The 72,089-nt window shown below is 46.0% G+C and overlaps 1 protein-coding gene across 2 annotated transcripts; it reads right to left on the bottom strand.

Annotated features, from left to right (window-relative positions):
• Positions 1 to 18,314: 18,314 nt before the first annotated feature.
• Positions 18,315 to 28,849, bottom strand: LOC135901647 (uncharacterized). 2 transcript variants are annotated; one of them, XM_070538069.1, is made up of 3 exons: positions 28,347 to 28,849; positions 21,626 to 21,802; positions 18,315 to 18,918 (listed from the first exon to the last, which is right to left on the bottom strand). In XM_070538069.1, exons 1-3 carry the CDS (start codon positions 28,674 to 28,676, stop codon positions 18,829 to 18,831), a joined length of 597 nt encoding a protein of 198 aa, XP_070394170.1. In that variant the 5' UTR covers positions 28,677 to 28,849; the 3' UTR covers positions 18,315 to 18,828. The 2 variants fall into 2 exon arrangements, with proteins under 2 accessions (XP_070394170.1, XP_065287575.1); XM_065431503.2 differs by having other exon boundaries at positions 18,316 to 18,918; positions 21,626 to 21,805; positions 28,347 to 28,848.
• Between the last annotated feature and the right edge of the window lie 43,240 nt (positions 28,850 to 72,089).

Here is a 72,089-nt window from a genome sequence, read left to right as displayed (position 1 = left end):
ATGAGAGGACAGAACGATGGGCAGCAAGCTCTCACACAAGAGGAGCCGCGAGCTCTGTAAATACAATTTCTTGCGCACATACTTATTTATTTTATTTATTTAGAAATACTGTCAACCCTCAGTTGAGGATCATAACAGGGAGGGATGTTACATATACGTTCATACAAAACAGCCAGATACAAAAGAAATATGCACATACACTACAGTGTCCTACGGATACAATACAAGATACTATATACAGACTGTAAGGCATGTATTCAAATGTTCAACCAGCCGCCGCACGCACACAAACAGAAAAAAAGGAAAAAGAGAAAAAAAGAAAAGAAAAACACTTTACAATATCCACATGGTACAGTTTTAGTAAAGAACATTGATTGCATTTGTAAACAATGCAGTATCAGAACTGCGAACAATTTCAGCAGGCAGCTTGTTCCACAGCTCTATCGAATCTGGGAAGAACGAACAACGAAAGGCATTGGTTCGGGACAAGTACGGTTTAATAGCTGCACTATGACTTAAGCGGGAGCTCAGTCTGCCTGGAGGTTTTAAATACAACTCTTTATTAATTTTTAGTTCACCATGAATTATTTGAAATAAAGTTTTTATTCTCTGCTTCTTGCACCGATCTTCCAACAGTTCAAGACCGCAAGACTTTAACATCGCCGAAACTGAGTCTGTCCTTCTATATTTCGAGCAAATAAAGCGCGCCGCCCGGCGTTGCACCTTCTCTTTTTTGGCCCACATTACCTTTTGATGGGGCGCCCATGCTACTAACGCATATTCTAGGGATGGTCGAATAAGAGATCTGTAAGCCAGCAGTTTAACATCTTTTGTTGCCCTCCCCAGTTTTGCTCTTAAAAAACCCAATTTCTTCTGTGCCGCAGAGCACACTCTTTCTACCTGATTGTGCCATTTTAAATCATGCGAAATAGACACACCAAGATGTTTGAAACAAGGAACATTAACTAGATTGTAGCCTTGAATATCGTACTGAAAAGTAAAAATATTCTTTTTTGCAGTGATATGCGTGTATGTGGTCTTATCAAAAATTGGAGGACGCTTAAGCTTCGCCTTCAAGAGTGGGACGCGACAGCGTTCCCGTCGACCCGCCAAGGGGTATAAGACAATGCGCTACGGCACAGCGGTCACTTACGATGCGCCCCGCATCGGACTTAGCGCCCACCTATCACGCGGTGAGCGTCGAGCAACGCAGCGTTCGGCGCGGCAACGAAACGTGCGCCTGAGCGAACGGAACGAACCAAAGAACTCGGTGTCTCGGAGGGGAAACGATCTACGCCAGCCAAACGTCGCGATCGGCACGGGCAGAGAGATAGATAGTAATCTAAAGAAAGGAGCGGGAGCACGGCGAACCGTCGTCAGGGGAGAGGGAGCCCCGCGACGCGCCTGGCAGCGGTCCGAATGCGCGCGCGGCGCGCCTCCTGTCGGGGCAGCGCCGTACATTGAGAGGAGGGGGTCTTCTGTGTTTGCCGCAAGATGGCTCTGCGTGTGCGGAAAGCGCAGAAGAAATGCAGCGGAAACGCACTTCGCAACTCGTGTAATTGTGAATTCTGTACGTTACATGTTCATAATTACCGATATACACCGCAGTATAACGTTCCACGGCTCGTTTCAAAGGCAACACCGCATTCACTAGAGGCGCGTTTGCACCGCTTGGAAGCATTGAACTCGTGGCTGAGTGGTAGCGTCTCCGTCTCACACTCCGGAGACCCTGGTTCGATTCCCACCGGGCCAATCTTGGAAGTTGCTTTTTATTTATGAAGCGCCTGCCGTGATTTATCGCTCACGGTCAACGCCGCATACGCCGACGCCGACACCGACGCCGACGACACCGGCTTTTCTGCGACACGAGCTCCTTAACGCTATCGCGTTAAAATTGATTCGCATTTCCCACTTGTCACACCAACTCCCAAACGCCTGAAGGTTTCGGTTGAGCTTAATCTGATCCTCTAAACAAGATACCGGCGGAAAAATCAAGCAGTCATCTGCAAAGAGTTTTATCTTAGCAGAACTATCTAAAGCGGTTGCTACATCATTGATGTAAAGCAGAAGAAGTGTTGGCCCTAACACGGACCCCTGTGGTACTCCTGAATATACATCTACAAAACCAGACTCGGACCCATCAACGCGAACTGCCTGCTTGCGGTTAGTTAAATAATTTTCAATCCATTTTAGAACGTCGCCATTTATACCTGCTTTGTACAGTTTAAAAAGTAATTTACGATGGGGAACCGTATCAAAGGCTTTGGCAAAATCAACGCATATGACATCCATTTGTTCACGGTTGTCCATAGCTTTGTAAAAATCGTGTAATGTCTCAATGAGCTGTGTCACTGTGGAAAGTCCCCATCGGAACCCATGCTGGCATGCACAATGGAGGCCATTTGATTCCAGGAAGGTAATTATATGTTTTGCTATGACATGTTCCATAACCTTGCAGCAAACTGACGTAAGGGATACAGGACGGTAGTTATTCATTAGAGTACGATTACCACTTTTAAATATGGGGATAACTACTGCACAACGCCAGTCCTGTGGCACGGAATGGGTGCTTAGTGATTTCTGAAAAATAATTACCAAATAAAATGATATCCACTCAGCATACCTTTTCAAAAAGCCAGTAGGTATTCCGTCTGGCCCAGAAGCCTTCTTGTCATCTAACTGTAGCAACTGCTGGAATACGCCCCTCTGAGTAAAGTTGATAGCATCCATGGAACTTTCGCTGAAAGATTCCCCATCATCTACTGGAAATGGTCGATCACTGCGCGTGAATACTGATTGGAAATATTTATTTAATCCATCAGCGATAACACCTTTTTCTTCTACTACACGATTTCCTACCGTTATTTGCTTTATTTTTTCGTTTCTGCGGTCTAAATAACGCCAGAATTTTTCTGGGGAAGTCTTAAGAAAATCACTTAGAGTGCGATTAAAAAATGTTTGCTTCGAACTGAATAGCAAAGCGTTTATTCTCTGACGTACTGCGTGTATTTCCCTAGGATCTGCTTTTCCTTTGCGCAGCCTTTTTAATTTCCGTTTCGCGTGAACAATATCCCTAGTTATCCATGGGTTACTCCGCTTCGTTTTCTTGAGTCGGGTCGGAACAAACTGATCTATGCAGACTTTGATAATAGCTTGAAAGCGCTGCCACAAATCTTCAACTGTTTCGATCTCGGAGACATTTTCAAATTCGTTGAAACACTTTTCTAAATAATCTAGAATAGACGTATCATCGGCCTTAGCATAGTCTTTGATTTCAACACGTACAGTAGGTTTTGTAGGTGGCGGTGTAGAAGTAAGCACATTCAGCAAAATGATTTTGTGATCGGATATACCATCGGTGACTGCCATTTCATAATCGCCTACTTCATGGGAAAGGAACACCAAGTCGAGCAATGACTGCGATTGGGACGTTATACGTGTGTTTTCCTTCACTATTTGCCTTAAGTTATGAAAAAATGTGATATCCAATAATTTTTCGGCACTATAAATTTCTTTATTTCCAGCCGAAATAAGTTCCCAATCGATATGTGGCAAGTTAAAATCACCAGTCATTATTAGCCTGGTGTTCCTGTTTACATGTGAGCAAAGAAACGTATTTAACATATCTAGAAAATCGGGTGAAGTAGTTGGCGGCCTATAGGCGACTCCTATGAGATACGACATGCCAGAAAACATGATTTTACACCACACCGATTCCGACATGTCACACATAACCGTACAGGCTGTCAGCGATGATTTAACAATAATGGCCACACCACCACCACGAGAGTCCCGATCCCACTTGAACATTGTGTAGCCAGGTGGGATAATACAGTCGCAAGAAATAGCACTGTTGAGCCATGTTTCTGTAATGCAAACGACGTGCGGTCGCTCAGATAGCAACAGACATTCTAATTCAGTAACCTTGTTAAGAATACTGCGAGCATTGAACGAAACGATTCTGAGCTATGCTGTATTTGAACTGCAGGAAGGCATGCCCTCCTTGTCATTGCAAGCATCCCCTGACACGTTGCGATTGCTATGGCGGCCCTTATCACGGCGTTCTTGGCAAAGAATACGCTCGTTGCGACTGTGATCCCAGGCATATAGACGGTCATCAATCTTAAGCTTATCATGAACCAGAGACACCTTTTGCTTGCTGTCCCTTTCTACAATAGCAGATTTCCATAGTTTCTTTCTAACGTCTGCAGTTTCTTTTGCGTAATCATTGCTGACGTGAACAGATTTTCCCTTAGGTTTCCTGCAATTCTTTAGAATACTGTCCTTTTCCCTGCTGTCATAGAATTTCATTATGATAGGTCTATGTTTTTCTGGCTTCTTCCTTCCAATACGGTGAATTCTTTCTATTGTGGTGACATGGACACCTAGTTCTTTTTTTAAAATGTTATCTACAACAGCTGCCCTGAGATCTGACTCTGTTTCGTTCGCCTTTTCCGGGACACCAAACACTAAAAGGTTGTTACGCCGCCCACGGTTTTCAAACTCAACTAATTTTTTGGCCTGTTGCCTGACAGTATCCTCGAGCTTATCTATTGTTGTGGTCATCTCCTGGATTACCACAAGGTAATCTGACAGCTTTTCTGTGCTTGCTGAGAGAACACCAATTTGTTCTTGAATTGAATTAAGTTTTCGGTCGGTTTCTGCCTGGTTGTCTAGAATGGCCTTCAAATATTTTTCCGTCAGGGGCCCTGGATTCTCCTCGATATCCCCCGATGTCAACAACAACAGCATCACTGACCAGCAGTCAACCAAAATGGCGCGACATCTGCGAGGGCACGGCAGAACTACAAGAAATCTATCGTCACTGCGATAGGAAATAGAATCAGGCCATCTGTTGGCGCTGGTGCTGCAGGACATGAGTCAGAAAGTAGGAATTTGTCGTGATTTCCGGGCATGATATCAGAAAACATAAGGTTTGTTACGTGCTCACCAAACCGCCTGGATATGTTCCAGGTATTTCAGAAAGAAGATGAAAGCGTAAATTTCGGAAATTTGATCCTACGAGGTGGACATTTGATCCACGAGGTGGACATCCTACGAGGTGGACATTTGATCCTACGAGGTGTACGGGGTCAATATTTCAGAACCATAGCCAGCTGTTCTCGTTTCTTCATGACCTATCACCAGAGGAACAGAACGATGCCGGAGCCAGAGCCAGTGCATTTTTAAAAGCGCTGTCGAAAGTCCATGCATACTTCATCCTCAAGCTTCTGACGCTATTGTTTTCGCGATTAGAAACAGGAAGTACTGCATTGCAGAAAGCAGCACTGTGATTTGATCAAGCGGAAAAAGTTGTCAAAGTCCGTCAGGGAGAGTCTTAGCGGACTTAGGAAGGAAGGAATTTGCCAATTTTGGAACAAAACACACGCAAAGGCGCGTGAATTGGAGCCGACTTTTAACGTCAAGGAAGCTCCTGTGCCAAGCCAAAGGAAGACTCCACGACGGTATGACGGCGGACCTGTACTTCACGTATGTTCGGCCGAGGAAATCTACTATCTGCCGTTGTACGAGGAATTGGACACAACAGATTGTTCCCTAGATGGCAGGTATCGCCAGAAATCTGACAGCACGTGCTTGACACAAATTGAGCAGTTTTGGACTGGTAATGGTGACAGCACGTACATGTTGATGCTTTACGGGAAAAACTTGAGCCCGAACGGGTCAACGTTCATCGTATATGATCATAGATATATCAAGGCAGCGCAATACAGCCAAGAAAACGTTTCAGGATGTGGTAGAGATGCTTTCGGGCGATAGCTGTGAGGAGCTGCGAAATCTTTTGCCTGAGGTGGCTAATCATGTCAAAACTGTTGAAAAAGCCCAGTCACGTCATGCAGATCTGAGAGATCGCTTTCATGCCTCCGTAGCGACAAAACGTACCTGAGCTCAACAATTGTATGAGCGCGGTTAAATCACAATACAGTTCTCCATGGGCACGCAGAACTCGCCCGCAAAATAAATCTCAGTGAAATCGCGGACGAGTTTATTAAGAGATCAACAGCGCGTAGAAAACACATTCACGATTGTGCGATAGGATTTGTATAGAAGGATAGTGAACTTCATAGCAGTGTAATGCGCCAGCTTTGTTCAAGCTGTCACAGTCCCTAACGTTAACTTGTACCGCCACTCCCCCTGTCCCTAAAATCTCCATTTTGCCGCTTCGTGATTACAGTCACCGCCCTCTGAGTATTTATCTTTTCTTTTTGTTTTGGATGGAGTTTGGTAGCTCGTTAACATTTTAAAAATGCGAGGAATTTATAATGTATCTTTATATTTTATATATTTAGCTTATTGCGTCCTACTGTTTCTTAGACGCAAGGAGTTGAAGATTTCATTTTAATTTGTGAATTGTTAGTTTATTGTTGCAATGTTTGTATTGTCGAGTAGTTCTTAGAAACGACAGACAGACAGACAAAGAACTTTAATATTACAGACAAAGAACTTTAATAACTCGAAACGAAGGATTTGCAATTAGCTTGTAATATTCGAATTGTTAGCGTGTTCAGGAACTGTTTTCTTACTCAGTGTTTTCTCTCACTTTGACTAAAGGCGTTATGATTGGCCGCCAACAGTATACATGTTCAGTTTCTTCTTCATTTATTGTTTGAGTATTTGTGAGCCATGCCGTCAATATTTTTAGCATATTCGCTCAACTTTAGCAACAAATAAAACTGACGTTTAAATATATCGCCTGTCCCCCTGTGTATATCTCTTGCCCAGCAGCACGCGTGGGGAGGCGGGGACGAATGAGAAAAAAAAAGAGAGGCAGGGAATTGCGCCCCATCCCTCCTGCCCCCCCTCCCCGGCAGATTGAAAACTTGATGCCTATGTGTAGAAGCGAAGTAAGACAAAAAATATTGCAGCACTCACGTTAGAAAGGTAAAATTTTACATTATAAGAACAATACAACGAAATCGCTTAGTGCAAGATGGCTTCACTAGTGCGAAAGAAGAAGTCATTAATGAAGTACAATAACAACTGCAACAATAGCAACAACAGGTTCATTAAGCAGCAGGTTCAATAACAGGTTAATTAAATAGGAAGCCATGAAGAAGTCAGCCAACTTAATTAGATATATGTTCAATCGAGTCAATGCTGGTGAATTGTTCAATTGGCAGACTCTTCCCCTCTGTTACTATGCGAGGGAAGAAATACCTGAAAGCGGTAGTGCCGGCATTGTAAGGTTTTAGTGACGCAGGTTCAGGATGGCTTCTTCTGCGGGCCGTAGATAGGTGTATGTAAGGCTGTGGAAAAAGACACAATTTACCCTCATATATAGAAAAGAAATATATATTGTCACGTGGTAGTGACGTTAAAGAACACAGTAGCAGTACTGTGAAAGACAAAACTAGCTTTTATTGGGCGAACCTGTGCCCACAAAACCGGCTACACACAAAGCACAACGATAGCGGCGAACACAGTCGGCGATCGTCGAAAATCTGATCAGCGGGTCAAGCGCGTCGGCTTTTATACAGCAGTCATCGAATGTTCCAGACTAATCGTTGGGACCCGCATGCCTTCTACAAAGTTCTACAGCATTCGCGTCTAGCGATGAAATCAGATAACACAAGGTTCGGCGACAACAGACAGCGGATAGAAGCATCGATAACTTTCCAGAAAGTTCAGATACATGCAAGCGCGTCCCGCGCTGTGCGATAACATTTGTTAGGCGGCTAAACGTGGTCGCCCGATAAAGATAAGTACACGTGTCATTACTCCCCTCTTAAAAAGCATCGACCCGATGCTGCAAACAAACGAAAGTAATAAATAAGCACTCGTAGCAATGAAAACAACAAAATAAGGGAAGTTCGTTAGCGTCCGTAAAACGGTTTAAGACGCACCACGTGGACCACTTCAGGTAGTGCTCGGCGCCGCTGTGAATGCGAGATGCCGTCTGGCAGGACCTCATAGTCCAGTGCGCCAATACGTCGAATGACCTTGTAAGGTCCGAAATAGCGGCGCAATAGTTTCTCACTCAGTCCTCGTCGGCGTATCGGCGTATTGTGTGATATACCGTAAAATTTCCAATAACTGCGATGTAACAGCCCTACAAACCGACTCAAATAAAATAACTGATTGGTGCAGCACGTGGAAAATGCAACTTAACATTAAGAAGTGCAAAACTATGAGGGTTTCTCGTACTAACTCTAGTTCTCCAAATTATTCTCTCACTAATATATCACTTGAATGTGTCACCTCGTATCGTTATTTAGGAGTAACCATAACTAACAATTTGTCTTGGAAATCGCATATTGATATCATAGTGTCCAAAGCTAACCGCACTTTAGGGTACCTACGCCGAAATTTTTCTCATGCGCCATCATCACTGAAACAATTACTATATACCACTTACGTTCGCTCGCAACTTGAGTATGCTTCATCAATATGGGATCCCTGGCATTCAACACTAATACATACGCTGGAAGCTATACAAAACCGTTCAGCCCGTTTCATTTTAAATAACTTCAATCGGACAGCAAGCGTAACACACATGAAATGTTTATTAAACCTTCCTCCCTTATCCGACCGCCGAAAACACTCACGCATTTGTCTTTTTCACAAAATCTATTATCATAACACCTTTTTACACACTCTTTGGATCAGGCCAGCACCTTTCATTTCTTCTCGTCGTGATCATAATCAGAAGGTTAGCATATCTCATTTCAATACTATCATGGGCGCAAATTCATTCTTACCAACGACTAGCAAAGACGGGAACAGCTTATCCCCTTCATTAACAGGTATAATTAATCCACTTATGTTTAGAAACGCACTTGAAAACGAACTTTTGTAATATACTTACCGTTTGTCTTGCCTATGTGTATGTACCTTTCTCTATTGCAGCCTTTTCATCAGTTTTCATCAGCATCATGATCAAAAAGTTAACAATGCATTTTGTAAATCTACTGTACATATTATGTTTTTTTTAATCTCTTTACCATTATGTACATCACATTTGTATTTGTATCTTTTGTACCTCTGTTTATTATCATCGGATGTCAACTGAAAATTAGCAATTATTACTGCTGTTATAATTATTTTTTTGTTTGAGTTACTTTTACCGATGTTTACTTTGTATTCCCTTAGCCCCTCCCCTCTATAATGTACTATGTACCTTGAGGGTAAAATAAATGAAATGAAATACCCAAACACGGTCGCCGGGCTGGTACTCGACGAAGCGTCGTCGGAGGTTGTAGTGTCGGCTGTCCGTACGCTGCTGGTTTTTTATCCGTAGGCGGGCGAGTTGTCGGGCTTCTTCGGCGCGCTGGAGATAGCTAGCAACGTCAACATTCTCTTCGTCAGTTACGTGCGGCAGCATGGCGTCAAGCGTCGTCGTCGGGTTCCTGCCGTAAACCAGCTTAAACGGCGTGATCTGTGTTGTTTCCTGCACCGCCGTGTTGTACGCAAAGGTTACGTACGGCAGGACGGCGTCCCATGTCTTGTGTTCGACGTCGACGTACATTGCTAGCATGTCGGCGAGGGTCTTGTTCAGGCGCTCCGTGAGACCATTCGTCTGCGGATGGTGGGCAGTTGTCCTCCTGTGGCTTGTCTGGCTGTACTGCAGAATGGCTTGGGTGAGCTCTGCTGTAAAAGCCGTTCCTCTGTCGGTGATGAGGACTTCTGGGGCACCATGTCGCAGCAGGATGTTCTCCACGAAAAATTTCGCCACTTCGGCTGCGCTGCCTTTTGGTAGAGCTTTAGTTTCAGCAAAACGGGTGAGATAGTCCGTCGCCACGACGATCCACTTATTCCCGGATGTTGATATCGGAAACGGCCCCAACAAATTCATCCCAATCTGCTGGAATGGTCGGCGAGGAGATTCGATCGGCTCTAGCAATCCTGCTGTCCTTGTCGGTGGTGTCTTGCGTCGTTGACAGTATCGGCATGTCTTGACGTAACGGGCGACGTCGGCGGTCAGACGCGGCCAGTAACACCTTTCCTGCATTCTCGACAGCGTTCGGGAGAATCCGAGGTGTCCAGCGGTTGGATCGTCGTGTAGGGCGTGCAGTATTTCTGGACGCAGCGCTGACAGTACAACAAGAAGGTAGCTGGCGCGGACTGGCGAGAAGTTCTTCTTCACGAGCAGGTTGTTTTGTAGCGTGAACGAAGACAACGCGCGCTTAAATGCCCTAGGCGCAACGTCGGTGTTCCCTTCCAAATACTCGACGAGGCCTTTTAGCTCCGGGTCGGCTCGTTGCTGTTTAGTTAAGTCTTCTGCGCTTATTATCCCAAGGAAGGCGTCATCGTCATCGTCGTCTTGCGGCGGGGGATCGATGGGGGCGCGCGATAAGCAGTCGGCGTCGGAGTGTTTTCTTCCAGACTTGTATGTTACCGTGACGTCATATTCTTGTAGTCTGAGGCTCCACCGCGCCAGCCGTCCTGAAGGGTCCTTTAAGTTAGCTAGCCAACACAATGCGTGATGGTCACTGACGACTTTGAATGGCCTGCCATAGAGGTAAGGGCGGAATTTAGCTGTAGCCCAAATGATGGCGAGGCATTCCTTTTCAGTCGTAGAATAGTTGCTTTCCGCTTTTGACAGCGACCGGCTAGCATACGATATCACCCTTTCAAGTCCTTCTTTCCTCTGGACTAGGACGGCACCGAGGCCTAGGCTACTGGCGTCAGTGTGGATTTCGGTATCGGCGTCCTCGTCGAAGTGTGCAAGTACCGGCGGCGACTGCATGCGTAGTTTGAGTTCGTGAAACGCCTTGGCCTGCGGCGTTTCCCACTTGAACGCGACATCACATTTGGTTAGATGTGTTAGCGGCTCCGCGATGCGTGAAAAGTCCTTGACAAAGCGCCTATAGTAGGCACACATGCCAAGGAATCTGCGCACTGCCTTTTTGTCGGTTGGCTGCGGGAACTTTGCGATGGCAGCTGTCTTCTGTGGGTCGGGGCGTACTCCTGATTTGTTGATCACGTGGCCTAGGAACAAAAGCTCACCGTAAGCGAAACGGCACTTTTCCGGCTTCAGAGTGAGCCCTGATGACTTGATAGCTTCTAACACTGTCGCAAGCCGCCTAAGGTGATCGTCGAAATTTCCGGCGAAGACAACGACGTCATCCAGGTAAACAAGGCACGTCTGCCACTTCAGTCCGGCTAACACCGTGTCCATGACGCGCTGAAACATTGCAGGCGCCGAGCAAAGTCCGAATGGCACGACCTTGAACTCGTAGATGCCGTCTGGCGTGATGAAGGCAGTCTTTTCGCAACCTCTCTCGTCGACTTCTATTTGCCAGTAGCCAGACTTGAGGTCCATCGACGAGAAGTATTTAGCGTTGCAGAGCCGATCCAATGCGTCGTCTATCCGTGGAAGGGGGTACACATCCTTCTTCATGATCTTGTTCAGTCGACGATAATCGACGCAGAAGCGTAGGGCTCCGTCCTTTTTCTTTACCAGGACCACAGGGGATGCCCACGGGCTTTTCGACGGCTGGATGATGTCGTCGCGGAGCATTTCATCGACTTGTTGCCTAATAGCTTGACGTTCTCGCGTCGAAACTCGGTAAGGGCTCTGGCGGAGTGGTTGAGCGCATTCTTCGGTTATTATGCAATGCTTTGCAACTGGTGTTTGTCGAACCTTTGATGAAGTCGAAAAGCAGTCTTTGTATCGTCGGAGAAGACTTCTGAGCTCTTGCTGCTTGCTTATGGGGAGACTTGGGTTTACTTCGAAGTCTGGTTCGGGGACTATGGTCGGCGGGGTAGATGCGGCAGAATCTGTGAGGACTAAGGCATTGCTCGTTTCCACAATTTCCTCGATGTACGCGATTGTCATGCCCTTGCTGATGTGCTTGAACTCTTGGCTGAAGTTGATTAGCATCACTTCCGTTTTCCCTCCGTGCAGTCGAGCGATCCCTCTTGCGACGCAAATTTCACGGTCGAGTAGTAGACGTTGGTCGCTTTCGATGACGCCTTCTACGTCAGCGGGTGTTTCGGTGCTGACCGAAACAACGATGCTGGAGCGGGGCGGGATGCTCACTTGATCTTCGAGCACACTCAAGGCGTGGTGACTACGAGGGTTCTCCGACGGTATCGCATGGTCTTCCGACAGAGTTATTGACTTCGACTTCAGGTCGATGACTGCGCCGTGTTGGTTGGGGAAGTCCATGGCGAGAATGACGTCTCGTGAACACTGTTGGAGGATAACGAAGGTGACAGGGTAAGTCCGGTCGTGAATGGTAATTCTTGCCGTGCACATTCCAGTCGGCGTAATGAGGTGTCCTCCGGCGGTACGAATTTGAGGGCCTTCCCACGTAGTCTTAACTTTCTTCAACTGCGCGGCGATGTGTCCACTCATGACGGAGTAATCAGCCCCTGTGTCGACTAAGGCGGTGACTGCGTGGCCGTCGAGAAGGGTGTCGAGGTCGGTGGCTCTTTGTCTTGCATTACAGTTCGGTCTTGGCGTCGGATCACGACTGCGTCGCGTTGACCTGTGGCTGGTATGTGACGTCAGGTCGTCTTTCGTCGTCGCATTCCTTCCTTCCAGACTTCGTCGGGACGGCGGCGTGTCGTTATGTCGTCGAGGTAGTTTCTTCGGCGTCTTCGTCGGCGGCGGAGGATCTTCGACAGTTCGACGGACAGCAACCGCACCTCCATCGGTTGCTGCTTTTAGTTTTCCGGATATGGGCTCGCAGAGCGGCCCCGGGCTGGGCCGGTGTATGGTCGGCGCCGCGGCGACAGGTAGCGGCCTGAGCGGCCTGAGCTCCACTGAGTAGCCGCGAGGTAGACAGCGATATCGCGAGGCCGTTCACCTTGCTGCGGGCGCGGAGCGTTAACGGCGAAACCTCGCAGTCCCATTTCCGGGTATGGACATCGTCGGTAGACGTGACCCGCTTCCCCCGCAATGGTAGCAGAGCGGGCGGTGGTCAGGAGCGCGCCAAACGTCGGTCTTCCTCGGGTAGCTCCGCTGGGCGACGGGTGGGCGCGCTGTCGGCGGCGGCGGCGGACGACGGAATTGCGTCGTTGCAGGGCCCTGGCGTGGTCGCGGAGGGGGACCTTGACGGCGTGCGACGGCGGCGTATGTAATCGCTTCTGGCTGTGGCTGCGGTAATTGTGGTTGCAGCTCGGGAACTCCAAGTGATCGGTGCACCTCTTCTTTCACGATGTCGGCGATCGAAGCCACTTGGGGCTGCGACGAAGGCAGGACCTTGCGCGGCTCTTCGCGCACAATGGCCCTGATGGTCTCCTGAAGGTTGTCGGAATCCAGTCCTTGGATGGCGTACTGCGGCGTGAGCCCCTGGCGGTTATATTGTTGGGTGCGCATTTCCAGAGTTTTCTCGATCGTCGATGCCTCTGCAGAAAACTCAGCTACGGTCTTCGGCGGGTTACGGATAAGTCCTGCGAAAAGTTCTTGCTTGACACCCCGCATCAGGAAGCGGACTTTTTTCTCCTCTGGCATTTCTGGGTCGGCATGCCGGAAAAGACGGGCCATCTCCTCCGTGAAGATCGCGATCGTCTCGTTTGGCAGCTGCACTCTGGTTTCTAGTAGTGCTTGGGCTCGCTCTTTACGTACGACGCTTGTAAACGTTTGCAAGAAGCCGCTTCGGAACAGGTCCCACGTCGTTAAGGTGGCTTCCCGATTCTCGAACCAGGTCCTGGCGGCGTCTTCCAGTGCGAAATAAACATGCCGCAGCTTGTCGTCGCTGTCCCAACTGTTAAACGTAGCGACCCTCTCATACGTCTCAAGCCAGGTTTCCGGGTCCTCGATTGTTGATCCGCGGAACGTCGGAGGTTCCCAGGGCTGCTGCAGCACGATGGGGGACGCTGGGGCTGCCATTGGGGTTGCCGTGGCCACAATCTTCTTGGTCATCTAAGGTAGAAGTCCGTGCTCCGGGGGCAGCTGTTGAAGACGGCGGCTTGCTCGGTGGTCCGGGACTACGTTGGTGTTCTGTTTGCGGTCTGGGCTGGGATCACGGCTTGTCGCGGGCGTCCTGTACATGGACGAAAAGCACCTCCACCAGATGTCACGTGGTAGTGACGTTAAAGAACACAGTAGTAGTACTGTGAAAGAAAAAACTACCTTTTATTGGGCGAACCTGTGCCCACAAAACAGGCTACACACAAAGCACAACGATAGCGGCGAACACAGTCGGCGATCGTCGAAAATCTGATCAGCGGGTCAAGCGCGTCGGGTTTTATACAGCAGTCATCGAATGTTCCAGACTAATCGTTGGGACCCGCATGCCTTCTACAAAGTTCTACACCATTCGCGTCTAGCGATGAAATCAGATAACAGAAGGTTCGGCGACAACAGACAGCGGATAGAAGCACCGATAACTTTCCAGAAAGTTCAGATACACACAAGCGCGTCCCGCGCTGTGCGATAACATTTGTTAGGCGGCTAAACGTGGTCGCCCGATAAAGATAAGTACACGTGTCAATGTGCGCGAGTTTTCCTCCTTAATTGCCCCGTCCCAACATCACGTTCGATCGTTGATTTGTCTGGGGAGTTAGTCAAGCAATATTTTGATAAAATAAGCCTTACTCCTTTACGCTGAATTATTTCTAGGGCATTAATGTTAGTCTTAGTCTAGGGATACCATATCATCGCTGCTTATTGCAGTTTGGGACGGACGAGGGGGGTATAGGCCATTAGTCAAGTTTCAGCAGGAGCATGTTTTAATTTTTGTCTCAACAGGGAAAGTTTCTGGAAAGCACATTCGCATAAGTAAGAAATATGGGATTTCCCGTTTAAGTTATTGGTCAATGTAACGCCTAGATATTTGTAGTAGCTAACTTCGGTAAGTACCAGAGAAGCAAGGCTCTAGGCAAACGATACCTTATTCTTTTTTTCATAGTATTCAGGATAATTGCTTTGATTATGTTAAGTTCCGTATTCGAAGAAGCGTTTTGAAACCGTTTTGAAGGCCGGAATTTAAAGTGATTTCGTCTCGAGGGCAGGTAACTTTGGCAAAGAGCAGACAGTCATCAGTAAACTGTCATTTACAGGCGAAGTAACAGTGTGAATGGTGCCGTTATTATGTCAAATAACAATGGTCTTAAAGCGCTATACTGAGGAACATCAGAAGTTAAGGGAAGTCGCTAGAAGAGTGAGTAATAACAATGGATGGCGTGTGGTTTAATAAAGTAAGCAGTAGTCTAATTTATAGTATACGTGGGTAAATTGTGCAGTTCAGGCTTCTTTTTATTACCTTTGAATGTGTAATCACGTTAAATCCTTCTTTCGTATAAAAAATAAGGACCTAATTTGTCCACCTGTGTCCGGTATGCTAGCGAAATTGCGATTAGCAGTAGCTAATTGCATTACAGTAGAAAACCGTCTCGATGAGCATGCTGCAGGGTAACAAAATGTATCTGTCTCCTAGAAACTTGTTAATTTCATTAGCTATTATACGCTCTACAAGTTTTAAAAAAGGAGGTAAGTGATACGGGACGATAATTTTCTATTAGTGTGGAATCATCCTACTTTAGCACTGCAGTAGCAGGGGCAGTAAGCCAGTCTCTAGTAAGCACAGCTGAAGACAAAGACGCGAAATATTATAACTACGAAGTGGGATAACATTTCAGCTTATCTATGAAGAAACGTATTGGGTAGGTTGTCTGGCCCAGGAGTGGATTTCGTTTTTATATTTTAAAACTTAGGAAGAAGGTCAGGCAATCAAACTATATCACATTAAACATTGTGTGTGATGCGACCAGAAAGAGAGAGATCTAACGAGGCAAAAAAAATCACTGTTAAAGTATCTATTGAACCGTTACCCAATACTGTGTTTTTCATTCATAAAATTTCCGTCATGCGCAATCTGGTCGACTGATTTCCGTTTACTGCTAAGAAAGCCACAAAACTTGTTAGCGGCACTCCGAATGAGGTTGGGATATGGATGCTGAAAGCAGTGTAGCTTGGCATTACTGACTTCTATGTTTATTATCTTTTTCTCAAACATAGCAACTGTGAAACGAAAAAAGCCTTGTCTTACGCGCTTGACTTCCCTTTTGGTGTGGCTTTGCACATCATCCAGCGAGAAGTTTATATATTTGCTTATTTTTCCTAGGCAAGGCGTTATTGATGCAGTAAATACAAATAATTTTAATCTCGTCTCAAAGCTTAGCTGTATCATGCCTTTGAAGCTACTAAGGTGCAAGTCCAAATAATCAAGTGCGCTCTCATCCCGGGTGCGTGAGAAAATGTTGAAAGTAACAAGGTTGCAGCGATTGCTTCGGCATGGCTCAACGGTGGAAAAATGGCACTAGCTCATGATGAGGAATCCCGTTTCAACTTAGAGAAACGCTCGAGGGACTGCTTTATAAAAACATCATCAAGTATTGTGGTTGATTGAGCACAAACTCGTGTGGGCTGTGTCACGACTTGCTGTAAGTTGTGCTTCGAGATAATGTCACGCAGGGAACTAACATGTGGATTCAATCCACAAGTGAAGGAGCCACGCACCTAAGCAAAATAGAGGCACTCATGAGCGTGTACCATTATTTGAAGTATCGCTAATTCCACCTAGACGTCGGATAAGAAACCTCAGAACCTGTGACAAACTTCTGTATTTTCACTGCTGCTATCATTTAAAAACTTACGTTGCCGAGTCGAACAAAGCGTGAATCTTCCGTCTTTTTATTGCAAAAGTGTGAGGAGCACTGCAAGATAGTTAAGAGGATAGCTGCAGTCGGCTTTCTATTCTTCCCAGACAATTCAATCAGTCAAAAACTTTAAATAAAATAAAGAGATCAAGTGCATTCGTCATTTAGGACGGTGGATGATGTTGCTAGTAGAAGAATTCCACAAAAAATGTTAAAGAACACGTAGAAAGTGTCGATCACATTCATCGGTTTCTCTGTACATGGTAGCGAAAGAATTAACGGTTGGCTTGTTGAGTCTCACAAGATGTGGCTTCCTGAAAACCTTGTTTGTTAGGCTAAACAGAGTTGTAGATATTCGACAACATGCGATTCGCAAATACAACATGTAATGCTATAGGTCAGCTTAATCTAAGGGATAACGTGGTATCGCTGCATCAGGAAAATAACATTTTTTTCTTTTTTGTTACAGAAATAACCTTGCATTGCGCAGAATGACAAGGACTGCCGAAACATACATCACAAAGTAAAGTTTGTGGTCTGGTTGGTGCCGTGTTACCGCAGGAGAAATTATGCCGCTAGAGCCCTGCTAAGGATGCTGATCGTATACACTTTGTTTAAAGAAATGGTGCGTCATAATATTGTATCTCTTGTTGCGCTCAATGTCATCGACAGGGCATCCAGGTATTTTCGACGCAATCCTAGGACAGACTTGTTTGTTTCACGAGAACACAGTTAGCGGGGCCAGTTTCAAGTAGCGCCCGCTTCTAGCAACGTTGCGGATACTTCAAACAACGCCCATCAGTACAGGTTGCCGTGAAGCATGCGAACTTTGTTTTGGAGTATTGCTCAGACAGGCAGGATTCGAAGAAGGCCAGAAAGTAAGTATGTAAAGTGGAGGAGGATGAAAAGGAAGGAAGGAAAGGTAGGGAGGTCAACCAGACACGTGTCCGGTTTGCTACCGTGCGCAGGCGAAGGGGTTTAAGGGAAGAAATAAAGGACAGGGAGGGAAGAAGGCGCTATCGGTGTGATTACGTGTGGATGTCCATAACTTGACGCCTATAAACGGTCACTGAGGCCAGTCGCTTTGATGAAATATGAATAAGCCTGCGACGCATGGGGCCATAGTCCGAGAATCCTAATTTCTGAAAATGGTCTCTTATCTAATCTATTTAACACCCACTCAAGAACGCCGCGTTCGGTGTCATAGACATCACAAAAATACAACACGTGCTCAATCGTTTCTTCACTGTGGAGTATGTAAGAGTTAAAGTAAAACTAACTGATCTGGTCCTTTAAACACAGTGTAAGCAAGATTGAGGTTGGGCGTAGACGAAGTAGATATGAATGATTTCAGGAACTGTGAGACCAATGCCGAAGCAACAGCTACATTCCGACTATGGACGAATTGCAAGAATGCTTCATTCAATAAGGAAGGTTAATTCACGTGGCGCATCTCAGGAACGCCACTATGAACGGACGCTATGAATAGTGTTCGAGACGGCGTAGCTAAAATTTTATGAGTATTTATCTTTTGTTATACAGGAAGTTTCAGAAGGTGCTGTGATTTCAGTAGTTTCCACAGCTCTTTCTAGAACTCGCGAAAGATTCCCTCACATAAGCAGCACAACCACTGCCTCATTACCACCTTCGTTGAGAAGTCATATCAACATCACAAGGAACAATGAAGGAGCAATTTCTTTATTGAGGCACATTTAGCTGGAAAGATCTCCAATAAAAAAAATTGCAATCAAACCGAAGGTCACCCGCACGTACTGCTTTCCAGTCATCGCGCAGCATATTTATCTGCGACGGCTGAAGCCCCGGTGACCTGCAGCCAATCCACCGTAGCCAGCTGGCCAGTATCCACCTGGAGCACAATCAAGCGCACCGTACTCTTGCGGGGCGTGACCCCCGTAGGCGTGGCCACTGATAGCCGGCCCATGTGGTGGGTAGGCGTTGCGCTCTAGCCGCCGTACCCGAAGGCTCCAGCTGCGCTACTGGAGGGGCCGTATCCGTCACTGCCGATTCCGGCGTAAGCGTTGTAACCGGGCGCTCCTGCGCCCGCGCCATATGTGTTCTGAGCACCACCAGGAACCGGTGGGACAACTGGCGATGCGTTGAACACGACGTCCGCGCTGGCTCCCGGTGCCGTGCCCGGCTCGTTGGTGTCCACTGTGGCGCGGAAGCCGTTGGCGTCGGCGATGTAGTTGACGCGCCGGAAGAGACCGTTCACATCACGGTATCCATACGAGCCAGTCTTCACGTTGTTGGCGTCGCCCTGCTCGCTACGGAACTGCCGGTTGCCGAACTCGTCCGCGTGTCGTAGCCAAAACTGTACGGCTGAGGTGGCTGGGAAGAAGAGTGTGCTATCTTACTAACACAGTATTTTTGGGAGTCTGATCCCGTATGTAAGTAATAATTCCAACTGAAACTTTGCTGCTACGTCAAGTGAGCTTCGCCTACCTCCAAAAGAAAGCTTAGTCACTGTTCTCTGCGAAACTCGTTTTTGCTTGCGAAGCTTATCTACTGATTCTTAGTATGGGGAAATGGTAATAAAACAGATGTAGAAAAATTGGCAGTACTGCAACGGCGAGCTGTACGGTTCCTGAACTTCTCAAAACTATACATATGATCTTCTACATCAACGATGCGCTACAACGTTCCTAATAGTAGAGACTCTTACAAAACAAAGATCTACGTACGGCTATTTAAAGAGAACTCCAGCAGCACCAAACTATTTTCAAATCATTACCTGAGTAGAGACTCAGGACAAAGCCTACGTCGCACTTCAATAGTAATAAAGAACCCAAGGACAAAATATGGCACGCAAACGACTGAATCTGAAACTATATGTTTATGTAATACGTACCCTAACATTGCTGGCGAAGCTATAAAGTACAGAATACTCCACAAATTTAAATATGCAATATAAGACATACTATTTTCTGATCACAGCCTGTTTAACGGATCTTAATGGAGTTTTAAATTGTTTGAGGCCAACGGTGATGTCATAAATGTTATACTAAGAATGTATCTTTTGTTATTAACAGAAAGTTCTTATTTCTTGCAGTGCTATATTCATTTATTTTGTTACTTGCTAATTTGCAAATAGTTGATACTTTTCAATGTGGTTAAAACTTTGCTGTTAATAGTTTTGATGTTTTCTGTGTTAGTTGTATTTTATTTTATTACTAAACTGCTACTTCTGCCGCTCCAGCGATGTAAAGGCCTTAGTTAGGTGGATTACGCCCTCCTTTTGCCTTACCTTGCGGGCAAACCTTGTATTTGTTTTGCCCAAATAAATAAATAAATAAATAAATAAACTGCTGGAAAAGCCAGGAATCGAGACAACGGACAGGGATGGGCGTCAGCGAAATGAAACCGGTAACGCCTCTCGGAGCATTGCGTGAAGGTGTGGCTGTCTGTTTCTCCCTAGGACATAGGTGAAAAGAATCGCCGTGCATTAGGGACTATTGTATGTTCCATGTGTCATGGTTTCCGCATTGCAAAATATCACAGCTTGGTTTATACCCCCCTTTACACATGCAGAAGTTGATTCAAAGGTTCACAAATGTCTTCTCGTAGGAAGATTTTCTCTGCTTTTTGCTCGTTTCGTTGGCACGGCAGCTTCCCAATACTTGTTGACCACGACTATAAGCCAGCGGTGCCTCAAACAACGCTCATTTTAACACCCTTATTGATCTTTGCCTTGGTTTGGTACGCGCACTAACCATCCTGCTGCGCACAGTGACAAAAATATCGTTTAGCAAAGACATGTGAACTTGATTCTATGGTACCGCAGGTCACTGATGTAGATCACTAGCGACATGGCAGAATAAACGTCAGACCTACGCCGTAATCGAACAATAGACTCCACGAATCTGCTGCAGCCCGAATCGCTCAGCTGTCGTTTACATTGTCGGTGTGCAATCTCTCACATCTAGAGTTCCTCACTATTTTGTGAATGTTACAAAAAATTCTCGCCGGAAAAGTGCAGTTGGGCCCATTCTAGCCACATGGTTTCAAAAAACATAAAAGTGTAGAGCCTACAGCGAGACAGGCTCTTCAAAATTTTGCTTCATCCACTATCTTATAGTGTAATAAATTGAAGTAAATGTAGACAATTTCTATAGACATCCATACGTGTATTCGGTGCTTGTTTCCCTCCGAGATCCTATGAAGGCCCTCGCTTTTGCCTTCCACAGTGTATATCCTTTCCATAGAAAAAAGAAAGCTTTCGTGTTCTGGTAGAGGCCTTACTTGTTGATTGACGCATTTAGGGACAACACAAATGTATATTACAAAATCTTCGCAAATTTTTAGCGCCCGAGATTCACGTCCACGTTCGCCGAGATCTCTTGAAAGTTATTCCGTGACAACAGCCACTAAGGCGAAATTCTTAAAATGTCGCTTCAAAAGACAAGCTTGACAGAATAGTACACACATCCTATGGCAGCTGACGTTAATGTGTCCACGAAAAGGGGAACATTTTGACTGTGTTAAGGATGCGTGTTTACGACAAGGGTATAGGTTGTTGTGCATTTAATTTTATAGGTTTTTGTGCAGATAGTTTTTTAAGGAAAAATTATCGTGTCCTTGTGCAACGCAATAAACAACAGCTTAAAATCTGCTTTGTTCCTCGTCTGAAAAAGTGTATTATGCAGTTTTAGAAGTGTATGCGCCTAAAAGGTACCACAAGACCGATACATGCTACGCAATAAAATTTTAAGTGGCATTTAATGACACTGCATTACCTTTTGGTGTAGCGCTATCAATATTTAAAGGCACGGCGCCTTCAATTGGTTTACCAAGTCAGCTGCCACGCAGCGTCCCGCGGTCTTCGCTTCTATACTAACTAAAGCTTCAAAATTAAAGGTTGCCGAATTTGCGGTTGTCGCACTCGCATTTTGCGATATGTAGTGCACGAAAACAAGGCTGAAGTGGAAACCACCACCGCAATTCGTTTTGAATACTTAAAGTTTACCAAGAGTCAGTTCCGCTCACTGCAATGCTTGGAAACAGCTGCGCGCGAATTTTTACTGAAACCGTCACCTACAAAAGAGGAAGCGCCGTATCCCTGGTAAGGTGCGCCGGCCGTAGCAGCGTTGTAGCCGCCGTAGCCTCCGTATCCACCGTCTCCACCGTAGCCACCATAGCCGGGGCCCTGGTATCCTGCTGAGTGGTGCCGGAGTGCCCACGCCTTGGCAACGAAGCAAATGAGAAGAAGTTTTACCTGCTAAAAAAAAGAAGGTGCAGATAGCATCATTTCCAGCGAGCTACATAAGAAAGCTATATCCAAAGAATGTCGGAGCTGTGTCGATACTTAGTAGACAACTACCGGGAAATATTGGGATATCATTAAAAGGCGGAAGAACAAATGCGGTAACGAAGCAAGGAATTCAGTTTACCGGCACATAATCTTCCAAAAAGTGCAATTGAGATGTTGCTGCGATGCTTAGGCGAATGCGATAACCAACACAGAAAGTTGCGGTAAATTTTAAACATCATGCCAACAAACGGTTCCGCAAATAAGAAAACATAAAGTCGATATCACGCAGTCTAGGCATCAGTTTCAGCGATGATTTCGTTGGTGTTGGTAGCGAAAGACGTTCTTTTTTCTTAAGTATAGGCAATATGGAAGCACAGCACACCACGAAGTTAGGCACATTTTCACTGGCAAGGGCGTCGCTCAACCTACGCGTGGGGCGCTCCGACGCCGCAGATACGGCAAACCAAAACCAAAAGTGTATCGCACACACTAGACACTGAACCTAACTCGGTCGGTGCGAAGTGCTCTTCGTGTTAGTTGCTTACACTTCTAAACGACGCAGTCCACTTCCGCTGCTGTCTGATGACTGCGTATCCAAGCGACCCTTCACTACGTATGACGCTCCTCGCTTTCGCCTTACGGGAAGAACTGTTCAGCGCATTCGTCGGTGCACACGGGCCCACGATGTTAACGCACTGCGCGCACACCACGCCACAACAAACACAATGCCGCGACAGTGGAGAATCGGTAGTATGTAGCCTGGTTCTTCGTCGTGGGCAGCGTGGTAGCCGACTTGTCTCTACTCGGCAAGACAGCCAGCGCACGACGTTTCGGGCGCTGGCTTTGCAAGAATGCAAAGAAAGCGCCACTTAAAAAAAAAGAAAACATTAACTTTAGCTTGCAGTAGTTCTGGAAAACGTACTCGCTGTTGTCAAACAGCCAAGCCTTGGAAAATCCTGGCACGCATCGTGGCCAATAAAGCTTGTTTCGAAGCTTGGGAAATCATTTCGATAGAAAATAGATATGCCAATAAACCAATGATGAAAAATACATCGCGGACGCTTTTAAAACAGGCGCTAGGGCATTGGGGGACGTCAATATGCTATTCAAAAATCACCAGATGGGCTATCCGCGCTGAAAATGCGATCTGCTTACCTTGGATAACATTTTTAACTTTTCTCTGTGCTTAACGTCGAACCCTCTGGAACGTACGTTGCTTTGGTGTAGTCTAAACAAAGAATGCGAGGCCGGGCTTCTGCACTGGTGCCTTGCTTCCAGCGCCAAGCTTTTATATTGTGAGCGGGACCACTAGCGCTCGAATGTCGCCAGGGCACGTGTCAAGTGTGCTGTCGTTACAGTTCCCCACATTTTGGAAATTTAATTTTCGCGCGTCGTGCCGGGTGCTTGCCCCATCCGACGGGCTGCTCACGGAATGTTCTCGGCGCTGTGCGACATTTCTTGAGGGCAGGCAGTGTCAACAAGCATGAAGGTCGCGCTTTTCGTCATGCCGCCGCAAGAATGTGAAAGCTCGTGACGCGTCTCTTGCGTGACCTTTGCTCCCTGTAGCTGTTGAAGCATACGCTGTTCAGTTGCGGTGGCTGGTCAGTTGGCTTTTGCGTCCTTACTTTGATTTAGCGGAAAGATTTACCTCGGCAACAGCTCGGATTTTCCTCGGACACATTTTTGGACACATTTATCGCAGAATCAAATGCCCTTATCAAATGACCGTTAATCCTATTCAAATTAAACTTATTAGTGCAAAAGAGAAAACTAAATTCTACCGACTGTATAAGGCCTCACTGTTTTGACAATGTTCTCAAAAATGCAGCAAGCTGACTGAAAATGAATCACGAGGTTTACTAATCTCTACCTCAGTTCTAAAAACAGAAATGTGAATTGCGTCTGATGAAACACATAAATGCAAGAAATATGACATACGAGTTCAGAGCTGACGAGAAATTGCCAAGATGTTTATAGCGATTTTGTAAACGGTCGGCTAAGACATCAGTAATATATGACATGGTAGTGTATATTTATTTATTTTATTTATTTACTTATTTCAACATACTGTCAACCCTTTGACAGGGTTATTACAGTAGTGGGGTACAGAAAGAAACAGTAATAATAGTAATTGTCAGGGTAGGTATGCTAAACAAGCTCAAATAAAAATGAAAATATACATACAACAGTAAGTATGAATACGAGCATTGACAAGCATGCTAATAGAAAAAATAAAACAGCTAATCATATAGAGAGTACAAATAAATGACATCAGGTTGATGAGTACGTATTAAGCGAGTCATGTAACATCTCAAGGAAATCATCAATTATTTGCTGTTCGACTATAAGTCGGTCAATGGTATTCCATTCCCGAATGGATCTAGGGAGAAAGGAATAATAGAATGTATTGTTGTTGCACGCATATTCTTGTAGTGTGAGATCATGTGTGTGACGTAGTTGCCTTGTTTGCTTAGTTTCAACGTATGTTGTGTGGTCTATCTTAAAATAGTTGTGCAGTAGCATATATAAGAACTTCCGGCGGTGGATTTTAGCGCGACTTTGGAGTGAGGGCAAACCGGCGCTGCGTAGCAATTCTGTCGGGGAATCTAGGCGTCGATAGCGGTTAAAAATAAATCTAATCGCTTTGCGCTGCACATTTTCAAGCATGCCGATGCCGCTACTTGTGAAAGGGAACCAGATTATATTCGCGGATTCTAGAATCGGTCGGACAAGTGTGGTGTACGCTAAAAGCTTAGGGTCACGGTCAGCGTGCCGCAAGAGTCCGCTTAAGGAAAAACAATTTTTTCATTGCTTTCGCGGTTATAGCTTCCGTGTGAGCTGCCCAGCTGAGATCAGAAGTTATTATTACACCAAGATATTTGTACTGGGTTACATTTCGGAGTGCGACATTATTAAAACCATAAGAGAATGCTAGGCTTGTTTTCTTTTTTGTTATTGTTATTGCAACTGTATGTATTGTCTGTATTAATCACGATTTGCCAGTTAGAGCACCAACTTACTACTTCATTCAGGACAATGTTCAGCTCATTTTTGTCACTGTAGCTTTTCACCTCTTTATAAAGTACGCAGTCGTCTGCGAATAGCCTAATATTTGCGTTAATGTTGGTTGCCAGGTCATTTATAAACAGCAAAAATAATATTGGTGCCAAGACAGATCTCTGGGGCACACCGGATGTGACATTTAATGTGTCAGAAACATGCTCATTGCATTGCACAAATTGTTGACGGCCGCACAGATAGTTTGACAACCATCGAGTCATTGGCCCATCCCCAAGTTTGCGGACCAGCTGGATAACTAGCTTTTCATGGGAAACCCGATCAAACGCCTTTGAGAAATTCATAAAAATTATGTCAATTTGGGAGTTTTCGTTAATGCCTTGGGTCAAGTCGTGCATTATCTCGACGAGTTGAGTAACGGTCGATAGGCCTCTCCGGAATCCGTGCTGGTTGGGGTGTAGCAGATCATTGTCTTCGACAAACTTTGTGATGAATTTGAAGATAATATGCTCGAGTATTTTACAGCTGCTACACGTCAAGCAAATGGGTCTGTAGTTTGATGGGATCGTCTTGTCACCGGATTTATGCACTGGGGATTATTCTTGCGACTTTCCATTCAGAAGGAATCTGTGAATCCCGGATAGATTTTGTGAATATTAAGCGTAGATACTTACTAACTGGTTCTGCATACTGTTTGAGAAAAGCGTTCGGTATCCCGTCTGGGCCACAGCTCTTTTTGTTATCAAGGTTTAATAGCAGACACAGTATACCACTTTCGGTTACTTCTGGGGTTTCTAGTAATTTATTTTTGGTAGATGTGATAGTCTGGGAATGTTGCACTAGTCCATTATTGATTGTAAAAATCGACTGGAAGTAGCGATTGAATTGATCCGCCTTATCTTTTCTTTCTATTGAAAGAGAAGCCTTGCTATCGCTACGTTTACCATTGACGTAACGCCAAAATTTTGCTGGTGACGTTTTTATGAACTTGGATAGAGTGGCACCATAGTAGTGCATTTCGGAAACGCGTATCTCGCATTTTATTGTTTTAGATAGCGCGGAAATCTGAGCGGTGATATTAGAGGCTAAACCAGACCTCCTACCTTTCCTCAGTCTACTAATTTTACGTTTAATATGAATTATTTCGCGATTGATCCATGGATTATATTTCCTTGCAACTTTGCGCTCTAGTGGGACGAAATTTTCAATACAATGCATGACGTGTGCTTTGAACTCCAACCATACATGATCTATCGACGAGTGTTTATCCGAGCAAAGATCTGAAAAGTCAAGAAATTCGTGAGTGAGATATGTGATTATTGCATCGTTGTCTGCTCTGTTGAATGCAAGAACGTGCTTTATAGGGCCGTGGTGTCGTACAAGACCAGGTAGAGGCAGTGTGCATAGGACTAATTTATGATCGGATATGCCGTCTAAGATTTCGGTGGATGTCTGGTCATTGAGGAAATGGTCACTAGCAAGAACAACGTCTAGAATAGAACTGGAATTGCCCTGGATACGTGTGGGGACGCGTACAGGTTGCTTGAGGTTAAAGTTGAACAATATTGACACGTGTACTTATCTTTATCGGGCGACCACATTTCGCCGCTTAACAACTGTAATCGCACAGCGAGGGACGCGCCTGAATGTATCCGATGTTTCTGGAAAGTTATCGATCCTTCTACCTGGCTGTCTGTTGTCGCCGAACCTTGTGTTATCTGATTTCATCGCGTAACGCGAATGGTGTAGAACTTTGTGGAAGGCACACGGGTCCGAACGATTAGTCTGGAACATTCGACGACTGCTCTATAAAAGCCGACGCACTTGACCCGCTGATCAGATTTTCGACGATCGCCGACTGTGTTCGCCGCTATCGTTGTGCTTTAAGTGTAGCCTGTTTTGTGGGCACAGGTTCGCCCAATAAAAGCTAGTTTTGTCTTTCACAGTACTGCTACTGTGTTCTTTCTTCACCGTCACTACCACGTGACATCTGGTGGAGGTGCTGGTGATTTCATCGCGTTACGCGATGAAATCAGATAACACAAGGTTCGGCGACAACAGACAGCCAGGTAGAAGGATCGATAACTTTCCAGAAACATCGGATACATTCAGGCGCGTCCCTCGCTGTGCGATTACAGTTGTTAAGCGGCGAAATGTGGTCGCCCGATAAAGATAAGTACACGTGTCAATATATCCAATATGGCGTCATTCGCAGCACCTCGCACTTTTTTGGACGACCATTCCATTTCAGGCAAGTTAAAATCACCAGCCATGATTATTTTGCCGTTCGTCATGTGATCATACATATAATCAAGAAGATGTTCTAGATAACTTATCTCAGCGTTAGGTGGTCTGTAGATAGCACCTACAAATATGCAGCCTTTCTGCAGCTGTACTTTGCACCACACCGCCTCAATTTCTGGCTTATCTGGTAAAGCGGTGTACCGTAGTTCTTTCTTAAAGAAAAGTGCGACACCCCCGACTCTAGTGCCCCTATCTCTGCGCACAATCATATATCCCGGTGGCAAGACTTCATGGTCTAAGATGTCCGAGTGAAGCCATGTTTCTGTGACAGCAATAATGTCAGGTTTAACACTTCGTGCGTTCACATTCAATAGCGTTACTTCTGTCGACTTCGAGTGACTCTCTTTTGTAAGGCGTCCTTTTCTTCGTTTTTTTGGACTGCAACTAAATCTTCATGGTCACTATCCCAAGCAAAAAGTTGACCATTTATACGCACTTTATCGTAGACTAGCGACACCCTTTCCTGCCTACCCCGGTGTTCTTTCGTTCGATCCCACAGCTTCTTTCTTATTTCTCGAATACTACGAGAAAAATCTTCACTGATATAGAAACCTGAGCCCTTGAGCTTCGTGCAGTGCTTGAGGATTGAAACTTTGTCTCGGCCGTCGAGTAGTTTAAGGATTACAGGTCCTGGCCTAGAAGTATCAGTTTGCTTCTTTTTGCCTAGGCGGTGGATTCTTTCGATTCCGTTGGTTTTTATCTGTAGTATACCGTCTAAAATCTTCTTTTCGACCAATTCAAGAAGCATGTCTGTTGATTCCTTTTGTTGCTCTTCAACACCGTATATGACAATGTTGGACCGACGGCTCCGGTTTTCGAGATCCTCGACTTTCTTTTCCATAGCCATTAGGTTTTTTTCTAAGGTAGATATTCGTTTATTGTTCTCTGAGATCTGTTTTTCAATGCCAGCTATCTTTTCCAGTTTCTTGTCAATTGCATTAAGTCTAGTGTTTGTTATAGATTTTTCTTTCTTAATTTCTTGAATATCCCCTGCAATTAGCTTAAGCTGTTCTGCTATGCCATCTAGTGTAGGGTCAGGGTTCAACTCAACATCTCCACCCAAAAGTAACAACATGCGCAAGAAAACAAACAATTTGCAAAAGGATTCGCGATGCGACCGTGGGCACGGCAGCAGAATTAGGCAGACATCGTTACTACGAAATGACTTGTCATAGCGTCTGCTCACCTGTAGAATAACCAGGAACGGATTTGAAGGCTGCATCTTTGCGATGCTACCGTGCCCGCTGCCAGCTGTGCCGTATGCGTCCTGCTTTATAGGGTCGCTCCATGCTGTCGTCATCGGTGATCCAAGCTTATCTGTCGATGTGACACCAGCGCCATCATGGAAGGGCCGGTAGCTTTCGTCGAGTGAGACTGGGTGCATCAGCAGATACTTGTCTCCGATAAAAGCAGCTCGAGACGATGCTTGTAGCTCGTAGCACGCCGGTGTAAGGCCCGTGGGGAACAGCAGGAAGCCTATCTGTAGAATAAACAGAAACGGATTTGAAGGCTGCATCTTTGCGATGCTACCGTGCCCACTCTATATTACGTACCTTTTGTCTGCTTCATTTTTCTCGGTGGTTGATGTTTGCACAATTGTGATATCCTCCTTTTTTGCTTTCCCTGTGTTAAACCTCGTTGTGAATTTGATACTTCGGTTTCCTGAAAATTTGCGATCCTCAAACTTTATGCTAAACCGTTTCGATGGCCTCGTTGTGATCTGCCTTTTTCTATCCTTTCTTTTTTTTGGAGTGCATCAAATTTCATGTAATTCGCTGCAGTGGATGCCGACCGTAACGATTATCACGGTTCCCATATATTTAGGTAAAAGCTACACAGGTAAAATTTCCGCCTACAGGAGACAGTGCATCGCAACACGCATTTTGTTGCCTTTCCTTGTGAACGTTGCAAAGCAGGTAATGCACTAAATTGCAGTTGCTTAAACGCTTGATGACATTTGCCAGTTTACAAGGAGCCTCCCGTAAATGACGCGGAAAGGTAAGCGGTGGTTGATTTGCGGAATATTAGAAAAGAGGCAAGACCTGCCCGTCCATCGCAGCAGTGTCGCCTTTAGACTGACACCTGAACGACTACATTTAGGGGCTGGCATGACCGGAAGGAGAAGCAGGTGCAATATAGAGTGCACAGAGTAATGAAAGGAGTGCAGACAAAAGGAAGACAAGACGGTTAAGAAAACTTATCTGTGTAGAACGTTTTGAACGTTTGGCCGAATGGCTGCACAGTGGGGAAAAATAAATTATGTTTATACATGCAAAAGGAGCGTCACCTTAGGAAGGTTCCGGGTGGGTATACAGGTTTGCGCGCTGCAGAACATCTATAGGCTTCTGAAACCAAATTCTAAAGAATACCCTTTTTCACTTGTGGAATATTACTTTACCAGGTGCTTGGCGTTCCTACTGGCGAGGTTTAGAACAATGTCTCCAAGCAGCTATTGATGCTTTTCACATGCAGTACACCACGACTACAATAAAGTAGTCCTTAACGAGCGCCTTAGAAAGAAGCTTGACCTGAGACTCTCCTATCTTTAATAAAAAGGTGGTGATGATGATTGACCTCTTAAGTCCAAAACTTTGTCTACCGTCGTCTACGCAAAAAGTTTGCGAGCGCTCTTCTAGTGAGAACATTTCTGTGTTTAACATTTTTAATAGAGTCAACGGAGGTGCCCCAACCGTAGAGCTTTCCTCCTAATAATCAACGCAGGTTTTATAGCGCGCAGAAATCAGTGCTGGTTTGCCCGCTGCTGTTGTTATTTTTCTTATTTTTATTGTGTAGTGCAAACATAACAATAATATTTGAAGAACTGGTTTCGGAAGGTTATGGAGCGCAGACCTGCTCAAAAAGAAGTCAGAGCGAAAAAGGCAAAGGACGGAAATACAAAAAAAAGGCAAAAGGAGGAAACGGGGTGAGAAGAAAGATGCATTGGATACCATAACTGTGCACTAGTTCATAAAACAGTAACTGGCGACCATCTGAGGAGAAGATTGTAAAGATAACCCTAACATTGAAAGCGATGGCAAGACAGTTTTCTTAAAAAAGCACTAAAGACGAAGACGAAGTCGAAGGAACCCATACGACAGGACTGCCGCTTTGACTTCATCTTCGTCTTTAGCGCTGTTTTATGAAAAGCGATACTCGCGCACATAACACACGAATGCACCGACCGTCCGGGCGACGCAATTTCGCCACGAGTCACAACACACACACTCACTACGTGGTCTTGGGAGGCGAGACTCTCCGAACTGGACCTGGGAAGCCAACTGGCGACCCTCGACCAGGCCCGGCGAGCCGCGATCGCCAGTGGAGCCCTGTCAGAGGGAACCACCCAGGAATAAACCGCGCAACGGTTTCTGCAATAATAAAGTTTCTCCTCCTCCTCCTCCTGTGAAGATGAACGCACTCATTCAAATCAAGGCATCGATGGCATGGTTTAGCGCTGAGCTGAATGCGTCTAAGAATTATTAAGAAGGTGAACTTTATTTCCCTGTTCCTAAGTCAAAGATTAGGGTCGCCTACAAATTTTAATTCATTTTTGCTTAAAAGCTACCAATCATCCACATTTAAACTGTAATAACGCTAGCATGTCCTTACATATTATGTATTTTTGTATATATGCAAGTCATTGAACATTTAGTTTGACAGGGCTGGGGAGCTTGCCACAGAATGCTTACGCACTAATACTTAATGTTTGGAAGGGTCACCTGAAATCAAGATAGAGCAGCTAAATGAATTGGAAAGAAATGAGGAAACCCTTTCTTTAGTACAATGGTCACAAACTGGGGCATATTGCTGCGCAATGTAACAAGGCAAAGGTCTATCTATCGGTTGGTTGCAATGACGAGAACATGAAGTTGCTCGAACCCTACATGCGTGACTTTATTGCGTTAAACGAGAAACCATGTCGCGTACTGCGCGACTTAGCGACTACTATGGATGCGGTTTACAGTGAAACCTGAGATGTGCACGGGTGAATGCACCTGGATCAAACAAGCTGTAGACGCTCACAGTGCATGACTTCCGGTCGCAAAGGTATTTTAAAGGTCCTTCCGGCACACTTGAGATAGAAGTGGCCGTATCGCCTCCGCTTCCTCCGCAGTGCCCTTGAATGTTCTCCAATAGGTCGGGTCATATTCTGCGCGAGAAAAGGCTAATGTTCGGGGAGGCTAGCATGTTGGAACTAACGAGACTGAAAGCTCGTGAGTTAGCTGCAAGAGCACTCGTGCAAATGGCACTAACTGAGGTGGATGGCTGTTCGTAACCTCAGGAAGCGGAGATCGAGAATGCCTACGCGTTTGACGTCGTGTGTGTTTGACGTCGTGTGGGTGCGAGGGGAGTTTGGGCGGAATGTGCAAGTCCGACTCTTCTCTTTTAGGACGCTCAACCGCTCTCCGCTAAGGGGGGGGACTCCCCACGCACCACTACGTCTGGGTTGCCCCGACGTGTCCTGAGAAGACCCTCTGCAGTGGGAGCAGCGTAGAAGGAGAATACCCGTGTGGAGGGTATTAAAAAGCCAGCGACACGCAGCGGTTCGTCGCGTTCTCTCTACCCCCGCTTGCAGGTGCACGCAAGCTGAATGTTTTGTATCTTTTTAAGCGCAAGGTTCACCCGTAACAATCTATTAAACAATTGTTATTTGTTTTTACATCACATCGTCTTCCCTGCTGAACCCTCTACGATGGTCAACCTAGTTTGAGCTCCAAGCAGATGCTTATGAATATGCAAGAAACCCTGTCCCCTTAACATCATCCTTCCTGCCCGCAATAGAATAAGATGTTTCTCAGGACTCCGCTCACTTGCTTAGCCCAAAGGTGCAGCGACAAGCCCGACAACGGGCTGCTACAGGTCGGTCGACGCTGCTTATAAGAGTACGGCGGCGAGAGCTCACGTCATGAAAGCGACCCAGTAACCCCGGTAGCGTAGCGCAGAAGACTAATGCGACACAATTTTTTTTCCAATGACCGAGGTGCGCATTGAGGAGCCCTACGCTAGCGACCATACCCGCGCCCTCTGGCGGCATACCGGGGCCGTTAGTGGTTGCCAGACGCTGGAGGCGATATCAAAACTGTCTGAACCAAAACTACATGCTCCCACAAAAGTAATCAAATAAGAAGGCGAGTGCTTGACGCTGCGCTGGTGTAGTTTCCCATGGACCTAATACGCCACTTAATATCATAGAACCTTTGCAGTTCCTTTTCATATTAGTCTTGTTAGGGCCCTTTCAGTCTAATGGAATATGTCCATTTCCACAAAGACACAGTTGTCGCAACAGGCTTAGAGTTTTCTACAATATATTAGAGGGAACTCTGGCGCTGCCATCGTTGTCCTACCATGGGAATGATGGGAAGTACATGGATTTCTCTGATCTTCGTGCTTGTGGATTCAGACGTTATTTTGGCTTTGTATATTTCGGTATATATATCTTATTGTCGTAAATTTAGGAGCAATCTATACTCCTCGAAGTGCAGAAGACACCGCGAACATGCGCAATCGTTACTAACTGCAACGATTGAGCTTGTCGAGAAGGCCAAATCGAAACGCGCCAATCGTCTCAAGGCGCTGGCATGCCCGCGATAAACTCATAAGGGTGTATCACATCGCTCGTCGATACATGCGTCCGTGGCTTCACTCTGCCTCTGGACACGAACGCGTTCGGACGCAAGCTGTCGAGCTCTGCAAGAGCGGTTTCAGCGGCCGCGTGTGGCCGTCGTAACAGGTCTTCTGTCGCTCCAACGGGCTGTCGGTGTGTACTACCGACTTTGCCATCAGGCGAAACTAGGAAGGAGTGTTTGTTCTTACACTGTGACGTTGCTGGGAGACCATACCGCTTCGATTTCCGTGACCCGCTGCAAGAACTCGGTGCACTGAAAGACGTCACCGGTGTAGGGCCCTTCCAAATGACACATGTGTGGCTCATCAAGCTACGATCTTCAATGGTGATAGAAGTGTTGGTTAAAGCGGGTGGCCTGAACGTAAAAGGGCACCTTTGCGCCATCATTCACTCTGTACAGCAAGACATGACACTCAAAGTGCACTGGGTTCCATTCCACGTTACCGGGGTAGCATTGATGAGGGCTTTCCTCCACTATGTCGACAGTGGATTACGACAAGTGGAATGGTAATACGCCAAGTGGATTGGAAGGTGAGGGGCTTCGAGCAAGCGGAGTCCACCAAGCGTATTGTGCGGATGACGCTCCTGGAGAACTTAACACCGGACGCTTTGCCCCATTTCGTCAAGATCTTTCGTTGCTCAGTGCTTGTCGTCATTCCCGGGAGAGCTCCAATTTGCCTTCGGTGTCGACGCAAGTGACACAGAAGAGACTGCAGAGTGCCAAGGTGAGCTCAGTGGCGGGAATTCGGTTACTAAACACACGATTGCGTGCGTACGTATGCAAGAGTTACTGGCAGCAGGCAACCTGACGACGAACGTCTCGAATTGATAGAGGACGAGGTAAAGGAGAAACTGACAGTGCCCTTGGAAACACTGGTTGAACAGGTGGCAAGTGTCGCGAAAAAGGGGACAGCGCCATCCACCTCGACACATGACGATACAGCAGTAAAGAATGGCGGTGGCTCAGCTAAGGTTAAGCCCAGGATGCGAAGCATACTAGCCTTTATTTTAACGCGACAGCGTTAAGGAGCTCGTGTCGCAGAAAAGCCGGTATCGTCGGCGTCGGCGTCTGCGGCGTTGGCCGTGAGCGATAAATCCCAGCAGGCACTTGATGAATAAAAAACAACTTGCAAGATGGGCTGGGTGGGAATCGAACCAGGGTCTCCGGAGTGTGAGACGGAAACGTTTCCACTGAGCCACGGGTTTTTTTCTTTACTGTTTTTTTAATTGTTTTGAACATCGAACTCGTGGCTCAGTCAGTAAAGACTGAGCCACGAGTTCGATGCTTCAAAGCGGTACAAAAGCGTCTCTAGTGAATGCGGTGTTGCCTTAGAAACGAGCTGTTTCTAAGGCTCAGGCGTGCGTCACTTGCTCAGGCGCACATTTCGTTGCCGCGCCGAACGCGGCACTGCTCGACGCCCATCGCGTCCGATGCGGGGCGCGTAGTCGCTGCGCCGTAGCCCACTGTCTTACACCCCTTGGCGGGTCGACGGGAACGCTGTCGCGTTCCACTCTTGAAGGCGAAGCTTAAGCGTCCTCCAATTTTTTTACTCTTGTTGTTTGAAATGGTTATGTCGCTAACTCAATTGTGCGTGGGAACGCTCAACCTTAGAGGTCTTGGGGCGAGACGGCGGCAGCGTCATCTCCGACTCGTAAGGCCAAGATATAGTCCGGCCATATAGAAAGAAATATGAGGGGATACTCGGCGAAAACTGGCAACACGAAATGCATCACGCTGTAGTATTAACGAGAACCGTTTGCTGCCGCGAGCATCGAAAAAAAAAGAATGTGAAATGACATTAATAGAAATTGTTTTATTTTTTATTCTTTCCCGGAAAAAGCAAAAATATCTGCGTATAAATTAAACTTTGCGGCTTATTTCCGTTGCCTAGCGGCAGGTGAATCGGCGAATGATGGGCCAAGTGAATGCGTCATTCGTCAGACACACCGCCGAAGTGCGAGAGACCGGCAGCGCATCTGAGCGTTTGCCCGTTCGGTCACCCGTCTGCCTGTTTTTTTTTTTTTTGAATTTACCCTGGTTTCGTGCGCTCCCGGCGAATTCTTGCGTTCGTTCTGAACTTCGACACGGCACCACTGAACTATTGGACTACGGCAAGGTGAGAAATTTTGTTTGACACCCTGCGACGCATTTCAAGCAATTAGGCTAACGGCACAGCACCTATGCTGGACTTGTGACGCAATTAACAAAAAGAGCGCGGCCGTCGTGGCACAGTTAATTTGAATTAATGAATCGTACTGGGAGATCTTTGAGACGCTTTTTATGAGCCCCAATATTAACATATTTCGGTAGTTTTTGGGAACGGTAATCTCGCAAGGTGCTGCGACACAGTTTCGCGTCTACTGAATCTTACTGCGACAAGTTCTGGCGCTTCCTCTGACAACCAAGATTATTGTGGCTAATTTCGTTACTTTTTGGGGTACTTTTCACGTGAAATCGGCATGCCTGGAGCTGTGACGCGGTTAGCAAGAAGCAGCTCGGCCGTGGTGCGCAGTTATGATCACGCTTTAATGCACTGACAAGTTCATGGCGCTTTCTGTGACGCCCAATATTACTATAACTAGTTTCGTTAGTTTTTGGGGTACTTGCAAGCCCAGTCGCCGCGCCTGGCCTTGTGACGCAGTTAGCGAAATGCAGCTCGGCTGTGTCCTGCGGTTTTTTCGCGTTTACTAAGTCTTACTGCGACAAGTTTGTGACAATTTTTACGGCTCCGCAAACAAACCTTCTTTCGGGGCTCAGGCTTGTTGGAAACGCAAGAGCGATTGCCAAGAGTGATAACACGAGAGTGCGTTGCTTGCGCCGGCAGAACGCGCCAGGGATAACGCCAAGGAGCTGAAACGCCACGAACTATATACTCCGTTTGATACATCAGCTGCAACGCTGTGGAGGCTAGAGATACTTTTTGCGCTGGCTGCTTTCGTACTTCGAAACAGTCCGGTGTCTTTTGACGTATTTCTGTGAAAATGTTCTTTATGTAACGTCAATTCTGAATGAAAATAAGAATTTACCCTTGGAAGCAGGCGAACCATGCGCTCATTGGGCTGCTGACACGTTGTTTTATATCAATTTTCTTTTCGTTGTTTTTACTTGCATCCAGGTCGCGGAAGCTTCACGTGCATGCTCGTGCGAGCAAACGCAGCTGGCGCCCAGCGAAGCATAGCCGCAACGCGCGGAGTGATAAAATTTGGAGAGCGCACTACTTCCAAAGCTTCCACAGTGTTGTACCATATGTATGAAACGCAGTCTAGTAGCTTGAAAATTCTGTATTCTGAACGGCGCCCACGCATTTGTCATGAGTGCGAGTAGAAGGAATTTTCCGAGCGTCCAGCATGGTCTGGTTGAGAGCCTGTGTTGTGGCCACCTCTATGTATTCGTAGCGTACTACCGCGTCGGTTGTAGCTACGTTGTGGAAACGGGCAGTGGCCCGTGTATTCGGGATAGAAAAGTGCAGGAAATAAGGGCCGGGAAGAGGGGAATGCTTGGAAATAGAACGTTTTCGTAGTATGTACGGTATTGTTTGCGATGAGTCGGGTATTTTCTACGCCGTGTGTGTAAAAGCGAACTGCTTTTGTTTCTAATGCCACCCATTCACCACTTTCGCACGCTTCGCCTCTACACGCACTGTTCTTGCATGTTAATACCAAAATGACACCTGCTTGTAATTTAGTTGTTTCAGCTGACGTCGTCTGGCGGAGCCTCCTAAGGGAACTACTGCTGCTTACCTGGTGCCACAACGTTGGATGAATGCACAAAAAGCCCGCAACGAGCGTATTCATAGAATAAAATAAACATTTCCTCAGTTCAGAAGGAGTCTTGCGTCTTTAGAAATTGTACATGGCACATATTCGATGAAGGCTTGTAAAGATCGTTGCCAATCAATTTATTAAAACTATTTCGCGGTTGAGCTGCAGAAGCAACAAAAAAACACCAGCGCAGCCGGTGTGATGCGTACCATAGCATTCAAAACGCGCGCACAAAACTTAAACCGGAAGTATGGTTCAGGTATTAACGCTGACGGCTTGGTGCGCCGCAATCAATTCGGCCGCTGATCACTTGGGAGTGTCCGCTGTATTTCTTTCGCTATGGTCCGGCGTTCTCGGCGCGCCAGGCCGCCGCGGGCGAAGTCGTATACGCTGCGCTAGCGACGCCAGGAGTGCGAGAAATCTGCTTCTTATAAAGTTCGGCGCACGCGCCGCGCGAGGCTGGCGCGATCTCTGCGTCCGGGAACGCAACTTCACCGTCGCGGTGAACAGCTGTTTCCACAGCGCATGCGCGTCTTGCATATTAGGGGCGAGCTCCAACAGTGGAAAAGCTGCCTGACGTGCCATGAGGAATCTTATTATTCATGTGGACAAAGCGGCCGCGTCAGCTGCTTTGGAAGCGCCGAAGTGAGCTGGAAATGAAAGTTGAAAGTCCCACCTGCGCTGCGGTTCTGATTAAGTGGTGAGGCTTTGCCGCCTTGGGTGTGCGCTTAACATTTGAAATCACTATAGTAGGTAGTGGCTGCCTTTGGAGGCGTGCAGCATGGTAGGCTACTGCTCGGTGCCGCAATGCCGAACGTACGCAACGGAGCCCGGTGTCACCTTTATTCACACGTAGCCGCAGGACAAGAAGCTGCGTGAAGCTTGGCTCGCGAAACTTGGGACCGGCAAACAGCCATCGGCTACAACTCGGGCATGCAGCAAGCACACACGCGAGGAATATATCTGCTACGGCGCCGGGACTGCGATGTTCGGTGAGTAGCAGAAAACGCGAATTAATAAAAAATTAATAATTAATAATTAATAAAAAGAAGAAACGCACGTGTGCCTGCGTTTTAATGGAGACATTGTAATTTATGTGATGGAAATTAATGCGGCGACCTCCACTACGGCTACCTTTATATCATGCAGTGAAAGTTCGGGTACGATAAATGTAATCAAGCATTGTCTCACACAAAACACTCTAGTTTTCGCAGAATGACCAAGGCGAAGTTCGATCACCTGATGAGCCTCGTGCACGAGAGAATACTTCATGCACCTAACCACAGGAGACCGATACGCCCTGCCGAAAGGCTACCAATGACGTTAAGATGAGTTCATTCTTCTGACGCCCCATTAGCATAGCAATTCCGATCTGTCATTTTCTTTATTGCGCACTGTTCCCTTTTATTGCAGTTTTATAAATGTTAGTGCTTAACGCGCGGAAATGGGTATTTTAAGTGGACATTCGATAAAGCTTGTATCACACGTCATGTGAACTTACTTTAATATTGATGATTTTCCAGGTTTCTGCCAACAGGTGCCTCAATGCAAGACATCGCAATGAGCTACTGCATGCATGCAACAAGAGCTGCTGGGATTTTAAATGAAACGCTCCCGGCGATATGGGACTGTCTACGGCCGCTCGTCCTTGTGCCCCCAGCATCTGCTGATTGGGATAAAATTCACAAAGGATATAGCTCAAACTGGAATATCCCAGGTGTAGTCGGAAGCATAGACGGCAAGCATTTTGCGATTCGGTGCCCAGATAAGGGCGGGTCAGATTATTATAACTATAAAGGTTTCTATTGTATCGTTGCGCATGCCATGGCCGTAGCTGATGCCAACTACCGGTTTACTCTTGTCGAGGTCGAGGCCCAAGGAAGGATTTCAGATGGTGCTTTGTGTAATGAGAGCTCCATTAGAGAGGTTTTTGAGCGTGAAGGTATGGAGCTGCCCACAACAGCAGTCACTGGGTGGCCTGCTTTTGTGGTAGGCGACGTAGCATTCCCATTTCGCACATATTTAATGCCTCCGTGCCAAGGAAGGCAGTTCGACCACAGGAAAAGAACATTTAATTTTCTGTCTATCAAGGGCTAGAAGAAGCCTGGAGAACGCATTTGGAATCCTCGTTTCGAGGTGGAGGGCTTCTCCAGGAACTGTCACGGGACATCCCGAGCTGCTCACTGACATGGTGAAGGCAGGAGTGTGCGTGCACAACTTCTTAATGGTCGATTCGGCGTACTGCCCTGCAGGCTATGGTGACGCTGTGTGTGGCGGGGAAATACAGGATAGGTATTTTTAGGCATACGATCACGCAGGTTGGAGCAATTGCAGTGTCTAGCAGTAATCCATCTGCTCCTGCAGCCTTGGCACTCAGAGGCGAAATTTCCAATTACTTCTTGTCTGCAGCAGGCTTCGTGCCATGAGAGCTTAACGTAATTACGCGAAGCTGAGTAACCCCACGAAATTTCAAGATCTTGTACTGCGCTTTTATGAAGTGCATGTCGCGAATTTTAATTTTCATGAAATTGATTTCTGCACGTGCACCGATTGTCTTGCCTCTTTTTGGAATAAATTTCGCACTAGGCTGCCAGCAGTTAGAATAACATAGTATGTGACAGTGTTAATTTGTATCTGTACTGTGTGCTTTTGTCATTTCTCCTTCTGTTTCAGCACTACTGTGCTGAAACAGAAGGAGAAATAATTTGGCTGATCTTGTGTTCCTTTGTTTTAGTACACACTGCTGCTGTGTAAACATTTGTACGATGTAACTCTGCATTCTTCTGCAGCACCAACTGCTTGGTTTAGTTCCTGAAATACATAAAGTATCTTCACAATAAATAAACTTTGAAGTCTGTAAGCACCATCTTTACTATTTTTAGATGTTACAACATTGGAATGAAATACTGATGGCGTGCGCAGCACATGACAAGGTTTAGTTGCCACATATAGCACTAATGCAAGACTAGCAGCTAGTTTCGCAACAGCTTGGTAATCATAAAGCAATGGCTAATAAAACAGAAAGTGTGAGCACAAACATAATCTAAATTGTGCTCACGCTGCACAACACTTTTAACACAAATGAACAAAGCAACCTGACTAGTGGCCTCTTCACACCAAGGCCGAAAGAGCAACATACTGTCCGCATTGAAGAAAAAGATTAGGCGTGCAGACGCAGACACAAGAGAAAACCACAGGTTAACCGCCGTGTAAATGTATCTACGGCGTTCTGTCGTTTTATCTTCTCCTTTGTCCGTGTCTGCACGCCTTACCTTTTGCTACGATACATCTCTACTAATTAGCTCAACATTCCGTCATTCCAAGCATATTGTTATCTTTGAAATCCAACATGACACTGCACTGTTACTTATAAAAAATAACACACTAGCAAACTGCGCACATGAGTATGTCAACAATCTCTAACCACGTTCCTTCCGTAGAACGTATGTAAAAATGAAATCTAATAAAACCGTGACTAGAATGGTTTTGTCACTTCAAGACACAAAAACATATACCTATTGCACTCTTTGGAACACATGAGGCTGCATGCAGCCTTATGTAGGAAAATGCAAGGGAACGAATATGCGCTTACGTATATGTAAAAGGAATCTAAATCGCGTTAGTTCAGTTCAAAACTTATGTAAACGGAATGTATAACAAGACCTAAATGTTACTCACTTCAAGGCACTATGAGAAATGTAGTTGATTGCATTTATTCAAATACAGCGTGAGGTTGCAGCCAGATGCAAAGTAGGAACTACGCATGCACACACGAGTGTGCAAACGTAATGTGAATTACCTTAGTAGGTACACATCCGTACAAATAGATAAAAAAAATTGCTATCACAAGTATGGCACTTGAAGGCACATAATACAATTTAAGTCCAACATGATGCTGCAGCCTTTCGTATAGTGAGAATACAAGCTGTCTGCACACAGGAATAAGTAGTGTAATCTCACTCACGTTAGTTCAGAGCACACTTACAAACGAAATGTATAAAAAGACCTGCCTACGATGGCTGTCACACTTCCGAGTCAGACAAATGTATTCATTTGAAATGCAAAACAATGTTGCAACCAAATGTAAGGAAAGTATGCATTATATTGGGCTATTTGCACATGTGAGTGTACAAAGGTACTCTCCCTAACTGAAGCTGTGCACTACATGCACAGAGACTGCAAGTGCATTTTCACCTAAGTATCAAAAATAAGAATGAAGTAAATGAAATCTCACATAGGCTGCCATCAAAGAAACCATATACAATATATAGATAGAACGAATTAAAGCACCATGGTCATGCTTCATAAAAAAAGGTGACAATGATCAATCATGCAAATCTATGAAGTTGGGATGTAGGAATGAAATGCCAAGGTAAATAAAAATACACATGTCTCATTTCGGGTACAAATGCAAACGTCAAAGCAGCTGCAACTTCGCTCTTGGAAAATAACTATTGCGCTTGTTGATAAAAAAATGGCGTAAGAGTTCAGGTACAGTTCTTCTGCAGACTCATTGTATAACGAACAGAAACAGCATACTGCTGTCTCCTTCTCTAACAAGAGTGAACAAGATAAATGAAGGTAGCTGCTGCATAGTTTTGTCAAGTGCTTAAATCTTATACTCAGCAATTACCTCAATTAACCGTGCTTTGCACTTAGCTGCTACTTGTCTGGCGAGCGTGTCCAATGTCATACCAATGGAAAGGTCAAATGCCACATTTTCTGTCATTTTTTCTTGAGGTGGCTCAGAAGCTGCTGATCAAAATCATCATTTTTTTGCGTTTCTTTCTGAGCATCGGAAGGCACCGTCCCAACAGAAGTGCATTCGTCAACCTGTAGGGGAGCCTGCTCAATCGAGTACTGCTCCACCTGGCCTGCTTGTTCTTCTTCCTGGGAGTCCTCGGAGGGAGACGCACTGGCAGTGCCGCACATGGTGCGCAACAGCTCCTCCGCCGGGCTGTACTGACTGGTGACTGCTTGTGAGCCTTGCACGGTCGATACGGTTCGGGCCAGAATGGCGGAATTGTGAATAGAAAAGAGTTGTAAACGCTCCTCCCAACAGTGTGCTTACACAAAAGCAGGCAAATTCGAATGACCAATGTTACGATCCGCCCGAGCTCGTGAACGAGGGAGGGATCGAGGCATTTTGTGTTAGGCATGCTCCGAAGCGTGGTGGTGACGAACGGTCACTAACCGTCGAGCAGCTGTGCTCGTTGGTGTTTATTGCGGTGCGGTGATCAATGTTGCCTACTGAGCCTGGCAGGCCACCAAGTCTGGCGAGCCAACGAAGATTATGCCCGAGGGGGCGTCACATGCTTGTTACAACCGAAGTTATCGGCAAGTAAGCAGCATAAGAAACATCGGAATGTCTAGAAGTCACATATCAACACGAGGCAGATCAGACGATCCTAAATTCATCTTTATCAGCAATAGCGACTTGGTGCTTAGAGTGGCAAATGAACATTAACCTAACAAAAACAGTATCAATGATCATTACACGCAAAAAGAAGCCGTTACCCTTTGTGTACAGCATTAATGGCCATAACTTATCCTCTGTTACAGAATATAAATACCTTGGTTTAGTAATTACGTCGGACCTTAGGTGGAATAGTCATGTAGCTCACATTAAAAAGAAAGCCATGAATAAGCTCGGATACCTGAGGAGAACCTTGGCTAAATCTACAGGTAATATAAAATTATTAGCATACAAGACTTTCATCAGACCATTGTTTGAGTACGCTATTCCTGTCTGGGATCCTTACACCCAAGCAAGCATAAATATTATTGAAATGATACAGCGGAAATCAGTCAGGTTTATTTTTAATTCCTACCGCCGTGATACATCAGCTAGCGCTCTTTTACAGCAGGCGAACCTGGAAACCCTAGAGGCAAGATGGTATCGAGACAGGCTCAAAATGTTATATTTAATTCATCGGGAACATGTAAAATTAGATAAAAAATTGTATATTACCCCTTGTAGCCGGCGCCCAACGCGTTCATCACATTCATTCAGGTTAGACGAGTATTCGCACCATACCAAATTATTTAAGCAGTCCTTTTTCCCTCGAACCATCCATGACTGGAACGCCCTGCCTGAAAACGTTCTTCAAAGCTCCACCATATCGTCCTTCATGCACGCACTCATTAATCTATGAACCGAAACGTTTCCCACGATTTCTGTCCTAATCCATACACTATAGATTATATCATGTTAAGGGCACCGTCAATTTCTTTTTGTGTGTTTGTATAAGCCATTGTGTAAACATGTGCTGTATTGCAGAATTCTTTTATATCTTCCTTCCTTTTTATTGTTGTTTCTTTTGCATTGTACCAAGATGACGCTTTGCTTGTTTCCACCTTTTTTTCTCTTTTTTTTCTTTCTTGTGTTTCACATGTTATTGACTCTTAAAGCCTTTATGTATGTCCCACTCCTGCCTAGGGCCTCTAAAGCAGGCTGGCAGTACGGAATAAATAAATAATAATAATTTCATTGCTCTAAAGGTCTTATTCAGAGAGATTAAATTAAAACTTACTGCAGCCACACACGGCGTCTAGATAAAACTATGCAACTGCTCATCAACAGCCGTGAAACTTTGACGCGTTGTAGCGCAAGCAACAAAACTGCGTAACAATGTTCTAATGAACACCGGAATTCAGCTCTCATATAATGACCTCAGCCGTCTATGCTATGTCGAAAGACACGTACAGAGATGTCCGTCGCGCTTCAGCAGTGTTTTGGGCGACCGAACCAGCTGTGTAACTTGTCCAAAACTCTGGCCCAGAACCCCCAGATATGCTACCAACAGGGTTCGGTGTTTTCTACATCGGAAAGCTGGAACCCCCCTCCCGGACACACCAACACATACAAAAAAAGAAAATATATTGAAAGACGAAGTCGAGGGTGCCTTGGTTTAAAATGCGCGACTATTCATCACACAAAAAGTAAACTCCGAATATGGGATCATTGGAAAAAATAACAGCCGGTAAACAAATAATTTTTGTAAGTAAAGAAACAAAACACGTTCGGTGAATCTTGTCGAAATTAAGCACCGAAAACATTTCAGTCTAGTTATAAGGCTGCGAAAGAGGTGAGGTACTCTTGATCGTACCCAACGTCCGCGCAGCGAAAGAGAAACGCGCCTGACGTACTGTCAAAGTATTCACTAAAATACTCATGGTCTCTTACGGCCACACTTGTCGTAAAATTCCACTGCGGAGAGGAATTCCCACGTGCGTCTGGCCATGGACGTCAGACTCTGGAGTTTGGGAAACGCGTAGCGCCACCTGCCGGTGCGAAAAGGCAGTAATTAGGTAGTGCGAAGCCCGACTCTCTTGCTAAGTTGCCTATGCAGCTAGCGACTGCGAAACAACGATTTAACTAGATTTTGGTCCATATTGCGAGTGTTTTGCGCATTTAACACCCAGACAGAGAGCTATGGATATCTACGATAGTCGGACAGGCCACCGAATTGCCATAAAGCGCTTGCTGGCTCACTCTTCAGACTGATGGCGGAAACGACGGCAACCGGGATAGCTCCGCGCGCTACGAAGAAACGCCGCAATCGACGCTACTGTTGTGTTGTAAATTGCCATGAACGTGAAGGACGGAATAACAACGTTCAGTTTTACCGATTTCTATCGCGACCGTATGAAGGGGAAAGGCGAGAGCACTGGATACGGGCCGTTCAACCTGTTGGGTAATCGGATTACTTGTATTCCCCACAACAAAGCGGCTCGCATGAGAATGTGCGACAATTTTGTTCTGTAATTATGTTGCGTAGCCCTGACGGAGGACCATAGTACCCAAGCGAAAACTCAAGAATCTGCAGCCGCCACTTCGCTGGTAATAGAAAAAACAACGTTGCGAACCATCCTGCTTATGAGCTATCCACATCTCCACCTTTTCACAGACGTCCGCCTCCACTTGACTCAACAAGTGGAATGGAGAGATTTGGCAGGTCAGCTTAACCAAACATTTTTGTTCATTTATGAATTCAAAATCCTGTTCTAGAGCATCGTTGTATCGCGAGCTCATTTCTACTTTCGGTACTTTGTATGTTCTGCGCCGATACAACAAGCACGCTTCGCAATGTGCTGAGCCTGTTCGACTGCGTTTTTCAAATGTGAGCAATAAAGTTGCTGTAGCATCACTGGATGTGTAATCGCGAAGTAACGCACGTGTGTAAAGAAAAATATTTCGCGTTTATTTACATTTATTTGTGCGCGTTTGTTGCTAGAAGGGTCTGCGAAAAGTTCAAATTAAGGTACTGAGCGATGCTGTAGCTCCTTCGAGAAATATGCACAGTGTAGGCACTGTAGGAAGCTTGCTTTCGTTATGATCGCACGCTGTTTGCTTCCTTTGAAAATGTTTTCTGTTTGCTGCCCTGCAAAAGGCTATGAAAGAATTTACTCTGGAAATAATTGCAAGACAAAACATTACTATAAAATACATAAACATATAGGAGATACTTAAGTCTTGTGTTCTGGACATTCGATATGAACCAATTTGAAATGATTAAATTTTTATGCTGATATGCCTACAGACAAACATGATGCTATCTCTACTTGCGAGTTGCAGCACGCCGAAATAACACTTGAGACTTTATTTTATATTGTACACGTACTTAGCCCTGCTGCGCTTTCTTTCCGTAGCGTGGATGGGCGGAAGAAGCTTTCCAAGTCCTTGATTTTTAGGAAACCATGCCTCAACACAAACGAAAGAGAAGGGTCCATTGTGGCCTATGCACCTTCGCTTGCGGACAGCTCTCCTTGCACTACTCAGTTCGTGCCAAGGCTGCAATGGGGGCGCTGGTGACGGGTTTTTCTGCAGCGCCGCCTGGGCAGAGTCTGAGGTCTATATAGCCGGACCCGCTCCTCTTGGCCTGTTCGATTAATTTTCTCTCTGTTGCAGCGGTCACGCAGCCTGCTCCATAGTTTGAGGTTCTGGTCAACTGATTCAGAAAAAAAAAGGAGACAAACTGGGACCACCTACATTGCGACAGCTGTGTACTGCAACTAAAAATGAATACAAAATGCAGCTTACCTGTGGCGAGACCAGACTGTTTTCGTATAGCTTCGCACGCGTTATTCTTCCGCTTTGTGTCGCGGTAGTCCACGCTTTCAAATCGTATACACATGGACGGTTGCGAATCGCTTCGAGCAGGCGCTCAGGTGCATCCTCACTTGCGCTCTCATCACACACTGATGTTGAAAAAACCACAGCCGCACTTTCAGTACGAGCACCGCACGCCGCCCTTTCGCCTTGAGCCCGCTGCCGCTACAGCGCGCAGTGCATGCTGGTCTAGCGGCAGCCGCGTGCAAAAGAACACTCTCTATCTCCGCGCCGGCGGCGTTGAGCTCGCCAAACGCAGCTGGGCACGCGGGCGACGCCGTGACGCCGGACTGTAGACGACGCGCTTTCCACCGACGTTGCAGCGTGGCCGCGCGCGCGCGTTGCGCGGGACTGTATCTTGCCCTGTAATCTTGGAAGATGATTTAGATACCTTGGCGATTCAAGAGACTGAAATAGAGAGTGAGAATGACGGTACAGTTGTGCCGATTAGTGACCCCTACACTGTTTGCGTTAGCCATGCTGTTGGCACAACGACTAGTTGCTGTGTGTTTAAGAATGGTTTGGGTATCGTCGAAGAAATCGTTTTAAGTTGTCAGAGTGGACGATTCGTGCTGTGCAATTTTGTATATTACAACATGAAATTTCGAATATTACGTGCGTACGCACTAAAGAAAGTGAATGACGGGCTAAGTTTCTTACAAGAAATATCGAGTATTTCAAAACAGACAGATGTTTGATAGTGTTAGGAGATTTCAATTGCGTTTTCAGCTCGGACGATCGTTCGAGTGATGGATACTGGGCTGAGGAGAGCGTTGTCTTCCTGAGGGGGGCCATAGGAAGAGCCCTGTTGGAGCACATTGCACATTACGCGAATGGAGGCAATAATCGGCATTATACTCATTTTCAAGCCAATAGCCATGCAAGGTTAGACAGAGCTTATCTTTCGCACAAAATCGCAACATTCTGCGATGATTACAAGGTGCTGAACATAGCCTATAGCGACCATTCTTTAGTAGCCTTCACGATAGGGAAAAAGATTACCGAAAAACCTAAAATGAAATGGCAAACATGGAAATTAAATGCGAAACTCTTAAAGGACGATCAATGTCTAGAAAGTGTACGAACAGAAATTGCTGGAGCAAAAATAATGACTGTCACAAAGGATGGGGTGAGTGATGGAAGAGATTTAAAGAAGTCGTAAAAATAAACATATAGAGCGATCAGTAGAAATGTGTCTTAAAGAGCGCCAAGAAGAAAATAACCTTTATAGAATGCTTAAGGAATTGCGACGGCAGGAACCTTTATGGAAGAAATAATGGAAACAAAGAATAATATTGAGGCTATAGACACGGAAAAATACCGTGGCGCACTTGTTCGCGCACGAGCGAAAAGATCTTGGCGGATGAAATGCCAACAAAGTGGGCTTTGGGAAATGAGAAAAAGTATGCGAGGAGAAACGAAGTAGTTGACATTGAATACAAAGGGAAAAATCTAGAGATGCCGAAGAAATCAATTATGCCTTTAGGGAATATTACAGAGAGTGCTTCAAATGTAGTATACCCAACAAGCCTGGGTATGAAATCCATGTTCTGACCACTCTACGTAGGTTAGACGCTGAAGGAACAGAACGATTATCAGCAGATATCACAGCAAAGACCATTGAAGAGGCCATTAAAGACCTTAACCCTAGAAAATCGCCAGGACCTGACGGCTTAACAGCAGCTTTTTAGAAATTCCTCTGCTCGCTGTTAGCCGCCGTATTAGAACGTGTTTTTAAGGAGGGGTATCAAGAAGGTCGTCCAATGCCGTCTTCTAAAAAAGCTCATGCAGTCTTGATGCCAAAAAGTGATGAGGCGAATAAACTTAACGAAGTCACAAGCTCCAAGCCGATTACCAGGACAAACGTAGATTATAAAGGTTTATTTAAAATATTTGCGCGGAGACTACGAGGGGTTATTGGTGCTTTAGCCGGACCGCATCACACCTGCGGGATAAGAGGAAGGTCTATAATTACTAATATTCATGTGGCTCGCAGCATTCCTGAAACTTGTGATGCAGGTTTTAGGAAAGTCGCTATGTTACAAATTGATCTAGAAAAGGCATTCGACAAAGTGTGTTATAATCTCCCGTTTTCAATTCTTGGTTATGTCGGAGTTGGATCAAAGATAACAGAAGGAGTTAAACTGCCATAGAATAGATAGAATATGGCATTGTGCATACAGCACAATGCATATGATCAGGAACATAGCATTTTATTGCGCTTTCTTAATTCATGCATATTTTTAACTGCAGAAAAACTTGTGCACTGAAATATTATACTATTGCACACTTAATAAGCACGATTTTATACTACAATAATAATCAATCGATCAAATGTTTATTATAGTGCCCAGAACAGCACCAGTACCAAGGGCACCAGTAAGGGCACCAGTACGAAGGCTCTCTAGCCTTCGTACTGGTGCTTTTAAAAAGCAATATGTGCGACAAAATGTGCACAAAACATCAATGTGGTAGATAAACCAATGCGAGACAGAGAAAGAAACACCGAACAAGAAAACGAGGAAGGGTAAAAGGGAGTTAATCATACACAAAACACAGGAAATGAACTCTGAAGTATGTCAATAAAGGCACAATTCTTATTACACTTTTCTTTGGAATCAAGTCATTTATAGCACAGTCTTTAATGCAACAAGGCCAGACAAAGAATTCGGAATGCTGCCTGGTATACTGTTGCGGGACGAACACTTACTTATGATCAAGAAGCTTTGGAGAATGTATATTGCTATGGACCGCCTTATACAGAAACAAAAGGTCTGATTAATTAAGTCTTGAGTCTAGAGCTGCAAGTTGAGGTATATTTGAGAATGCTGAACTATGGTCGCCAAACTGACAAACGTGGTGCTTGAAGATAGATATGAATTTATTCTGGGCGCTTTCAATGAGGTCTGAATTAGATTTGCACTTTGCACCCCAATCTACAGAACAAGCTCTAGTAGTGAAAGGCAAACAACAGCATACAATTTCAAAACAGAACAGGTAAGTGGAAATCACGCAATATACGACATACAATTCCAAGAGCGTGAAGGGTACGTTGTGTGATTATTTCTGTGAAGAAAAGCTCGGCGTTTTGTAGAAGTACCCACCAAGATCTCTCACTTTATCGACCCTAGAAAGTGGACCATACCGAAGGGCGCATGAAAATTGCACATGGTGTGTTTACTGGATACAGCTTAATGCCATAGTATTGGAAGCATTTATGAGCAACTGATTTTTCTGCACCAGTTGGAGAGTTAAAAACTGTCTCTTTGGAGGCGGATGCAGTGGTGAACACTGTTGAAAGTCTGAAATAGTTTTAAGTTACCGACAGACAATGCCATGCTGTTCGTTTAATAAAGTGTTCTCAGCACTAACAGAAATCAAAGAATGCAATACCGATTCAAATAGTTTTGAAGCACTGCAGAGGATACATATCAGCCGGCAGTTAGTAAGTGGATGTCTTGCACCCTTTTTGTGCATGGGCAGTGTTCATGCTACTTTCTGAGTGCTAAAAAGCGTACGAGACTTTCGGGAACTATTTAAGGTGCTTGTGAGAACAGGGAACAAGTATGCTTCCACACATCTCAACCTTTTCAGACACCACTTTATCCCGTTGATTGTAAACTTGCTTTCGCCACATCTCTTGCATCTTCAGAATCATAGATTGCGTATGGCTGCAGAAAAGATTAAGAATTTTCAAACGTTTAGTGAGCTATGTCAAGTTAATAGAGTTCCGACTCCATGCGAAAACTCGCTACAAGAACATCAAATATAAGAACATGGAATGTTTTCTGTTTTGAGAAGCTTGAAAAGCACTTATCCAGCCACTTGAAAATTATTCCTCGTGCATGACATAGTGAAAAACAATGAAAGAAGTGAACCCGCTGCATAAAACTTACTGAAGCAGAGTAAAAACACCCAATTGTCTACCTTCCCACTCATTTCGCTGCAACATTCTCCACGTAATTCAAAATTGCAGCGCCGTTCCAACAATGCTTTCACTGTCGATGCACTAATTTGCAGTACACAACTGTGTAGATAGTGTCTGAAAGGGTTAAGCACTGTGGAATGAATACCATCAGCGCCACAGGAAAGGGAAGGTTTGAGGCGCTTCATACACTTGAAAACAAGGTCTTCATTGACTGATAGTGTACACACCGTGCCAGACTGAGAAGGAAGGTTACTTGAAGCATATTTTACACCATATACAGTAGATAAATGTTCTGCAAAGCTATCAGCAGTATTCGAGATATCACCGCCATTTTCATCAAGAAGGCATGCATCATTGGCGCTTTCTTTAAAAGAGTGAGAGCGCGCGAAGCTCCAGAAATATTTTTAATTACGTGTCACGCTGGCTTCAACGCATTCAATATGGTCGTGGTGATTATTATTATTATTATTATTATTATTATTATTATTATTATTATTATTATTATTATTATTATTATTATTATTATTATTATTATTATTATTATTTCATTATTATCTTAGGGGTAAGTTGGCACTCTAGACAGCTCGCAAGACTTAAAGAAAGGTTGTACACTAGAGCGTCGGAAAACCAGCCATCTAGAGCAAGAATTTGCAGAATGCAGTAGACATCCCTTCCTCCACGTGCACGCGCACACACACAGGCACTTGCCCTATTTGAGAGCACTGCACACGTGCACACTACCGACGTGTGCACAACACGCAATAGCGCCACTTCGGTTGGGTCGCAAGGAAAGGGAGTACGAATGGCTGGGGGGGGGGGGGGGGGATGCTATATAAGCATGGGCTTGCGCTGTCGGGCTGTACAGAAGTTGTGGGGCTCAGGCTATGCTGACCGCTTGTTAAGACGGACTGAAGAAGATAAATGCTATCCAGGGAGCCGTTAACCACCCTGCATAATCTGCGAATATGCATTACGAACTTCGTGTTGAGCTGATCTTTTCCCTGACTACAGTTTATAATATCGCAGGGAGAAACATTTTAGTGGAAGCTGAAGAGATATGGGCAGTTTAAGCATACCGACTGCACAAAGCACTGATGACACCTTTTCACCTTCGCCGCAGTGCACTCGCACCATCTGCTCTCCCCATAAACAAAAAAAAGAGTTCAAAAGTCAGTTACGGTTTTATTGATTCAGTATGGGCTGTTTCTCAAGCATTGAAGCAATCCTGGTATACGCGGCTGCATGCATAGGTCTTGCGTGATGCAGCTTCTCCTATGCACTGCACACGGTGAACATATTGCAAACAGGTCAATTCTTTTTGCAGTGCTCAAGTATAAGGGCACACTGACTCAAACATGACTACGTTGTGTCATGTTTCCTTCAGTGCGTCAGCGTTCTTGAGTGCTGCACGAGAGATTTGTTCTCAATAGCCTATGCACTTGAAGAAAGTGAGTCAGGAGTACTGTGAACTTGTACTGTACGTACTGGATTCACATGCCGAATAGAATAGCAAACTGTTCAATGAAACAGACGGCATGGCTGATGACCTACGGACTTCCCATCGTTCGGCTACTAGTCGCTTTCGCTTTCGAAAGTTATCTTTGCAGCTGGAAACAGCGCAGAGCTCACCCGTGAAACTTGAGTCCCCTGAGACGACACGAAAGACGCCGCGGTTCACCACCCAAAGTTGCACACGGTCCATTCACCACATCACACACCACACGAAGTCAGGAGTGCCATGTTTTAAATCGTTGCAGCGCCAAACAGAACGGAAAATTCCTTTACTTCGATAAAGTTATTCAGCTGGAGTCGTTCACTCGTCAGTTACCAGCTCGATGGACGCGCTATAGGACTACACGTAACCTAAACAACATCGGCGGTAGGCAAGTGCTGATTATCCAGACTGCGGAGATCTGGAGCTTCTTTCCATTCGTCTCGAGCACGACAAAATACGTGTACGCCAAGCACAGACGTTACGGAAATCGTGATTCGGTTGGTTGTTTCAGCAGATGATTGCACTGAGACTGGCGGAACCCAGTGGCAGGTTGGATTTGTCGGCGTCGTTCGAAGACGGTTCGGATCAACGCCACACTGCCACCGCCCGCGATCGTTGGTCGCGTCCCGTTTGGCCTACTATCTCGACACTGCCTTTCAGGAACACTGTCGCGCGTGTCATGCGTCCAAAGAACTCGAACGATCGTTGGTCTTGGCATCCTCGCATTAGCTGCCATCATAGGCATGCAGCAGGAGGCGTCGCAGCTTCCGATTGGTTGACGCCGCCGACGCATCGTAGTCTCTAATTGGCGCACGCTGGCGAAGCGTCGCCGCGCAGTCGGCGAACTTCTAGCATCGGCAGTCGACAAAATCTCTGCGCGTCGCCACGCTTCGCCCTGTTCCCGACCGACGCTCTGTATGCTTTTCACGCATTGGCGCGTGCCGAAGCCTGCCGACGTGTTCCAGTGGTTGGGCCTTTACTCGATTACCAAGCGCGTGTAACTCTGCCTTTACGGCGTCATTTCCAAAAGTTCTTGCGGTTGCATGTTCGTTGTAGACTCGTACGCAACTACCACTATATAAGAACTTTCCGCCCTCTGTATAGTTTACGGGCCCCTTCATGGACATACGTTCCCGATGGTGTAATCGAACTTCGGTCTCTGAGCACACGAGTTTGGTGTTCTATTAGACTACAACCACACGTATACTCACACGCGGCTGTCATTGCTTTCTCGTGAGGACCTCGTTCACTAAGACGAGATATAATATGTCAGACACGAGCGCATTGTCCCGTGACGTGAAGATCCACGATTTTCATATCCTGTGACATGAAGGTCGTGCGTTCATGTCAGCGCAACGCCCAGTAAAAAGCTGCCACATTTGTGTAAGCTTAAAACTATTAAAATCATTTCGAACACAACTGTCATTGCAGAGGTTGCACATTGGGAATAGGAGTTACGATAAGCGGAAGGTACAACGTAGTCTCCGATGGTCGAGGATTCAGGTACTTCGTTGATGAAGTGAAAAGTACAGACGGGTAGAAATCGCAAGAGTTGCGATAGAGGTGATGCGGCTCACTGTACCTTGAGGAAAATCCCGTAGGTGATTTCGCAAATGCAAAATTAAAAAGAAATGAAGAACCATTCACTGAGCTGCCATTTATTAGTGGCGCGGCCATCGAGTGACACTGTTGTTTCTTGAGCAGCACTTCAGGTTCCCCTCCGAGACGACCGGGGAGGAAATTCAAAATAAATAAGCAAAAGTAGAAAAAAATTAAAACAGTACAAAAGTCATCGGTTTCATGATAGATATGACATCAGAGTATAAGTTTAGTTAGAAGCTAAGCTACTAAAGTGTATGGAACAATTTTAATTAATCTTAAATCACTGAGACGACCGGGAACGAAATTCAGGTCAGAAGATTGGAAAAAAATACTACAGTACAAAATTCATGGTTTCATTATATGTATGATATCAGAGCATAAGTTCACTTGCAGGTATAGTTCAAGGGTATAGAATAATTAGAAATAATTAGAAATCACTGATTACCACACACTAAAGCACGGAATCATAGACTTTAGAGACCCACCACGTGAGCACGACTTTGGCAAAATTACTGGAAAACCGAAAGTAGGAAGCGGAAGTAATGGCGTCCCTTATAAAGTCACACACAAGAATGTGCCGTGATATTCAGCTGGGTAATTGATAGAAAACGGTTGCCTCTGAGTTCGGTTCTTTCATTGCGTTCTCCTAACTTCACCTAAAGAACACCAACGCCGAAGTGCGAGTGCCACTACGAGACACCTGAGTCAAATATTAGAGTCGCCTACCATTTTGTTCCCCCATATTATTGCTGAAACATCGAGTAAATTCATAACAACCTTTCAACTCCTCCAGAATCAACCAAATACTGCAGGCTGCTAGAAAAGGTATTGTGGCAGAATATTCTGCTATTCCAGAAATATTCAAAAATACTGTTTTTGAGGCAATGAGAAGTATTTGCGCCTCTTCTCCGGCGACAAGTTTGCAGTCATTGAGTGCCCCTGATGTACTATGAGTGTACAATGCTCACTTGGATGATTCCCCGGAAGATGTTCAGCCGCCTAAATATACAATTAGCTTTGGAACTCCCGGGTAGGCAAATCAGGGCAACATATGCAGCGTCAGCACTGCGGTTTCACGATAAAACTACAAACTCAAATTTTCTGTACAGAGCATCCAACGAACCCCTTAGGCGATGATAGGTACCGCATTGCGAGCTTGCCAGCATTGCTAGACTTGTAGTAAAGCGGAATATAGCATCTGTTCATGGCGCCAACACAGAGACGTGCCACCCCAGAATGCAATGCGGAAAGCTGCAGAAAGATTGACTGAGTCAGATAAGTAAACAAAAAAAAGCCTTTATTGTACCTATCATACAGCTGCCTTCTGTGTGAAAACAGAAAGAATCCTCAAAACAGCATACGAATCAAAAAGGATTCAAAGTGATGATAACGAAAAACAAATTAGAGCCACTCTGAACCACCTGACATGTCAGTTCAGACTATAAGCAATTTTAGCATGTACTGCGATTCGCGTTAAGTGAAAGATGATCAAATCTACAGCGCGATAACGGACTGAAACAAAAAGTATGATCAGAGCTTAAGCTCAGTATAACATGAGCACGAAAGATAGTTTAACAATTTTCTCTAAGAGATGTGTACCCTAATCAATTTTCAAGATGTCGCTCCTGAATCAGTATAGTAAGTGAATAACACTTATATCGCTACAACTTATCCTTTTAAATGTACAAAGAATCAAGTGCAAAAGACCTGTGGGAGAAATGCCATAGCGGGAAAGACGTGGAAAGGTCAGTTCTGGAGGCTAGTCACATTTAAACGTGACCTTCGTCGTTCGTGATTTACATCAGGAACGTATTTGCGTGTAAAGGGATGCCATCTGAAAGAAAAAAAGAATACCTCCTTGCCCATTCCGCCTTTAAAGAGCTGAGTGAGCCAAACATATTCTAGCACACTCTTCCGCTTATAGAAGCGCCAGTATATTGTTCCCGAAGTAGAGAACACTGTAAGGTGTGCTTTTTAGTCAGTAGCTTATAGCTTCCCCAAATGAATCTGGCGCTTTTGCAGTTATCTGCTCTTGGTGTTCTCGCTCTTACTCCTCCATCGTCGCCGCTTAGAGGTGAGTTGCAACTTCCCACTTGCTTAATACTTCAGAAAGCGTGTACGTACGAGGGTGAATCAGAAGGTCCTTTCCCCTAATTTTTTAGCGAAATTACTGCTCTAAATGCTAACTCAGCATATTTATTACCAGCGGTGCACCTTTCGTGTACCGGCCTCACATTATCGGCTGGCAGCTCCGCGGCACGGCACTGCTGTTAGTTGTTGAAGATGGCAGTTGTGTGTGTGTGAAGTGATTTTCGAAAAGGAGACGGAAGAGATGAGTGCCGTGCCGTAACTGTCTCTCACATGAGGACACCTCAACAGCACTGCAAGGGGAAAGGGGAATGTGGAGAAAAAGAGGAAGGAGAGAAAGACAGGAGGAACGTGGCAAGGGCAAAAAAAAAAATATGAGAATGCGAGTGCGCGTCTCAGAGCCGCGCTCTCAAGTGCGTAGGCATTGCAGTAGTATAGCACTGCCGAAAGAGCGTGCTTCACGATGGACGAGTGGGCTGCAGGGAATAATAGCGCGGTCGCCGTATCGCAAGTCAGTCCCAGTCGTCGATACACTGTACACAAGTCCGTGCGCTCCACACCGAAGGCAGGGCAGTAAAGTAGCAAGTGGTCGAGCGTCTCCAAATCGCCACAGTTGCTGCATGCGGGGCGGCCAATTCCCTGAAGCCTGTGCGTTCTCGCAGCCGTCTTGTAGCAGCCGACGCGCAGGCGAAGCAGGAAGGAGCGGTCCGCCCTAAAACCCCTGAAACTTCGTAAAGTAGTGCCACTCTCCTCCCTCGCCTTCACTCCACCTCGTTTCTCCTCTCTTTCACGGTCCTTCCTCGACCATGGCGCCGCCTACGATGCTCGAGCGCAGCAGACGACCTTTCGCAGAGTGAATGCACGCATAGCAAGGCAGTGCTCTTTAGGCGTTCACGTTGGCTTTCCAGCTCCGCGTAACTTCGTGTACAGCATAGAATTTCTAGTCGGATGCTTATACAAATTCGGTAACGGCAGCTTTTGTTTCATTTTTTTATAACTATTTCTTAAAAAAGTATCTGAAGGAGTGTTAACGCTGTGCGTTGACGTCTGCGAATATATCGCGTGCCCTACAATTAGGTACGCAGCATTTGTCAAGGGCGTGTCGCAAGACCTTGTTGCGAATGGTTGTAAATAACACGTTTACCATCGAATGACAACCTCTTGGCTTCCAGCAAGCCCTCAGCCTAAAGAATCTGCGCCGCCCTTACCATGTGAATTCGCGGCGCGTATCAGCTATGACGTACAAAGGCTGACGGAGATCACTGCTCTGGAGGTTCGAAAGTGTATTACAAGCTACAGTGCCGCCAACGTGCGTGCTTGCCAATCTAAGCGCGCGCAAAGCCTCAGAGGTGGGCGCTGGTGCTATTATGTTTCTCGTGTCTCAACGCCGACAGAAATACCGCGTGCCGATCATCGAGTCGGGACTGTGCGTACACAAGAAAATAAAATGAGTTTTTAGCATTCGTGCGCGAAGAGGGAGCGCGATAACAATGCTTGGCTAAATCTCAAACAAGACCACTGTGGCCTTCAGTAATTTATTCGGGTTAATGACTTATCACGAATAACACGTACTTCATCGTGCGTTGGTTCGTCCATTTACTAAGTGACGTACGTGTCGCGAACCGAGTTGCACTGACGTGCATGCATTGAGGACGGTTGCACTCCCTTCGAAGTAACATTTGCGAGACATGACTTTATTAGTGAAGTCATGATCGGTTGAAAAATCCCCCCGCCGTGAGGAGACCGAAATTGCGACAAGTGAAATTATGTTTTATCCATAGGTTAAAATGATATGAAACGGCATTCGAGTTGCAAGTTAACAGTTTATTTTCAGCATAGATGCATTACAGATTTGTCTTTGCAGTCACAAGTCCGTGTGCACCATTTATTGTCTCATTGCGTAAATAAACGCACCAGCCTAAGAGTCCTACAGCAAGCGCGTCTCAATTAGGCATAGTGACTGTAGAAACTAAGAGTGGCATAGACGAGCAAGCGAACGACTATATGAGCGCGCGAACTAAACGATCGCGCGAACGAACGAGCAAACGACTAAGCACGAACGACGACTAATCCAGCCAGCGAACAGGCGGGCGACCGCACATCTTACCCGCCGCCGCATCTTAAGCTTCGCACACTTTAAAGCTCACGCGAATTAGCACATACGTCTCAATTACCTATGATGCGGTCGCTCGACGACGAACGCACCGCGTAACACGGTTTCGGGAGAACACGCACGCTTTTCATCGGTGCCTCTGTATCGCAAATCCACCGGGCGACCGCCAACGAGGAACACGAACAAATGTGGCAAATAAAGCTAGTCTATCTAAAGAAGGCTAGTTAGTAACCACAAAAGGCAGAGAGTTGCTCTCCTGAGGCGCTTTCATGATCGAGACTGAAATTTTATCAAAAGGACTGCGCTGAATCTTAAAAATTTCGTAATCACGTTATCGCACGCAACCTCGCGTGCCCGCGAACTCACGCCGGTTGGCGTTCAAAACGATTAAGCGCACGAAATATGACTAACACGACCACGAAGTGCGCATATAAGCAAAGCAGACGTTGCGTAAAAATCATGTTAAAGCGTGCGTACAAATGACAACATGCACAGTGAACTGTGCAATATCTACTACGTTATTGCCCGCAGCACAATACGCAAGCCTGGCACATACAATATTCTGAGAGAGCCACAACTTACATCACATAGTCGCGCAGAGGAAGTTGGTCGGAAGTTCTCCCTCCCGATTCGGTGAAGCCATGTCTTTCTTCTTAACCCGTTGCGCTTACCGGACGGTATCGCGAACATATTCTTGCCTTTGTTAAAACTATATTGGCATCCGAACGCGCAGCAGGTCATGGTAACAGAAAATTAGGTGAAGCGACGTCGCACTTGCCACAAAACATCTTTCAAGGCGTTCGCATGATCAAAACACAGAATAGGAACGGAAGGAATGCCGCGAACAAGCGCCGCTTCTCGAGCAAAGATGGCACTGAAGCGCGACTGTAAACAAACGAAGCCGGCGCAAGGGGCCACGTGATGCCATTAGGCCAATAGCGACGCGGCGTCGGCTTCGGCCAGAGCGCTGGAGGAGGAGGCGGCATTCTTCAAAGCGTGGCACTACTTTACGAAGTTTAAGGGGTTTTAGTCCGCCCGAGAGAAGCCCACGCGGGGGAGCAGTCGAAGGGACGCACCTGCGGTGACGCGCTGGTCCGGGTGCTGTGCGCAGAGCGAGCGTAAAATAGTTGTTTTCGCCACGTCGAAACCGATGACCGAGGTGGCGAGGGGGAAGCGACAGGAATGCGCCTGCTTTGCGAGGGCGTCGGCGGCTTCGTTCCCTTGCAGGCCAATGTGCGCTGGAACCCATTGCAACGCCAAATCGCAGCCCTGGCTGACGAGATGGCGGAGCTTTGAGCCGACGCGCTGCACCAACGGAGGTCCCAGGTAATCCTTCGCCAGCATACACAGTGCCGTGCGCGAGTCCGAAAGGATCGCGCACGGCACTGTGGTAATCCCAGGTAATCCTTCGCCAGCATACACAGTGCCGTGCGCGAGTCCGAAAGGATCGCGGCGGAAAGAACACTGCACTGTTGAAGGAGGAGATCAGCTGCTAGGTCGATCGCAGCAAGCTCGGCCACCGTCGACGACGACACAACACGAAGGCGGCACTGCCGTGTAGCACAAATACCCGGCGCCGTGCACGCTGAAGCACCGGAACCATCACTCGCCACTGAGCCATCGGTGTAAACAAGCAGCCGGCCCTCCAAGCACTCGTGCAGTAGTGCGGCCATTTCTTGCTGCATAGCACAAACAGCTGTTCGAAGCTTGGATTTGACGCCTGGCACCGTGTTGTCGACATCGAGTAGCGCGGAGGCGTGCGGCGAGACCAGCAGGGGCAGGAGTTGCGGCGTCGACGCGACGAGTGCGCTGAATTCGGTGGCACGCTGGCCCATGCCCGAGCCCTCGAGGGTATGGAGGCGACACACGAGGCGTTGTCCCTGTGGCGAACGTTGAAGGCGCTCGATGTGGTTCATCGCTTGCTTCCGTGCGCGAAGTGAGGGCGGCCAGTCTCCCGCTTCAGCGAGAGTTGCTCCTACTTGCGAGTTGCGAGGAAGCCCGTAAAGTTGTCGGATTACGGTGCGGTGCTCCATTTCGATCGCCTTCCAGTTGGCAGCTCTGACGTTGGTAATGGGCAGCGCATAGAGCGCACGCGACGTTGGGACCGAGTTGTAGACGCGGAGCGCAAGTTGCGGTGTACATCCACGACCACGGGCGAGCAGGGAGCGTGCGGCGCCGGCCACCTTCTTCGAGTCCTTGCATAGCTGGGAGACGGCGGCGTCGAAGTTGAGCCGGCAGTCTATATTGAGGCCGAGATAACGTACTTTTCTCTGCCACGGGAGGGGGCTTCCACGCAGCATGAGAGGAGGTACTTCGAAGCGCGCACGAGACCGGGGATGCACCAACAGCGCCTCAGTTTTTGATCCCGGGAGCTGTAGCCCTATGCTGGCAAGGTGTTCATCCACGGCATTGATCGCCGACTGCAGTGATTCTCGTACTGGATAGCCGGGGTACGTGGGCCCGCACGCAAACAGCGCAATGTCGTCGGCGTAAATCGCCACACGGACTTCGTGTGCTGTGATCTTCGGAATGTAATCAGGGAGCCTTGCCAGTGCCAGGTTGAAGAGAAACGGGCTGATAACGCTACCCTGTGGAACGCCGGAAGTCACGCTTCGGGTGGAGCTGAGCGCGTTGCCAACTCGTACTCTGAGCGTGCGGTCACTGAGGAAGGCCGCGACGTAGTCGAAGAGGCGGCCGGTGACATGCAGCTCACGTAGTGCTTGAGTGATGGTGGCATGGGGCAGGCCATCGAATGCGCCTTGCACGTTAAGCAGCATGAGATATCCAGCCTCACGGCGACTTGCCGCGTCCTCGAGCGTAGCCACGACGTCCGCGAGCGAGTCCGCTGTTGAGCGCAGTCGCCGGAATCCACTCGGTTCGGGGGCGAAAGCATCGAGGGCGGAAGCGATCCACTCAAGGCGGTGCAAAGCCATGGCCTCCAGTGTTTTGCCGGCTACCGAGGTAAGCGACACTGGACGATACGAGCTGGTGTTCGTGGCCGCTTTGCCGCGCTTGAGTATGGGCACGACGATCGCTTCCTTCCATTAGGCAGGGATGATGCCGCTGCGCCAGACACCGTTGAATGCTTCGAGCAGTGAGGGGAGCTGCGCTGCATCGATGTTCCTCAGGACCTGATGTGTCAGTCCGTCGGCGCCAGGCGCGGAACGTCGTTTACGCGTGTTCAACACCCTTCGCAACTCACTGAGTGTAAAGGCCGCCGAACACAACACCTCGACATGCTCCAAAATTGCACGCGTAGGAAAATAGCGCAGGGGAGCGAGCAGTTGAGCCTTGATGTAGGGCGGAAGTGCGCAGGCTGCACTCACGGGGCGTGCAGCGGGTAACGGCGGCGCGAAGGAATCCGCGAATAGTTCTGCCAGTTGCTGTGTGCTCAAGCCCTGTGCTACTGCGATGGAGAGTGCAGGGTGGCGGGGGATCTTCGGGTGAAGGAGGGCAGCGAGAATGCGCCAAGGGAGCGACTTGTCGCGACTATCCTCCAACCACACACAAAGGCTCTGCCAGCTCTGGTTGCGTCGCTGCCTGGCGTGACGGCGGCATGCAGTGTCAAGGCGGTTATAAATCGACCAATGTTCCACCACGACACAAAAAACACATCGACACATCGCTTCTGATGGCACGGCGTTCGGCGCGACGACGGACAGCGCGCAAGTTGAGGAGCTTCATATCGGGGACCGGCGTTCCAGCAGGCACCACGCACGATTTGGTGGCGGCGTTTACGCACCTTGAAATATGCGTGACGAAATCGGTGTTCGCCGGAGGGGGTGTGGCACAGAGTGATCGGAACTTGGACCAGTCCGTGATGCGATACGTACACGTTCTTGTGCGGTTGCAGCCGAGCGGGTCGAGGGTGATCGGGTAATGATCCGATCCCTGCGTGTCAGGGCTGCGGACCCACTCGTACACTCTAAGCCAAAAAGGACTAAAACGGGTATGGCTGTTAGTCTCTTGGGGGACTAAATGACCTGCCACAGATTTTGAACCAATTTTGGACTAACTGCGGGAGCAAATGCAGCGGCCTAACTGGGGGAGCAACTACTGCAGACTAAATGTGAGGGCAACTTTTAGACCCTCCCAGTTAGTCCCTAGAGGGTCAACGGTTAGTCTGTTAAAGTTAGTCTACAGGAGTAACTGCAGGAGCAACTTTTAGTCCCTCCCAGTTAGTCCATAGAGGACCAACAGTTAGTCTGTTAAGGTTAGTCCACAGGGAGTAACTGCAGGAGCAACTTTTAGTCCTTCCCAGTTAGTCCCTAGAGGACCAACAGTTAGTCTGTTAAGGTTAGTCCACAGGGAGTAACTGCAGGAGCAACTTTTAGTCCTTCCCAGTTAGTCCGAAATCACTTTTCCAATGATTCCAGGTTGCCATAGCTTTTCAAGCAAAAACAATGATCGAACTCAAGTAACCCATGTTTATTTTTGATTACATATTCCCACCATCATCTTGAGCCACAATTAACAAAACAAAAAAAGGAATACTAGCATACAAATGCCAAGTCCTTGGTATACAGTAATGACATATAGATGCAGAAGATAAAAAAAATTGACTGAAAATATGCAGCAGTTCAAACAAAATAAAACAACTCCAAAGTATACAGCAGATGAAACGTGTCATAGCCAGAGTAAAATCATGAAAATGAAATTAAGTCAGGAGCAGTCACAGTCAAATATAAGTTAGAAGCACTCTACAACCCCCGAATGAAGAGATCTAACTTGGCTCGAACTTGACTTCTGGCAGTCTCAAGACAGCTTCGCCGCGCGTCGTAAATCGTGCTTGATCTTGCGGACGACTTGGGAACGACTTGGCTGCGTCGAAGTCTGCTCAAGTTTGAAGACTGCTCCCGGGCTAGCTTGAAACTGACTTCGTGTGTTATTCCAACATGGCAGCCTCCCGAACGGACGTCGCGCGGAGGTTAGCTGCTTTCGAGTTTGCTTGCTACGCCACGGATACAGCATTTTCAGAGGCGCAGCCCTTGCCGAAAATTCCGCGACCCACCCTACGTGACCGAGGGAATTCGATGGAGCTGTACGACGACGAACAATTCCTCAGTCGCTACAGATTCAAGAAGAACGCCGTGCGACTTCTCGCTACGTTGCCTATCCGGGTAAGCTGGGACAATAGAGGACCGACTGTGTGCCTCCTATGCTGCAGTTGCTGATGGCTGTGATGTTTTACGGCGCTGGCACGTTTCAAACAGTCACCGGAGGTCCGGTCCGCATTTCTCAGTCAACAGTGTGCCACGCAGTAGGAAAGGTGACTCTGCTCATCGCGAAGCACCCGCGCTGGTACTGGTGCGCTTCGCGCAGTCGCGGAAAGATTGATTGCGAGCGTATTTTCTTATCTCCTGTGACTACACATAATAAAAAGTAGCCCAAATAAGTCAGTCATGCAGAACACGTGCGCTTACCAGTTTTGTGGCGCTTTCCATTTTCTTCCGCAGCTTCCTCTTTCCGCTTTTGCTTCAGGTTGGTCCAGCATTTTTTCAGTTGCAGGTGATCGCGCCGCGTAATCCCGTGGTTGGCATTCAAATGTTTTACTATTTCTTTCCATGTCTGATTCTTCTTGGTCAACGACGCGACGTAAGTTTTCTTGCATTCCACAATATGCTTGTAGCCGTTCAGGAGTGTCGTCGGCAGGCTCCTTTCGTCTTCTTTAAAACGGGCTGCCGTGTTGCGTTGCGGTGCATTCTCTTGGGAGGAGACCGTACGTGAGTGCGACATTTCAGCGTCAAAGCCTGTTGACAGAACCGCAATTTCGTACCAAATGCGGCGCGCGGCCGTCGCGCGAGCCCCACAACTTGTTTTCCTAACAGACGACACTTTCCTAGCAAACGACACGCACTGCCAATTTGCGATGTCTACGACGGTGCCGCACTCTCCCTCTCGTTGTTCTCGACAAACCCTCCATGCGAAGCAGGCAAATCGTTTCCACGTGTCATTTCATTTATTTATCTTGTTTTCTATCGGGTGTTGTCACCCATATGGGTCCGGGCAGGGGACTCAACGGCGCTCGGTACTCTTTGTTCACAGCACATGTTGCAGTTTTTTTTCTTCTTTGTGACTCCGGCCTAGTGCGTTCGAATAGGTTGGCTTTTTTTTTTCAAAGGGTCACGTAGCCCGAGCAGAACACGGGCCGTCGCCTTCCTTCTGGAATGCCTATAGGCGAAAAGGGACGCGCGAGCTCCCTCAGAAACCGACCGTATGCCTCGTCTCGGCCTCTTGTATCCAGTTGCCGGCCCAGACGGCGCATGAACGCCTTGCGGCAATCGAGAACAAAAGCCGAGAAAGAAATGACAGACGAACAGACGGGGGCACGATCGGCAGACGCTGCCTCAGGACATCGAGACGACGGAAGAGTGCGCGCGCGCCCGCCGGGACCCCGACGAGCCGAAGTAGCCATCGGCCGGCGGCGGACAAAGGGGGCCGCCGCCGGCAGAGAGGAAAACGTACGCACCTTCAGACGCCCCGATGTGGTCTCCCCGGGACGCGTGTTTCTATTTACGCCCAAGCCCAGCGCTCGACCGCTGCGCCACTATGCGGTGCTCGCACGAACCACCGTTTTAGGTACTTTTTCACCAAAGCGGCGCGGCACGCGCCCTAGATCTCACTAGGTACGTCCCTAGGCACTAGGGAGATGCGGTACGCCTGGGGCGCACACGCCCAGCACTCTGCTCAGCCCAAGCCCGCTTTGCCTGCATTCGCAAAGTTTGGGCGCGTGTAGGTAAGCTTTTTGTTGTTTTTCTGCATGTCACGCGATAGTTTGTTTAATATGCGTAATGTGTGGCGCCTGTGCCTTGCTACTGTTTCGCCTGGAAGAGAGGCAGTGATGTGAAGAAGGCCGCTTCATTGCAGCGATGATATGGCTGGTGCGAGAAACGCTCCATATACCACACGATTATCCCAGCTTTTGTAGATCGAAGTGCCTCGCGCACCATATACACCTCGTTATCACGTCCCTTTATCCCCTTATCCATACTGAAAAATTTCGTCGTGTGTTACTCCTAGCGCACGCACGCACGCAACATTTATTTCGGAGTAGCCTAGGCGGCGTGTATTGAAAAACCCATACGCCTTTAGCGACGCGATCACTTGTATCAAGTACAAGTGCTCCACATGTAGAACGTATTGTTTTGTAATAAACTGGTAGGCACTCGTGCCGCCCCTTTTCAAGGTTCCAACATAAATGTTATTCTTTTTTTGGAACAGTATCAAACGTGGCTTCATACCAATGGAAGCTATCCCCGATTAACTTTTAGCGACTATACTTTTCTGCGATTTAAAACGCGACAATGTATTTTGCATTATTCGTCATTCATTTTTGTCACCCTGTTGCACTCCTGTATTCCCGTTTCACATGGTGAATTCGCGTGTGCAGAATCATATACGCGAGAAACCATGTGAGCCGCGCAATTTTCCGAAACTCGGTGCGAATCCGCATTTGTGGTAATTGCAAATGCTCAAGCAGCAGCCAAAAATTAAGTTATTAGTATGCTCAATGTATGAGGGGCAGTGCTGCAGTTGAACAAAAACATTGTACTCGTTTTCCACTGCCAATTAAACAGTGAACCGCATTTGTATGAAGAGGCCGTACCAGTACTTTTATTTGATGTTTTAATGGAGGCCGTATAGCTACATTTCTGGAAGTGGAAATTACAAAAAAAGAAAACGCTGAACCTTTAAAAAAGCACACAACATTGCAAAGGCTCAAATTTTCAACTGAATAGCCTCATAGGCCTCTTACCCACACTGATGTGCTCGGTGGCATTTCCAGCCACATAGATGGGAAAGGGTGCAGTACCTGAGCGGAGTTTCAAGGTGTTGCTTGCTTGAATGAATTTTTTTTATAAGTCCTCATGGGCCTCCTGAAGCTCCGAACCTACAGTGTGCACTGACAATTTGTAGAAAAAAAAAGTTTGTTGTAATCATTGTAGCAGCTCCACTGGACTTTGCTATTGTCTACTGCAAGGTTGTCCCACTTCAAGGCTTTCTTTTTTTTGCAGGTCGTCAAAACACTGTCATGAGAATGCATTCAAAGAACAGGATACAGAGCGTTGATGTGACCAAGCACAGAGTTGTTCTGAAGGCGATTTTATTATTGGCAGCCAACTTCCGTTGCTTATCATGTGGTGAAGTGCATATTTCCCACTCAAAGTGCTGTACAGGTGCCATATGGGGGATCAAGTGAAGTGACCCACTGTTTTGAGTTTCTCCCCTGCCAATAATTTACTTGTAGCACACAGAGAAAGACACGCTATCTTTTGTACAAAAAGGTGCCTGCAATAGTGTGGCTCTGGCCTGCTGCTCCACCCATTCCTTTTACTTATTGGCAAAGTGCAACTCATTGCTTTAGTTGTTATAGCTACTGGGAGAGTTCATATTGAAGACAATGAGTAGGGTCGGAGAGTCAGTGGCAAAAGAGGCCCTCATAGCATTTCATATCAAGAAATTGGGAAATGTATGTCAGCAACACATCACTTTCATTGTACAACACGGGAATTGCTCTCCAGCATGCTGTAGTATAAGGAACGTATTAATACCCATGTGCACCTCCAGTTTTATATATATAAAAAAAATTCTGATGTTTAAAGCAAAACCACCGTATGATTAAGAGGCATGCCATAGTGGATGGCTTCCAATTACTTTTGACGATTTAGTTCTTTTTTAACATTCATTACAATGCAGGCAGCAGATGGATGTTTTTGCATTTTGACTCCATCAAAATGCAGCCACTGTGGCTGCAATTTAATCCCGCTGTCTCATGCTTAGCAACAGTTCTGCCTTAGCCACACATGATGGGTGTTATAAAAAAAATAAAAACCTGTACTGTGAAAAAAATTCAGTTGGTAGTGGCACTTTGTTTGGATAAACTTTATTTTGTGTACGGTTAGGCACGCATGTACATGCACTCTTCTCGCTGTCTATTTTTTACATCTCTTCTTCATACAGTGGTAAAGAAGAAGGCAAATAACAGTAAAGATATTCACACATCATTCAACACACAGGCTTCTCAGCCACAAGCACCACCTGCACATTGTGTTTGTGCACCATACATTACACAGAACATTTCGATTAACTGCAGTCTCAAGTGCCCAATGTTAAAGGTCTAACACGGCTTCAAGTGTGTATTGGGCACTGTTTTGTCAGGCACCCAATATATTTTCTTCTTTGAAGAGAATATTTAGTAACATCTGGGTGCTTGCTATGTGCACCTTTCTGGTAGTTTTAGAATCGCACTCAACAAAACTCCTGCGATATCCATCCAAATTAGTATAACAAAAAGCCTTTGACGAAGATAGGTCCACCTATCGAAACGTTGGCCAGCCTGTCTGAGGCACTTCAACCCTGTTTTAAAAAAGTTTATACCAAAAGGTGCATAGTACTAAATGTACTGTCGGGAACAAATAGAGACTACTTAACAATACCACGTGTTAAAACAATTTTATGTGGATAATAAATGCATATTTTCTCAGATAAGGGGATTCAAGTAATATTAGTCTCAGTAAATTACAGGTGTATATCTTCAAATTCTAAATGAACATGTCAACAAAATTTAATGCAAATTTGTCTTTACTTTGGAATCATGTGATTGCCAAACTGCACCTAGCTCGTGCAGGAAGAATATTTGACAGAAGCTTCATAAGCGGCACCAGTTTAAAGATATTCCAGGTGCAGTGACATCCTGCTCTCTATTCTACGCGCAACTATGTTTGGTCAGTGTGTGAAAGCTTTGCGTGCAACGTTTAATTCTAGTGCACATTTCTTGAAGCTGCTGCCAATTGACGTACTTACTAACAAATACTTTCCCGACTGGCTAGCTTTGACTTTCATTACTACATGGCCTCTAAAAGTAATAGGTAAAAATCTAATGAGCAAGCTGTTTGCATGTTCATAAGCAATTTCAATATATGCACCTGATGTCCACCACAGCAAATAATGGATTACTGGAAGAAATGCACAAATATATACAACACTTTTTTTTACATTTACTTGACTGAAACACATGGTATGTGTAAATGTTACTGCAGTGTTGCAGTATATGTATACTACCTGATGTCCTGAGAGAGCCAGATGGTCTGGCATCCATTTCCAAGTTACAACACAGACATATCTGTGCACTCCAGTGGAGTTTGCACTCCTTGAGAAGCTTTTGTTTCCACCGGATATAAAACCGCTAAGAGTAAGAGGTTTCTGGCTTGGTAACAAGTGAAATAAGACCTAGGTGCCTCCATAATGCCAAACAGCTTAAGTGCTGACTAGTAAAAGAAGCCTGTGGATTGAAATATATAAATCCCTTGCTGTCACAAAAAGTGCATGTTTTCTTGTTAAGTAATTTATTTAATGTACCTTAGACTCTTCAAGGAAGCATTGTGTAAGGGGGGGTTACATGACCAATAACACAATACTACATAACTTCCGTCACAAGCTTGAGGTGAATTTTTTGCAGTAGTGCTGTATTATGGATTGCAGTCAAATGGACTTGCAGTCAAATGCTCTTTTAGTGCTTTTTTGCAAACCTGCTATGGTCTCAGTAGAGACTGGCAGTATTGTAAATAAATAAAATAAATAAATAAATAAATATTTTGTTGTGTTGCATATTTTTGTTCACTTGCATTGGAACCTTGTTTTGTATTTTGCAATTTGCTTTGTTGCATTACATTTTGATGTTACTAGTTTGCTTGTACTTTCATTGTAATAACTAAACCCCCCTTACTCAATGCCCTTTGGGCCTGTAAGGTACTTTAAATAAATACATAATCATTCTCGGAAATAAAAGTCTTGAAGCAATCTCATGCCAATAATTAAAAAGTGAGCAGTTCCGATCATTTCAAGTTAATCAAGTGCAACACGTAGTGCAAAGAAAGTTAAGGCACCGAAACTGCAATTTCTATCATGAAGAAATCTTTAAATTACTAAATAAAAAATGTCAATGTGTTGTATTTGTGTATACAGTAGGTCCAGTATGGGCTACATTTCACAGTGCTGTTGTTAAATATGTGCTTACTGTAAATGATACTTGATCTCTGAAACACCCCACCCAGCACTTGTACCAAACAGTAATGAGGACAGCCATTCTTTTATGAAAAAGATGCATTTTTATTGCACAACCAGATATTACATTCAACGATGTATATATGCATCTCAGTATGTCTATTATTAAACAGTAATTACTCTACTTCTTGGGTGACATGGTAAAAACTGCAATACACAATGCAACCAAAAGAAAAAGGCTTAGTCTTCCACACCAAAAACAAAATTGCTCAACACCAGTGATAAGCAGCCACTAATAGTATTATAGTTGAAAGGCTCACACTAGCACGTTGCTCAGAGAGGAGAAAAAATAGACTAATGTAAGTGCATGTTGAAGATTTCACCTTTTACATTTTTTAAATTTGTCAGACTTGGCTGCAAAATTCGTTCAGGTTCACAGTAGTACCAACTGTAATTACTAACTGAACCAAGGTGATCAGTGATTTGCAAGTCTGTAACCTTATATCTTAATAATTTCTAATGCATGTACTGCTGCCTTGCTTGTGCTCTCAACTATGTGCACAGGCAGCATTTTCAGCCAGCTACATACCCAGCCACTCGCCGAACAAGCTGACTGGACAGGTGGTCTAGCCTGCAAGATAAAAATGTGACACGTTTCACAGGTCAGCCAAGAAACCAACTAGCCCACCTTGCACCTGAAAATTGCTTTGCTTAGGCACTGAAACGAAATGGCTTCATTTTCCCATTTTTCCCCTCGAAGAATTATCTACACAGTCTAAGGGTACTTTTCTCCTCGTCACGGTCATTAGAACGGCTTTCATTGTCTTGACAATTGTCACGGCTCACAACCTCCCCATGCTAAGTGATACACTCCGAGAAAAGTGGCCCTCGTAATTACTAGTTTTATGGTACATGAGTATCCACAAAAAGCTTGAGGGGCCCGGAAACACTTTCTATGAAAACTGAAATATGCATTGCAGCGAGCGCATTGCCCTTCCCAAAGGCTTGCCAGAAATAATTTTTCAGATTGGCCGAATATTTTCGGAGATACGAAAAGGATTCTGCATAGTTGTCACCTCTTTGGTTATTATTATCATCATCATCATCAACCTGGTTACGCCCACTGCAGGGCAAAGGCCTCTCCCATATTCCTCCAACAACCCCGGTCATGTACTAATCGTGGCCATGCCGTCCCTGCAAACTTCTTAATCTCATCTGCCCACCTAACTTTCTGCCGCACCCTGCTACGCTCCCCTTGCCTTGGAATCCAGTCCGTAACCCTTAATGACCATCGGTTATCTTCCCTCCTCATTACATGTCCTGCCCATGCCCATTTCTTTTTCTTGATTTCAACTAGGATGTCATTAACTGGCGTTTGTTCCCTCACCCAATCTGCTCTTTTCTTATCCCTTAACGTTACACCTATCATTCTTATTTCCATAGCTCGTTGCGTCGTCCTCAATTTGAGTAGAACCCTTTTCGTAAGCCTCCAGGTTTCTGCCCCGTAGGTGAGTACTGGTAAGACACAGGTAAGACTTTTCTCTTGAGGGATAATGGCAACCTGCTGTTCATGATCTGAGAATGCCTGCCAAACGCACCCCAGCCCATTCTTATTCTTCTGATTATTTCAGTCTCATGATCCGGATCCGCAGTCACTACCTGCCCTAAGTAGATGTATTCCCTTACCACTTCCAGTGCCTCACTACCTATCGTAAACTGCTGTTCTCTTCCGAGACTGTTAAACATTACTTTAGTTTTCTGCAGATTAATTTTTAGACCCACTCTTCTGCTTTGCCTCTCCAGGTCATTGAGCATGCATTGCAATTGGTCCCCTGAGTTACTAAGTAAGGCAATATCATCAGCGAATCGCAAGTTACTAAGGTATTCTCCATTAACTTTTATCCCCAATTCTTCCCAATCCAGGTCTCTGAATACCTCCTGTAAACATGCTGTGAATAGCATTGGAGAGATCGTATCTCCGTCTGACGCCTTTCTTTATTGGGATTTTGTTGCTTTCTTTGTGGAGGACTACGGTGGCTGTGGAGCCGCTATAGATATCTTCCAGTATTTTTACATACGGCTCATCTACACCCTGGTTCTGTAATGCCTCTATGACTGCTGAGGTTTCGACAGAATCAAACGCTTTCTCGTAATCAATGAAAGCTATATATAAGAGTTGGTTATATTCCGCACATTTCTCTATCACCTGATTGATAGTGTGAATATGATCTATTGTTGAGTAGCCTTTACGGAATCTTGCCTGGTCCTTTGCTTGACAGAAGTCTAAGGTGTGCCTGATTCTATTTGCGATTACCTTAGTAAATAGTTTATAGGCAACGGACAGTAAGCTGATCAGTCTATAATTTTTCAAGTCTTTAGCGTCCCCTTTCTTATGGATTAGGATTATGTTAGCGCTTTTCCAAGATTTTGGTACGCTCGACGTCATGAGGCCTTGCGTATACAGGGTGACCAGTTTCTCTAGAACAATCTGCCCATCATCCTTCAACAAATCTGTTGTTACCTGATCCTCCCCAGCTGCCTTCCCCCTTTGCATATCTCCCAAGGCTTTCTTTACTTCTTCCGGCGTTAACTGTGGGATTTCGAATTCCTCTAGACTATTTTCTCTTCCATTATTGTCGTGGGTGCCACTGGTACTGTATAAATCTCTATAGAACTCCTCAGCCACTTGAACTATCTCATCCATGTTAGTAATGATATTGCCGGCTTTGTCTCTGAACGCATACGTCTGATTCTTGCCAATTCCTAGTTTCTTTTTCACTGTTTTAGGCTTCCTCTGTTTCTGAGAGCATGTTCAATTCTATCCATATTATACTTCCTTATGTCAGCCGTCTTACACTTGTTGATTAACTTCGAAAGTTCTGCCAGTTCTATTCTAGATGTAGGGTTAGAGGCTTTCATACATTGGCGTTTCTTGATCAGATCTTTCGTCTCCTGCGATAGTTTACTAGTATCCTGCCTAACAGAGTTACCACCAACTTCCATTGCACACTCCTTAATGATGCCCACAAGATTGTCGTTCATTGCTTCAACACTAAGGTCCTCTTCTCGAGTTAAAGCCGAATACCTGTTCTGTAGCTTGTTCTGGAATTCCTCTATTTTCCCTCTTACCGCTAACTCATTGATGGGCTTCTTATGTACCAGTTTCTTCCGTTCTCTTCTTAGGTCTAGGCTAATTCGAGTTCTTACCATCCTGTGGTCACTGCAGCGCACCTTGCCGAGCACGTCCACATCTTGTATGATGCCAGGGTTAGCGCAGAGTATGAAGTCTATTTCATTTCTAGTCTCGCCATTCGGGCTCCTCGACGTCCACTTTCGGCTATCACTCTTGCGAAAGAAGGTATTCATTATCCTCGTATTATTCTGTTCCGCAAACTCTACTAATAACTCTCCCCTGATATTCCTAGTGCCTATGCCATATTCCCCTACTGCCTTGTCTCCAGCCTGCTTCTTGCCTACCTTGGCATTAAAGTCGCCCATTAGTATAGTGTATTTAGTTTTCACTCTACCCATCGCCGATTCCACGTCTTCATAGAAGCTTTCGACTTCCTGGTCATCATGACTGGATGTAGGGGCATAGACCTGTACAATCTTCATTTTGTACCTCTTATTAAGTTTCACAACAAGACCTGCCACCCTCTCAATGCTATAGAATTCCTGTATGTTACCAGCTATATTCTTATTAATTCTCTTCTCCGGTTCTGAATTGCCCTTGAGAGTTTTTTTGGTGTTTCACAATATCTGTCAGTGTTTATTGCTGTCTCAGCAGGCAGAAAGTTGACCAACAGTACCCTTTTCCAGTCCCAAAACACAGTTGCCATGACTTTATCGGCAGACTGTGTTAGAATTTTTGTGGCTGGGGCAAGGAGGTATGCCGCAACTTGTGGGACTGTTTTGTCTCAGGTGTAAAGTGGAATGCCATGGTACCCATCTTGGACACACCTTCCGATATTGCAACGTTTCCATTAAAATCCTGTGGATGGTGCTTCGGGAAGCCCCGGGAACCAAAATGCAGAGAGTACCCAGAGTGACCCTCCGATCTTCACGCATGACCTCAATCTTCGCAACTGTCTCTTCGGAAACTGATGCCCTACCGCTCCTTTCTTTGTCGTGAATTTCAGTACAGCCGGCTGTAAACTCTCTACACCACTTGCAAACGTTCTTGACATCCATGCACAAGT

This window comes from Dermacentor albipictus, chromosome 1, assembly GCF_038994185.2.
Source record: "Dermacentor albipictus isolate Rhodes 1998 colony chromosome 1, USDA_Dalb.pri_finalv2, whole genome shotgun sequence".
In the NCBI taxonomy this organism is placed as follows: Eukaryota; Metazoa; Arthropoda; class Arachnida; order Ixodida; family Ixodidae; genus Dermacentor; species Dermacentor albipictus.
Note: the sequence above shows the minus strand (reverse complement) of the source record. Positions and strands in the feature narration are given on the sequence as shown.

What these genes read in the sequence shown, in the direction of transcription:
- LOC135901647 (XM_065431503.2), bottom strand. Translation starts at nt 28,676, where the DNA reads ATGCAGCCTTCAAATCCGTTTCTGTTTATTCTACAGATAGGCTTCCTG. An exon ending in CGTTCCTGGTTATTCTACAG is followed by an intron (nt 21,806 to 28,346) that starts GTGAGCAGACGC and finishes TCTTTTTTTTAG; the next exon opens with CAGGTAAAACTTCTTCTCAT. An exon ending in GATACGGCGCTTCCTCTTTT is followed by an intron (nt 18,919 to 21,625) that starts GTAGGTGACGGT and finishes TCTTCTTCCCAG; the next exon opens with CCACCTCAGCCGTACAGTTT.